At 31.6% G+C, this 69,021-nt stretch overlaps 4 protein-coding genes across 5 annotated transcripts; 2 read left to right on the forward strand and 2 right to left on the reverse strand.

Annotated features, from left to right (window-relative positions):
- Window positions 1-899: 899 nt before the first annotated feature.
- On the reverse strand, window positions 900-19,342 carry LOC126780224 (ER degradation-enhancing alpha-mannosidase-like protein 3). Its single transcript, XM_050504508.1, has 10 exons — window positions 19,050-19,342; window positions 18,155-18,301; window positions 9,803-9,955; window positions 9,046-9,199; window positions 7,182-7,351; window positions 6,373-6,594; window positions 5,639-5,804; window positions 4,822-5,210; window positions 4,330-4,531; window positions 900-2,841 (listed from the first exon to the last, which is right to left on the reverse strand). The coding sequence occupies exons 1-10, from the start codon at window positions 19,163-19,165 to the stop codon at window positions 1,987-1,989; spliced, it is 2,574 nt and encodes an 857-aa protein (XP_050360465.1). The 5' UTR covers window positions 19,166-19,342; the 3' UTR covers window positions 900-1,986.
- A 13,780-nt stretch (window positions 19,343-33,122) lies between these two features.
- On the forward strand, window positions 33,123-47,369 carry LOC126780223 (histone-lysine N-methyltransferase, H3 lysine-79 specific-like). Its single transcript, XM_050504507.1, has 9 exons — window positions 33,123-33,380; window positions 33,958-34,486; window positions 37,530-38,547; window positions 39,147-39,892; window positions 40,258-40,515; window positions 40,723-40,985; window positions 41,093-41,213; window positions 41,315-41,611; window positions 43,188-47,369. Exons 2-8 carry the CDS (start codon window positions 33,992-33,994, stop codon window positions 41,609-41,611), a joined length of 3,198 nt encoding a protein of 1,065 aa, XP_050360464.1. The 5' UTR covers window positions 33,123-33,380; window positions 33,958-33,991; the 3' UTR covers window positions 43,188-47,369.
- Window positions 47,370-50,958: 3,589 nt separating this feature from the next.
- On the forward strand, window positions 50,959-52,197 carry LOC126780668 (uncharacterized). The gene is made up of 2 exons (XM_050505298.1): window positions 50,959-50,974; window positions 51,619-52,197. The coding sequence occupies exons 1-2, from the start codon at window positions 50,959-50,961 to the stop codon at window positions 52,161-52,163; spliced, it is 561 nt and encodes a 186-aa protein (XP_050361255.1). The 3' UTR covers window positions 52,164-52,197.
- A 3,775-nt stretch (window positions 52,198-55,972) lies between these two features.
- On the reverse strand, window positions 55,973-63,369 carry LOC126780238 (sodium/potassium/calcium exchanger 3-like). Of its 2 annotated transcripts, none has more exons than XM_050504533.1 (11): window positions 63,056-63,369; window positions 62,733-62,857; window positions 62,205-62,307; window positions 60,743-60,930; window positions 60,295-60,442; window positions 60,119-60,223; window positions 59,917-60,027; window positions 58,800-59,015; window positions 56,895-56,996; window positions 56,498-56,619; window positions 55,973-56,260 (listed from the first exon to the last, which is right to left on the reverse strand). In XM_050504533.1, exons 1-11 carry the CDS (start codon window positions 63,198-63,200, stop codon window positions 56,045-56,047), a joined length of 1,581 nt encoding a protein of 526 aa, XP_050360490.1. In that variant the 5' UTR covers window positions 63,201-63,369; the 3' UTR covers window positions 55,973-56,044. The 2 variants fall into 2 exon arrangements, with proteins under 2 accessions (XP_050360490.1, XP_050360489.1); XM_050504532.1 differs by having other exon boundaries at window positions 62,733-62,860.
- Between the last annotated feature and the right edge of the window lie 5,652 nt (window positions 63,370-69,021).

Genomic DNA, 69,021 nt, shown 5'->3' on the forward strand with positions numbered 1-69,021 from the left:
GACAACCAAACCACTGAACAGGCCTGCCCGATCATGTCAAATCGTCGGTGGTATGCGGTTTTGTGACACGAACCCCGCATGATCTATGAGAGGGTCATCCGTGTAATGGGATCATACACAACCAAGCATCTGAAGACGTGGTCGAAATATTGAACCACACTTTGAAGGCCACGATCATGGCTTATGGTAAATAGAGGTAGACAGATGGACATATTGTAATACTTGGAATCAAAACAGCTAGGAAAGAGGATCTCAAATGCTTTGCAATTGAGATGATGAACGGTGAACCATTATGGATACCAGGTGAGTTCTTGCATTTTACTTTGTTCAACTCAATAACTTTTTAGTGGCTGGAACTGGGATTTGTACCCAGGACCTCAGAGCCTGCGGCCTTAAATGTAGCCACTAGAGTTAAACCAACGAGGTAGTACACTTTATATTAAAATATATTTAAACCAGCTAATATGGCGCATTCGTTGCAATACTTTCAATGCAAAATACAATCGTGAAAGGATACGACGACTCGCGCTCTACGTACATATATATTGTATACTTAATGCTAAGCCAAAAACCTTAATCTACAAAATTCTATAATAATATTTATGCATATATCAAGACTGTGACATGTTTGACTGACAATATATAAACCGAAAAAGACCAGAATTAAAAAAAAGTTAACAGAAATAACTTGTGAATCGATTTTTCTGCTTAAATCTGTTCAGACGATTCCAATTAGTAGTTGATCGTCTAAAGTCAACTCGTGTTGATACGCTGTAACTAATCTAGCAAATAGAGACTTCAATACTAATTGAGCATGGAAACATCATTATTTTTAAATATAAAACTACGCATCCAGCAGCATTTAGGTCTAGTGGTCGGATGTGAAAAAAAACATGAGATATTTTTCAAATTGTATTTTAATATAATTTTAGGTGGAACAAATTACATTTTTTATAAATAGTCGCTTAATATAAATGTTGCTTTGTTAATGTTTTTCTTAAATAGTATCGCTCAGTTCGTTAACAGTTTCAATACAAATGTTCTCGACGGTTATAATTAATGTTTATTGATTTACTATCACTTATTAAAAATATAAGGCATTTTGAGATATTTTGAATGTGCAAATATATATATCTACACGCGGAACACTTTTCGGAATCAATTGACACAACATTTATAAACTTATCTTTATGTATTTAGAATATATGAAGTATCGGACACACACAAACGTATACAAAACCAAAAGGTTAAACTATACCTTTACAGCTCATTTTCATTGGTCGATACGCATTAATGGGATTTCGCAGGAGGCAGTTACAGCATACGGGAACTCCCAGAAAGCAAAGGATCCAAGGATCCGTAAAATGGCATGCGTTTAAAAAATGCACGCACGCCGAATGCTTTTTTATCGACCATAGTAAATGGCCTTTATGCGTAAAGTTACATGCAGCTACGTTGTTGAATGTTTAAATAAAACTGAGCCTTAATCTTAACCTTTCTTGTATTTTAATCGATATAATATGGTTTATTTTTAAGCTTTCCCAAACAGAAGTTTTATAGAACTCTGTTATCTACATATAAACATTTATTTATTGATCATATTTAAATGTTTAATATACTTAAAATATTTTCCATGTCGATACATGTATTATCATTTAAATATAATAAATAAATAAATACAGATTGATACTTTTACACATACTTTACTTAATCAAATATTTTATACTTAAAAATTTATGATAAATATTTTTAACTCCAAAAAATGATGACATAAATATGATGTCTTAATTTATAGTAAAAGTTATATATATATATATATCATACAAACCCATGTAGACTGCATATACATTAAAAAATCGTGGCTGAGTCGTTGTACAAGGCACGAAATCTCCTCAACGGTTACCTTACATAATATGTACATTTTTTATACAAAAAACTTTTTCAATTTATATACAAAACATCCTTGTACAAAGCCCTCGGGTCGGGTCAGATATCACCAAATTTATTTGTATTGGTAGGCGATGTGTATACTTCAATAGTTTCACTGCTACGTTCATCTTCGTCACAGCCATTCGTGCAAACCTTGTGACTACGAACTTCTTCGTTCAAAAATTTATTATCTTTGGACACTAACAAAGTTTTCGGATCCTCACTACAAGATTTTTGCGAGGTAATTTCGTTCGACAGCGATAGTTCGAATTGGGCGACAATTTGGCTAAGTACTTTCTTAAGATGATCGAATGATTCCTTGTCGCTTGGCACAGCTGGTACATCGGTAACGGGTTCGCAGTTTCCATTATCACAACCAACCTCGAACTGCTTCTTAAGAGACCTCAGCTCGCCTACAGTAACGACAAGTTCAGGATTCTGCAGCAAAGAAACTGTTAAGTACAGGCCTTCTCGCGAGAAAAGGAAAACTGCGGGTATTTCAATGTCGTCTTTGCCGTCACCGGACATGGCGAAAAGAGCCGTCGTCTCATATGACGAGTCTTTTACGTTGTCCAATATAATGGCCAGCGCAGCGCCAGCTTCCTGAATGTTACGGACTTTCTGAGCAAATGTGCAGTCACCTCGCGTTGCTATAACGAATTTTCCAGTGACTTCCATACTATTCTCAATGGCGGTGCAAGCTTTTATCGGTGTTGCGAAAACCGGCGTTCCGGAATACATAGTAGATCCGGATAGATCTTTGCCAAAATGTCCCGGTCCAGCTGGGAATATTTTGTTGTTGATCTCAACGCCGGCGGCTACAACGCCATTTTCTGTATCGCTTAGCGAATTAAACTTTGACATCTCTCGCATGAAAGTTAGACCTTCGGCTGCATCTTTTGCTGATTTCGCCTGAAACATTAAACTTTGTTGTAACCAAAAAATTCCATCAAAAATATCAACTAATACAATTAAACTACAGAAACAAATGCATGCTAGTTATATAAGCAGGTGCTACTTAGTTGCATTCAATTAGCATGTGTATGTAAAACGTGCACGTCGTTTATGGTAACTTTTACCTATTAACTTGTAAACTGTTAATTTTTAATTATTACTGCTTGTCATGTTGGTAATCCTAAATAAATAAAAGACCGTGTTTCAGGAGGGGCGTACTCAAAAGCAAGCCTGAAACTCAAAATAACATTATCGCAAATAGCGTGTATTTGCTATAATGCTATTTTAAATTTAGGATGATAGTTGAAAAATATAGTTGTAAATATTCAGTTTATATTACGCATGCCTGAAATTAACGATATTTTTTCCAAAATTAATTATTCATTCATGATGACAGGAGCAAGGTGGAAGCCGCGATGGCCTAGTGGTAAGAACGCGTGAATCTTAACCGATGATCGTGGGTTCAAGCCCGGGCAAGCACCACTGAATTTTCATGTGCTTAATTTGTGTTTATAATTCATCTCGTGCTTAACGGTGAAGGAAAACATCGTGAGGAAACCTGCATGTGTCTAATTTCATTGAAATTCTGCCACATGTGTATTCTACCAACCCGCATTGGAGCAGCGTGGTGGAATAAGCTCCAAACCTTCTCCTCAAAAAGGAGAGGAGGCCTTAGCCCAGCAGTGGGACATTAACAGGCTGTTACTGTACTGTTTACTGACAGGAGCAATGGGAGATTTACAAGCCGATAATTAACTAGCTTATAAGTGCTAGAAAGAAAGAAGAGATAGAAATATTAACTGAAAACACATTAATCTCGCTTTGAGTAACTTTGAATACATTTGAATTTTATTTTTATATTAGCTATATACATAATACTGAAACGTAGTTAGTAAAGTTCACGTTATAACTGGATTTTGATATTATCACTTCGACAAAATTATCAACATATCATAAAAACATTTTCAAATTGCAATAAAAGTCATCCAAAATTATCATCATTCAGTTATGTATAAATATCGAGATTTTCTACAATTATCTTAAAAGTTTATTAAGAATTATATAAATTTGATGATCAAATATTCTACGATAAGTAGAATATGTACAATCTAAAATTGACCAGTGTGTATAAAATTGAACGGTTTGAATAATCGTTTAATCATATTTGTAGTAACACATGCGTCATATTGTTGTTTTAAATAATCCATGTTGCAACAACCACTCGATCATATTTGGCGTGACATATACGTCATATTGTTAGTTCGATTAACAAAAGTTGAAACAGTCATATTTGGGATGTCACATGCGTCATATTGTTGTTTTAATTACCGCTGGTCGCAACAATCATATATCATATTTGACCTGATAAAATATTTTACGCATCTTTATTCAAAGTTATTCGAATAGGTGGTACTTGTTAATCGTTATTTGTTAAAATTTACTCACAGTGTTAACAGTATAGAGCAACTGTACTCTGCCATCCGGCAATGTAAGTACGGATATTCCCATGTCTGATAGTGCGTGTATCTGGCGCGGGTCGTTTAAGGGTCGCAGTCTCGCGGGCGGCCTCGCAGCTTTAGACCCAAGCATCTGTCTCATTGGTTGACGGACCTTCTCAGCCACAAGAGATGCCGTGTTCGGACATGTTCTGAAATAAGTTAGTTTCATTAAATACCCAGTTAACCGTACACACTTCAAACGGATAAAATAAAGTTTTTTAACACATGTTTTTTCAATTAATTAAATATAACCATATGTTTTTATATAATCATTACCGAGCTAATCTATTCTCTCCATCCGATTTAAGGTAATTTTTATGAATAGTAGAACCAAAGTTACTATTTATGATAATTTATTAATATATTCGCATGTGATATTAAATAACGAAAAAAAAAATTGCATTCATCAGTTTCATGACCGATCTGAAGGAATTCATACCTTTTATATTTGTCATCATCTTCATCATCAATTTTTACGGTGACGTAAGATCCGTTTCTTCCATCTGTGGCAAGGGATAGCGGCAAGAAATGTGCCTCAGTTGTAAGAACGTAGTCTTCTAGTTTCACTGGCAAGTCTTTGTCCTCTCCGAACAGCATGTATAAGTACTTGAATGTCTCAGCGATCACAAACGAATCCATTCTATCCTCATGCACTCTAGTTCTGACGTCGTTGACAGCGGCATATCCGCACGGTACCTTCGTATGAGCTTGGAGTGCTCTCAGGACCGTTTTACCCACTTGTAGGTAATGATCGTCTCCGGTAACGCGGTGAAGGAAATAAGTCGATTCTAGGAACTCTGGACGGAGTGGGTGTTGACCCCAGTGAACCTAAACACGATATTATGTTACAGAATTTTGTAAAGTTTAACTATTAATTGAAAATATTGAACTATTTATGAACACAACTCATCAAAGGCCATCATAACAAAAGCAATATAGACGACGTGCGAGAATAATCTCGTAGCAATCCAATGGTACTGGTACGGGCGTTGCTGTAGTATAAAGTTATTAAACTTCTATACTGTTAGGTAATACATCAATTCTTATCGAGTTTCCGTCTAATTGATGTAGGCATTCATATTCAGCCTCATATGATAAACATCGATTTTGCTCTTTCTGTCATTATAGATTTGAAATTTGAATGAAGAAGACAGAGAATTGTTTAACTAGTCATCCGTTAAACAACGTTATATCGTAATATTGTAGATATCTTAAATATTAGCTGGGACGCATAAAGTAAAAGTTGATTCTAATACCTGGAAGTCAGAAGTAAATGCCTCCGGTATAAATGTATGCCGCTGCATCACTTGATACAACATTTCGTGTGTTTCAACAGCTGGACGAACGTCACCAAGCAAGACCTGTAGTCCCGGCCAGAACGCGAGCAAGGCGTCCATGAAATTACGTGATTGAAGATGTGGTCTGTAAACAATAAAACAAATTAATTCGGCATTATGTACTATTTATACGGCATTAGTAAGCGACATTTGTATAGAATTTCTGAAAGATATGTAAACAATAAACCTTTTCTGTATTCATGAAATAAGTTTTACTTATATATTGAACGCTCATTGGCCTCCTATCGCGTCATCGACTGCCATCGACCATGAACCATTTAGATTAAAGTCATATGAGACCTTGATTTAGTAGTATTGGTCCAGACGGAAGAGGAGCTTTTGGGCAATAAAAATAAAATTCACGGACATATTATACGTGAACGGCTAAGCCACACATTTTGATTAAGGCGTAGAGTTTGTAGAAATTAAGACTAGGATTCACTCAGATCGCTATGATGAGAGGTAGTGAAAGATTAACGTATGTAAAGCTAGTAGCTTGGCTCTCCATAAGATCTGATAACTTTTTTATAGAGCAAACAATCCATACTCGTCTTCGCTATATTTAACATAAAACTGTTTTTGGAGGGACTATTATCATCATATTATTTAAAGTTTTTTTTAAATGTAAAAATTAATAGTATAATATATCTTACCTATGCATATGAACAGCCAACATAATGGGACCTCTACTTATGTATTTCATGACAGCATTGTAGTGTCTGATAAATCTGGCCAGGTACTTTTCGTCTCCTAGAAGGATGTAGGCTTTGAGGCAGTATTCATAATAGGAATCGATGCCTGCTCCTACTCCTGAATCCTTCCTTACCCAGTCTCCATTGTGAATATTAATAACTGTGCCCATTAGATCTGAGGTTCTAAAAAAAGTATATATATACATATTATAGTATAAAATAAAATATTAATTTAATAAAAGAATTATTTAAAACTTTTTTGGTGATTATAATGTGCCAGCTTTTATACCAATTTAGTAACCAAACATTTTTATTATTATGCATTTACATGCATAAAATGTTAGACTCAAGGAATACTACTTTATACATCGTAAGTGGAAAGGAAAAATGCCAAAACGCTATTTTGACCAAAGTGAGATATATAATTAGATTCATTTTTTCTTCTGCATCAATCAATGCAACCTGCATTGATCAAGTTAATCAGAACAGTATATAGACAGACTATTTTTCGTTAATTTTTTAAACCTAAAGATTTTAATTATCTTAAAAATCACTAAGATCTAACCCCCATAACCTTAAGCACTTTTGCTTAAGCGACTTATTTCATGGACTGATTGAGCCCGATATATGTGTTTCATTTGTAAATTTTTATAAAAATAAAAAAAAGAATACTGTTTTTGTTTGAACTAAATCCAATTTTGACGAACAAATTTGACGTTTTAGGCTTCTTCCTTTAAATTGACGATATGTGAATACAATATTTATAGTACCTATGCCGAATTTTCCAGAGTCGATCCATAGCTTTGTGGGCCTTCTGTTCGAACACAGGGTTACCGCTTAGACGAGACAAAGCAGCCATTTCCAAGATCATCGTGCCAGCGCAGGCGGTGCATGTCTCTCGCGACTCAGACAGACCGCGAATACCGTTTCGTAGGTTTATCTATAAACAGTCAATAATATGAAATACCCGTAAAGGACACCGGGAACATACTGCACACATTATTATTAAAATATGCGTCAGTTTACAGTGGTTTCTAGCACATTGAATTAAGTTTAAAAAAACCGCAATCTGGGGGTATTTGCTCTTTTAACTCCTTGTACAGTTGATCTTTATATATACGATGACAAACCGACGTGGTTGGTAGTTGATTCGATTCCCACCCAGGATAGACATTTGTGTGCATAAACATGTCTGTCCTGAATATGGGTGTAATTATCTATACAAGTATGTTTTTACAAAAGAAAAATAGTATATGTAATATATCAGTTCGGGTTTCAGTCTGGTTTCCATAGTACAAGCTCTGCTTAATTTGGAATCAGATGGCCGTTTGTGAATAATCTCCCAGGATATTATTATTATTATTATATACCAAATGTTGCTGTTTAGCGGTAGAAATCTGTCTAGGGCTTGCACGCGACTACCCTACTTCTACCCTAAAGCCCTCCCACCTACTAAACATTTACGAGGATTTTACGGTAAAATTTCAATGGTATAAAGTATCATTATTTTTTTTACAATAAATACAAAATATTTCCAACAATTTGCGATATCTACGTTTACATATAAAAATTAGTTCTATTATATATGAGATTAAGTCCACATTGTGCTAGCAAATCCCGGTAGACTGTTTGCCTATGTAAATATCAATTGTCATGCGAGCTGTTGAACGATACATAAGTTTAAGTGCTCCAGTGTCATCTAACGACCAGTTGTAAAAAAAGTGGATAGTTAAAAAGGATTCTCAATTAAAATACATTAACATTCATCAAAAACATAATCGGTCAAACTATGTCGAAATTTAATAATCTCAAACTGATGCAACAAAATCCACTTTTTGTATATACGTGTTGCATTATATTTTAACATCAATAAAATATTTAACCGGTATGAGGATGAATTGAATAAATTCTGTAGCGCCATTAAATCATCATTATTATATATGTAATTTTACCTTATTTTGTTAATAATTTGAGAATAGTATAATAATAATAATAATAGTACAACAATTAATATATGTTACATTATATTCATAATACTTAGTATGTAATACCTTGTAGTTCTTTTAGAGTAGAATAGAGGTATCCGCACATATAGGTCTCGTATTAAATAAAGGAAATGTTTGTCAAGCGTATTATAAAATCGAGTGGATATACATGTGGCTTAACCTCCCGCAAGGTTACAGCAAACCAATGAACGCAAGCTCGCTCACAACGCTCCCAAATTGAGGCACCGTCATATATCTCCGACCCATATCGATGATTACAAGAAAATCGTTAGTAATTTATTATTTAGTCAGCTAATAATATGTAAAATATGAATATTCTTTTCATAATTATTATATAATTGATAATTCACTATAAATTTTACAGCAAGGGAGTTATGTTTACTACTGGCCATTAATGATGATGAATGCTGTTTTATAAAAAAAGAAGAAGTATTAGCGAGCATTAAAACCTTTTTAACAAAATCATGGGATGATTTCGTCCAATCTTTAACCAATTATAACAAAAATGATAATAAAATTTTCGGAATAAAGAAGTTATTATTATGTAAAAATATTTTGTTCTAACATGTACATATTAATATTAATTAATAGGAACATTTGCATTAAAGAGTTATTAGTATGTACTCACTCTTCCGTGCGGTATTCCAGTGGAAGTATTGAACGCCGGTAATAGTCTCCGACCTAGATCTTCGGCCATCGCTAACAACTGACCGTCATACCATTCCAAAACGGGAACATCGCCTTTCAGTGCTTCAGCTAACACATGAGCTGATAATAAACCCCTGAAAAAAAAATATAATAATATTAATAACACGCTATAAATGTCCCACTGCTGGGCAATGCCAGCTCTACTTTTGATCTGAAGGTTTGGAGCTAATTCCACTCTAAGTTAATTACACTCTGATCTAATGCGTATTGGTGAATACACAGTTGGAAAAAGTTTCTTCCGAAACATGTATGTCTTAAGTGTCAATAGCGCAATGGTTTATTTACAGGCAGACTAGCGATGTGAACAGTCGCAGGCTCAATTCTGATATCTTGGCCTATTGTCTTCTCCACTCCTAACATAAGCTGAACGCTTAATTGGAGTGATAAATAGGAATATTCATAATTGGAATGTAGCATCACAATCGTTCTTTAAAAAAACAATAGTTTCAAACCTAAACGAAAAACATTTCATCAAAAAAAACACATTAAACAAATGAAAATTCGGAGATGCTTGCCTGGGTTTGAACCCGCGATCTTCAGTTAAGAGTCACTTGTGTAACCACTGGTCTATCTCGATTTTTTGTAAATTGAATCAATTCTGTAAAATGATATGATATCAAAAGGACATCAAGACAACGAGAACTGGTATAACTGGACGTAACCGTTACGTGACCTACCCAAGCACCCGAATGTTTGTTTCGAACACGGACACGACAATGTCATGGTCGAATGTAACGTCCTTGATCACCAGCTTGATTGCTCGACTGAATTCGGCAAAATCACCCATCACGACCAATGTGTCTAAACTGTCGATGAGCGTCAATGAAAAGCTGGAAAAAAAAAGATTTATTATATTAACGACTCGTAAATGTTTAAAAATTAAAACACGTCATATTCTTTAAATTATGACGTGATTTTGAAATATACTGATTAAGTCCTATATCAAATGATATAGGAGTTAATCCTAAATACAAAACTTTAACCAAGTCGCTGGAGTCGTTTCTGAAATAAATAAATAAATATATATAATAATTTAAATAACAATGAAACTGTTTTATTGAGACAGAATAGACTAGGTCAGATATGGCCGAGCGTGAATGATACTGTGTGGTATTTTCTCTTTCTTAAGATTAACACACTAGGAAGTGTGTACCTCAAGATGGCCGTGTCGCATCCAACTTGTAAACGTAAATAACGCACAACCGTCATAGTGACGTGTACAGCGCTTACCGTAACCGTACCGTAACAGCCTGTGAATGTCCCACTGCTGGGCTAAAGGCCTCCTCTCCTCTTTTTTGAGGAGAAGGTTTGGAGCTTATTCCACCACGCTGCTCCAATGCGGGTTGGTAGAATTCACATGTGGCAGAATTTCAGTGAAATTAGACACATGCAGGTTTCCTCACGATGTTTTCCTTCACCGTAAAACACGAGATGAATTATAATCACAAATTAAGCACATGAAAATTCAGTGGTGCTTGCCCGGGTTTGAACCCACGATCATCGGTTAAGATTCACGCGTTCTTACCACAGGGCCATCTCGGCTTTTTCGGTGTACAGCGCTTAAAATTGAGAAAATATAATAAAAGCATGCAACGTAATGTATTCTGTGTTGTTCTCGTTCTAAAAGGAACACGGGCCTAGGAACTGTAATATGTATTGTAAAACTTCGAATATAACATTTCTATTCGTTGAATTAAAGTCTGTTTGTTGAAAAGTTTATTTCTCGCCCGGATCCCTGCTTTTGCCTACAATAAGTAACAGTAAGGATAACGATTCTCCGATATACTTATATATGACGGCGAGACTGTGCGCCGTCATTCATAATTTAGACTATTGAATTTGAGACGAGAGTGATAGCAGACTTTTTGTTGTCTGTAAATCACTCTGGCGGAACGTCTAAGGGACAGCTAAACATCGTGGTTAGACGCCATCTACGGATCGCCGTTAATTATAATTACGTTTGAATTATAATATAAGATGGATTTACCTAATGTCTCTATTTACGTATTGTGTATACTGATACGTCGATTTATACAAGAATTGCTCATTTATAATATAAAATATCAATATCGATTCGATGCAGCTATTTTTAGTTTATTTAGTTTATTATATGTGTATTCGTTTAAATAAGAACTCGACAATTGTTATGAAGAAAAATATCAAGATTTATATAAATACGTTTTACAATACATAAGGTTATCGAAATAACAATTAATTTCATATCTAGAATTTTCTTGAACCATGAAAATAAATCGTTATCGCAACTTTCACATAACAAACATTTAATATATATTAAAAAAAAAAAAAAACATTTACACTACAATACTAACTCGGATACAAACAATTTTTTTATTTAAAAAAATAGAATAAATTAATTATCAATTATGTTATCTATGAGGAAACTTGTCATATAATTCGTTGTAAGAATAAGGTCATTATTGAGTGCTCGCACGATTAATGATTTAATTAGATGATGGATATTTAGTTTGTATTACACTATACCGTCATATTATATTATATTGTTCCGACAAATGGCAATGCCAGATCCTGGCCAACCTGGCAATCAGTACTACAACGAATATAAATTAATTAATAAAAATCGTATGAAAATAAGAAATTTAATAATGAATAGTGTTTCTGTATGTCTCACAGAAGAAGTTTAAAAAACGAATTTATTTGACCCCTATTTCATTTTCCGTATTTTTCCAGCCAAGAGCATATCTCGGTACACGTGTAATTTAATCAAAAAGAGTTTTGTTCATAAACTATGATGTATAGATTTCATTATGTGTTTCAAATAAGTACATACATGTACTATAATCTAAATATATATATAAACTCAAAAACTACTAAACCGATTTGAATTTTTTTTTACCTACAGAAAGTTAATAAAACGAATAATATATTACTATATTTTATTTTCAAAAAAATTTAATTCTTACGAAATTTGCAATAATTCCAAGGTATCAAATAAATCCTATAAAATTCAACTGCAAGCCCGTCTGAGTACCCTCCACTTCTCACATATTCTACAGATCAACAGTACAACCAAAAGTAACAATTTTAGTATTGTTGTGTTCCGATTCGAAGGGTGAGTGACCCTGAGCTGAGAGTGAGCTAAACGACAGGCAAAAGGGACATGACATCTTAGTTCCCAAGGTTGGCGGCGCATAGGGTTGGGGATAAGGGATGGTAAATTATTCAAAATTAAAATATTTATTATTCAAATATACTATTAGAAGTACATCGGAATCGTCAAGCACTACCTGTTACTTAGTTCCTGCACGAGATCCAGGAATCATTCAATCCACGCATTTTTCTCAGACATATATTCAGTAGCAGACTTTAGTAATAAGATTATTTTTTATAACTAATTGAAGACTGCTTTATAGCAACTCAAGTATAGACTGCGAAATTTTATTAAAAATGCGTATACCTAGCCCTAAAAATGATTAACTTTTTAAGAAGGAACCTTGGAATGATTATTTTATTTTTGTTTCGAATATTAAATTGATGTATGTCACTTTCTTCTTTCTTCGTATAATGATTAATATTGTGACAAATATATAAAATATTTGCATAATTATACTGTAATGCAACTATCATAATTCCAATATTCCTAAAAACTATATCTATAAACAGTCCGTGCGGCTCTTTTTTGAAGAATGAAAATAGCTTCAATGTCAGCCGCTTTACCCCAAAAAGGATGCCGTAAGACATAATACTGTGGAAGTAACTGAAATAAACGATTCTGGCAGTTTCGATTTCTGCCAATAGCTTAACCTCCCTTATAGCATAAGCCGCAGAGCTGAACCTTCATGCTAGAGATGACAATAGGGGGCTCCACTGGAGCTTTGAGTCCAAGATTACTCCCAAGAAACTAGTATTCCTACGTAGTATCTACTAAGAGAGATAATTATTCAACTCGTACAAAGTTGGGGCGGGCCACTAGTGTTACATATAACTATTTTTTAATATTGGCATAATAATTAGTGGAATCCGATAAAACTATCGACTATGACATATTTTCATATAGATAAATAAGGCGGTAGTATATTTTAAGTCAAAATATGAAATTCCTCTAAATCTAGAACAACAAACGATTTCACTATATTTCATTAGATTCACTATATTCGATCATTGTCATAAGTAAACATAATTATAATGTTTCAATATCTTTAATATCATTGGGCACCAATGTTATATTGCTAGAGTACTGATACTTCTCAGTTTGGTTTAGCTGTCGCCTGTCACCGATAAAAGTGGTGAGTGTAGGCACGATATACATCGTGCCAGCACGAAATCCGTCGATCCGACCTAACGTAAACAAGCTCTACTTTAGTTTAATGTAATTTTGATTTAAAACATTTATTGGTGCACCTTGAGGGTACCGTCACGGAAAACAACAAAAAACTTATGTATGTCGTCATGCGCCACTCCTCCAGGGTCTACTCCCTTGTGAGTGCACTGTGCGTAGCTCGTATACTATATAGTTTGGTGCTATATGTTTTTATATTAAATATATTTACTTTGAGAAAAAAAATGTGCGTTTTTATTTATTTTACTCGATATTTATTAATTGCATTTTTTTAATTATAAATCCTTTCATCAATTCCATCAATATCGATGTTTCACGTCTGCTCCAGTGACGGTCGCATTTTTGATTAATTCCAGTATACCAGATATACTTGAAATTCTCAATTTATGTATACCAGACCGTATATATTCGTAAAGAATTAAAATAACTGAAATATGATTCAAGGTCTTAACCAAGCAAAATTTTTTAATTTCATCATTGAATTGCAGCTCGATGATTGACCTCCATTATGTTTTATAGTTGGCCGAATGTTTTCTTTGTACAGTTATGCCTGGTTGATTTTATTGGTGGATTTAATGATATGATAAGAAGAAAGCTAGCCACTTAGTTAAAATAAATTGTAGTCAAGATAGAATTAACTTTAATAATAGTAACATAAGTTAATTACAAAAATCAATTAAACTTAAATGAGCAATTCTTGTATATATATAAATTTATTTCGTGTATCTTAGAAACTACTAACCATTTGGCTCAAAATTTGTATTTAGATAAAGTTTTTCACAAACAAAGAAACATTTATTAAGGTCTACCAGGTACTTCATTTAATATCAACAGTCGGAGCGGTAACATGAAAATGTAAGAAACGAAAACGGGGCAAGTGCCCCGTTTTATTCTCTTGGGGCACACGGCCTTTGGTTTAAAGTAAAACTTCTATTCAAGGGAGTCCTTTTCATTGTTAAGGATATTTTAATACATTTAATATAACATTATTTCTCATTTCATAGATTATCTACTAATTCCAATGAAAATCTCGGAGCTCGAGGGTAGAATCGGGTTCGAGAGTCAATTTGATATATAACCAGATATTGTCGTCAGCTTTGATCAGCTACTTATGTAAAAAAACCACTTAGGTAGCTAAATATTATGTCTTGTTTATGTTAACTTTGAAGGCAAATTATTGCACCATGTTGCTCACATCGACTGATAATTTAATTGCCTAGCGTAGCGTACGAATCTGTTTAATTGGTAAGCCCGGTAAATTCCAGCAAATGCTGATCGGGTCTAACAGCTATCCAACCTGGTACGGTGGAAATTGAAATACGTTTGAGCGCGACGTCGTTTGGATTGGATGGCGTTTACCGACTTTCTACAGATACAACATAAACAAAATTCCGTTACATAATATTTATTGAACAGAAGTCGATCACAATCAAAGAATTTTTCAAATCAAATTAGTAGTATTTAAGTTTATCCATTGCAAGCAAACATACAACAAATCAAATTTTTACCCCTTTATAATATTAGTATAGGCATAGATAATAAGCAACTTTATATTCACTCGTTTAGTGTATCGTAATATTTTTATAACTGATGTTGTCTGCTATCATATTCGATGATTGCGTTTATCGATAAATTTATTTTTGTATTTGTATTGTCATGTGTGAATTTTAATTTATGTTTATAAAACAATAGTTTTTAGTGAGTTTTTACTTTCTTGGGAAATTGTTGTAACCTCTTTTTTATTATTTTTAAAGTTGTTTTGTTAAAAGTTTTGTTGTCGCTTTTGAATTTTCGCGGATATTGTTGATTTGTTTTAAACATTTTTCTTTGTTTTATTAGAAAAAATAAACTTTGCCTAAATATAGCTAAAATGACGTTATAACATGATTCATTCAAAAGTTTAAGATACGATGACAATCAAGTTGAAACATTTATCACTTTTAAAGTATTATATTTTCATGTGCTTGCCTTATATGTTTAGGTGTTTAGAAATTTTGTATAAAAACATTCAACAGGAATATCAAAATCCTCATGGATTACTTATAGCCCGTTCGCTGGGTAGATTTGACTTATAAAAGGTAAGGGTTCAGATTTGGTATTAGTATTGTTTAGTGCCCTTTCATTTTTTCATTATACTAATAAATAATAAATATATATAATAAATAATAAATACTACTAATTTGATTTGAAAAATTCTTTGATTGTGATCGACTTATATTACATTATACAAGTGTGCGACTAACTATATTTTCTCTACATATCATAGCACAGAAAATAATAAAAATCATAAAAAAAAAATATTTATATAACAATCATTTTTATCGTAGATAGCGCTGGAAAAAATATTTACGATTTTCGGAAAAACTACTTTATAGTACCATTTTTCAAAGACATTCCAAAGCAGCAGCATTGTTTAACTTTTCACTCGCTAAAGAACGTTTAAAAGTAGGTCAGGAACATTGTTAGACATAATTTTGTTTCGTAATAATAACAATGCAATCTTTTCATTGTTACATTTTTTTCCGAATAACTTTTATATGGGTAACGCTTTCCCGGGTCATTAATTTTTTTTTCTCTCCCGAATTATTGTCATCTTGGATAACTTTATTATTCTCGAATTTAATTGTGACACTTAATAACTATTATTATTATTATTCAACTTTTTTAAAATTTCATAATCTCTTACAATGTTTTCACAAGTAAATAAATTTACTAATTCTTGGGTTTTGCTCTCATTTAACATTGATACAATTTATATTCCATGGTACGGAATACATTATGTTTTCAAGCATTATTTTCTTGGTCTTTGACCTTCAGTTTATCCCATGATTCGTCAGCGTCAAGCGTCATCACCTGACTACATTGAATTTCAAATCTGGTTTTCGAAGTCTATCTTCAGCTACGTTTAGGTGGCAGTTTTCTATATGATGAATACGTGTTGCAAGTTATATTAAATGTAAATGTGTAAATAAAATAAACATTCAACAAAACATTTTCAACTCACAACAACTTATTGTCAACCGTTTCTATCTGTTACTTTTCATTATACAGTGCAACCTGGAAAATTGGGATATCAAAGGACCTAGAAAGATACTTTTTTTTTTACTCAGTTTCGATATTTTTAGAGGTGAAAATGCTCATTAAAAAAATATTTTTTTTTTATATTAACTCATTTTTGTAAGCAATATAAAAGTTACACTTTATAAAAAATCATAGCTCCAAATATGATAAATTAGATCAGGATTTCCAATATTTGGCATTTCAAAAAATTTATGTTGTCTCTAAAACCTTTTCTTCGTCACGCTTTGACACTCTGTAGTGTATCACAATATAAAGGGAGAGTCTACAGAGTGTATAGTCACCACAACTCTTTTTTTTATATCCAATGAGGAAAAAGAGCAAAACTAATTTGGGTGTATGTAATCAAATATGTTACAAGCTGTCCATGGCAACATTTAAAATGATAAATGAATAATGATTGTTTTACTGACAGCTTATTACGCTATAAAATCCTAATGATAGAGGTAAACATGCCAAAAAATTTACAATTGAAATCTCACCTGTTTCCTTATTCCTAGTCTGTTACTAGGATTTATTTCACTTCTCTATTTTTTATTTTTTCTCTGTTTTATTTCTATATTCCTATTTTTTATTATATAATTTATACAAATCTATTCAATGACACAATATATATTTAATTTAATGTAACATAACACATACTAACCAGCTAGAGCCAGTTTAATTTTCAAATCAGACATTAACAAGTTCCAAAACAAAATATAATTTTGAACCAAAGCAGTTTTTTCTTACTCTTTGTTATTTTAATCACCTCTCATACATCATATAAAGATTGTGAAAAACAGTATTTGTACTGTATTAAAAAAACTTAATTTATTGCAAGCTATGATGATTCAACAAAAATTTTAATGATAAGTAATGTCAAAATTTTATTTTAATTATAATTACTTTTTTATTTATATAATCATAACATAATATCTCTGGAAAATTAAGATGTGACCTTATTCAATATTTTGGTTTTTTAAGACGAGCTCAAAATGAGTTAAACACAGATTAAGCAAATCAAAATTTAGTGTTTCTTGCCTCGGTTTAAACTGGCAATCATTGGTTAAGATTCACTAATTCTAACCACTGGGCCATTTCAGTTTACTAAATATTATTTTTACAGTAAGTATAAATATTATTGTTATTTTTTCCAAATTATATTTTTGTTCCATTTGCAACCGTTTGGACCTTGGAGTAATAGGGCAAAAACTATCAACAAAAATATTACACCGCATCTTATTGCTTCTACTGGTGACCGGAGGGCTGGTTCATTTTTCGCCCAGAGAATCGGATTCGAAGGGGAAATGCTGCTAGCATTCTTGCCACCATTCCACGTGGTCATGATTTCTACAGTAATATTTTTAATTTTTATTTGTATTTATTTAAGTTTTTTACAGCTACTTATTCAAAGAAAAAGTAAATAAAATACTTGCTAATAATTCATCTGACTCTAATTGTATGATAAATACTAAGATTGTCTAGACACTACCGAACCAAATGAGACCTAAATATTTTGTCATATTTCTGGACAAAATTTTGATTGAATTCATACTTAGCCTACCGATGGCTTAAGGATATCAGTAAAACTAGTGATATCAGTAGTTTAAAATTAGACAACAAAAACAAATGAAAATGTTATATAACTTACTTTCCGAGTACATCATCCATATCTCCTCGGCTTGGGGTAACACCTCTCCATCTTCCTTTGCAGCTTAGGGGCATTAATTCATCGGCTGGGTATGCATTATCCATATACGCATCATATGCATGGTAGAACATCTGACGTGATTCCTCTCTAAATAAAAATAAAAGACAAAGTTAGAAAAGGGCCAATAATATTCATTTTAACACTTCAATTACAACTAGTACACTTGCACATGATATATAACCATAAATAAGATTGAACATAATAGGCATGTGTAGTAGCATTTTTATGTGTGTGTGAGTGAATATTAAAAAAGATAATATTTAGATTAGATTGATAATACAGAACTAATTAGGTTTTTTTTATATGAATGTTAAAAATAGTTAACTATTTAATTAACACATGAACATTCATTTATAAAATTATAAAATAGAATAAGAAGTAAAGATAACTATAAAATTCATCTATAATTATGTATATATGTATCTAACTGTATCTATACCATTTGCTTATTAATTAGAAATAAGTAATAAAAAAATATATGATTTTAGATTTATATCATTTCAATTCTAGAATATTATACTTTAATTTGATAGATGGATTATATAGATAGAATTTTTTAAATCTAAGACAACAATTTCACAGGAAAATATATTAAACAGATGTTTATGCATAATTGTATGTCATTTTGAGCAAAAGTTTTCCTATATTACGTATTACATATAGGGAGATTGTATATTTTATAACAAACACAACAATCAAAAGGAGATATGTAAAAAATTAAATTTAAGAAGATTTAACAATGACATGAATTACCAAGGAATATGAACTTCAAGGCAAAATGGCAAATGAAAGATCGGGTATTTATGAAGATAATATTATATAAAAAAAATCCTACCTCAAGCTTATTCTTTCTGCCTTCGACATAAGCGACGAAGCCTCTTCATCAGTCTTAACGTATATAATAGCAAATATAAAAACTAATAAAATACTATAACATGGCATTTTCTCCATATCACTTTATTTTCAAATGACTAGTTTAATAACACAAATTTACACAAAACAAAAAGATTTCGATATAGACATGAAATAAACTTAAGTATAACAAATGCGTCTTTAAACAAAAAGTAAGTTTTACATCGCAAAACGATAAGAATAAAATATAAAACAAAACAGTATTCCTTGTTTCAACAAAATAATTTATACTATCTATATCATCATATTTGCTGTATAGAGTACAGATAACAAAAATAAAACGTCATCAGGTCAATAATAATTTCGAATGAATGTTACCATATTCTTATTTTTTTTTTACCCCATATCATCTGCAAAAAAATAATTAAAGATTAAAATTATATTAAATTTAAACGAAAGAGAATAGAGAGATCAATGTAGCCTATTTTTATATTATGGTAGGTTGAATATCGTATTTTAGAAACGCTAAAAATATGCCTATAGAATGGATTTATTATCACTCATTTACACATAAACCATATATAATGTTAAAACATTTTTTTTATTATAATAATTTAGAAAAAAATTAAACTGATGTAAGTTTACAAATGTGTCGAATGCGACTATTATTTGATAATTAATATGTAAAAGACTTTAAATAAAACGAATTAGCATTCTCTGCTAAATTGGGACTTAGGTATTGGAAAGTTTTGTAATTTTGAAACAGATTAAACAGAAATATTCGAAATTACAGAATATGAATTAAATACATAATAAAAAGATAAGTATTCTAGAAACTTTCTTTAGTAGTATGAATGTAATGACGTGTTACAAATTGATTCGCGAAGAGTTTTTCTGTGATTATTTGTGACTAATTATTGTAGTAATATTTACAATTTATACATGACTTGATCCTATTCATGGCCTAGGCAAGGCCGGGGCTTGCCAAACATCGATCATCAACAATTTCATGACTTCTCAAAACTCTAAGCGTGGTGGTAATAAAAGTTTTTTTTTATATTTTAAATAGGTAGACACTGGCAAATGGTGCCACCTGATGGTAGGTGGTCACAACCGGCCATAAACATTGGAGATGTAAGAAATATTAACCATCATTTACTTCGCCAATACGCCATCAAACTTGGAATTAAGAGGTTATATCCCTTGTACCTGTGGTTACACTGGCTCATTACCCTTCAAATAGGGTCTTAATAATACTAGGTATTGCTGTTTGGCGGTAGAGTATATGATGATTAGGTGCTACCTACCCAGACTTGCATAGAGCCTTGCAACGAAGCCGTAAACGTATTATACGTTAATATTAAAATTAACAATCACATTTTTGTTTCCTCGCCTTCCTCGCTTGCCTGTTCAATCGGAAGTGACACATTAACTGTTTTAGTAATAGGTGACAGAGACTTATTTAAGTCGCATTCTATACAAGCAGCCCGTAGGTGCATAGCGGAACGTAGGTATAATTTATTTTGAAACTAACTCATCACAGGTGTTTGACAAAAGTCACTGGCAAACACGAAGGTGACTTCTTCCATTTTTTTTTCGGAAGTTCCTAGGTCTCTTAGAGTTTTATCTGCGATTTCTATGTCTCAGCACTGGCTGGTACATTCGTTCCTCTTTATGAGACAGATCTTGAAAAAGTTACCCCGTTTTTTGGTGTGGAATATACGGGTTCTTTACACCGGCTGCTCCGCAATCCAAAGTCGACCACCGCAATTATTTTTGTTGCGCGAGTTTTTGATTTTGCAAGAATTTTGTGATAACTCCTAAGATATTAATTTTAATCATTTATTATTTATGAATCATAAATTATAAATGTTATGAATGTAAAAGACAAATACTTTATATAAACTTTGTTCGAAAGACACCGTGGCTTTGTGTTTGTTATATTTAATTTTTTTAAATAATAAAAACAAAATAAATATAATATACTATTTAACTATTTTTAGTTTATAAAAATAAAATGTGGATAAAAAAAAGCTAATCATAGTACTGTTCGCTCAAACTGCGTTAATTCCCTGCGTTAAGTCTATACAAATAAAAATTAAAAATAGCTACTGTATAAATTGTAACCGCATGGAATGTTGGCAAGAATGCTAGCAGCATTTCCCCTTTGCCTTTGAATCGTAATTCCTATTCTCAGGGGGAAAATGTCACCCGTAAAGGCAATAAGACGAGGTGTTACATTTTTAATGAAACAGATTGCACAATTACTGCAGTGGCCAATTTTTTCAACAGCAAACGGAACAAAAATATAATTTGGAATAAAAGACAAATATTTACAACGTTTGTTTAAAAAAAATAATACACATTTTGAAAAAATCAATTTGAGAACAACTTTATCAAACCGTTCTTTAATTTTAATCAAATCTTCAGTAACATCCTCTACTTTACCTCCTATTGTTCCAACATTTAGGTACCATACATTTAATTTAGATTTTAAAATTATGCAGCTAATGATGCAGCTTATATATCCTAGATACCTAGCCTAGGTATCCATAAACAAAAGATTAGGATCCAATGAATCTCCTTGCCGAACGCCTACATTAGAATTAATTGTATTTTAGCCAAAAAAAAGCTTTGATTGCAAAACTGTAAATGTTACAGCCAAACATAAAGGTAAATTTTAAGTAGATAAGATGACACTTCCTTAAGCAAGGTTGCTCTATCCAAGGAATTAAAAGCACTCTTTATATCAACTTTCAGAAGTACTTCGGTCTCGTTTCTTTTTAGAAAGGTACGAGTCGAATGTACTGCGGCGTCTGATCCTTCTCGACTTCCAAACCCGAGTTGTATAGGTTAAAATATGGTTTTGAGATAGAATATATGTGCCTACCTGATATTTGTATGCCAAACGGTGAAAAGTTGATCCAAATGCAATATTAATATTATTATAACCTATTTAGTTGAAAAAGTTTGGTACAATATCAATTAAACATATATATTTCTTAAATATAAAACAAAAATAGTCAAATGTAAAGAAATCCCCTCCAATCGCTACCTGACGCAAAACTGCTCATAACACAGGCCGCGTTTTCACGCTGTACGGCAATGGACGACCTTTGCGCCAAGTAAGACCTGGAATGACTGTCAAATCCCCTCTCTCTAAGGCGACGACCGATCTTCGTGATAAACGTAAGGGCATACAACCTCCAAAATCGCGACGCCTCGAACGCTAGTGGAACAAACAAATAATTTTCACCCAAGGGGAAATATTTCTCGCGGGTTCTCACAGCCGCACTCTCAGCAGCAGCCATAGCCATCCGTGTTATGTGAGCCATATGAAGGACCACGAAGTTATTGACGCAAGTAACATGCTACACCAAACTTTTCCCCTTTGCCATCATAGCCATTGATACCAAGACGTTTGGGACATTCGCTGAAACCAAGGTCCTCCGGACAATGTCGTTTAGGGTATGGTGTCGGGGAAATCTCGCCGAGCATCGTTCGCAGCTCAACGCCTGATGACCGTTGGCCCTCACCATGGACTCGCAGATGCATAGGTGTGGTTAACAAACATCGCCGCCCAGGTGGACGGCCACAGCCACACGCAAAGAGTCACTCGAGCTCAGACTTGGACCCATCGCGCTCGTCCCAATCGCGCTGCCTTTCCGGAAATCCAGGCCCTTCCTGGACCTTCGGAAAGGCAATTCGGAAAGTGCATTCGGGAAGAGCTTCTCGCACTCAGCTACTCCCTCAGCAGCAAAAGGTATGATAGTTCGAAAATGATTATTATAATGATACGAATAAAATCATCTTTCGATTCAACCTTTATTTTAATTGACTAATTTGAACAGACAGCAGTAACTGTGACTTACCCATAATCGTAATAGGCTATATGAGCCTGGTGGACTTTTTGTGGGTAATGATGAGTACCATAAACATGAAGTACATTATTTTAGATATACTTCTATAGTTTTCGCAGCGCACGCCACACACTTTAACAGAGAGTTTTTTCGATATCGTGGGTTACATTATATATATATAGCAATTTTCAAAGAATTCTCTAATTATTTGAAAGCAACATTCAGCCCATGTTTATCGCTGATAATGTAGCTTTTTATAGGGGAAATAATTTTTAAAATCAGTTGAGTAAAAATTAAATCTTTACTCTTTATAATATGACTATAGAGGTAAAGATAAATTAATTCAATTGATAACTCATTTTCAGTTATACGTCTTATTTTAAGCTCTAACTAAAAACAATTATCTGACAGTCAAAGACGAGTGAAAAGGCGCACTAGACCAATCATCCTTTGTTGACACAGGATACGCTGTAGTGTAGTTTGAATCGCGGGCCAACGTGCCAAGATCGTTCATTTACGCGGGGTTGTAAGAGTGGAGTTTTTTTTAATCTTCCATCTTGATCTAGTATATATAAAAATAATAAATATAGATGCTTCAATAAACAGATAGAGCCACTTATATAGGTATACTAATTTAGCTTCAATATTTTAAGTAATGTTTATAAAAACATTATGTATATATAGTTGTGTTATTACACACATAATATGAATTATTTAATTTTACTTTAATTTTAAATTAATTTGATATTGGATAACTAACACCATAAACCAACTGTTTTTAGAGGCTTTTTGTAAAAAATACCTACTACCTAATAACGAAAGTAAGTAATATGGTTGACGTGCGGGCAAAAAGTAGGTCATTATTATTTCGTGTAATAGCTTTTCCAAAAAATAAATCTATACGTATGAATATTATAAATGTGAAAGTAACTCTGTATGTTGGTCTGTTACGCTATCAAGGATCACTAAGCCGATTGTGTTGAAATTTGGTACGGAAGTAGGTTTCACCACAAATAAAATTTTGTACTACAATAAGTAAGTACTTATTTATATTATTTCTTTTAATGACTCGTTTACAATGCCCCCTGGCAACGATACATAAACAATAATAATAATAATATTAACCCTGTTTATAAATTTTAGAAGAGTTTGGCTATAGTCTACCACGCGGGTCTAGTGCGTGGTAAAGCCGATAAAAGTTTCGTAACGCAAACTTCACACATCATTAAGAACCCTCCGACATGCAGGTTTCTTTAAAATATTTTCCTTCACTATTAAAACTGACGAATATTAAGACGGACATATTTTCGAAAAGTCAGAGGTGTTTGGAATAAACTTTCTAACATATATAAATTATAATCTGTTACTTTATCATTTTAACTGTTATTGTTCTAGTAGGTATATATTTCTATTTGGGACATAACAGCAACATATTCATTTCAAATTAATCCATCAATTTTCAATATAATTGCTTAAATATATCATAAATCTACGTATTAGGGTAAAAGTATTTCATCGTCTAATACTAAGTATATAAATGCTTTACATCCATGTATAAAATCTCTCCCGTAAAATTAAGTTTTTTTCATTTTCCTACGCATCTTTAGATAGGGCTGATAAAAATACAGTGGGTAAATCATATATAATATGGTGTAACTTTAAAGCCGGTGGATTAGAGAACATATGGAGCAGCTTAGTCAGTTAAGGGCTACGCAATTGTATACTTATTAATGGAAACGAAAGTCTAAGGCTTTTCTTGTCAACGTACTTAATGTACCTACACATATGAAAGTAATATATATACAAATAATAAGGGATGTATTAGCCATTAGAAAGGTTATATCATTAATAAAATATTTTCACCTATTTCCTGTGCCTAAAGTGTAACGTGTGACTTATTTTGTGTGCAAATAACGTATTGTGTGCGAATAATGGCGGTAACCACTTTTAGATCGCGTTATAAAATTATTTATAAAAAACGTTATAGACATGATTGTATAACACTGCACTAAATTTTTATTATGTGACTGCCACATTGGCTAGATGTAACGCCGCAGAGCCGGAGGTTCAAATCAAAGGTCGGAGCAATAAAAAGTTATTAGGTTTTTGTGTCGAAAATTCTCAGTAGCAGCACGGAGTCTGAAAGTTGAAATTGTGTATACTCCCGTGCCTCGGCAGGACGTAAAACCGTTGGTCCAGCGCCAGAACTCTTTTCGGTCGTGTAGGATTGCCGTCCCATCAGATTATGAGAGTTAGGGAATAGAGAGTGCAACTGTGTTTGCGCATCCAGTTGTGTACTATAATATGTCCTGCGCAGTTGGCTAATCTCTCTTGAGATTGTCAGCCGTGACCAAAATTGGTCCGGAGGACATTATTTAATTTTTACTATCATATCTGCCTTATATAGATTCATGATATTTAGATGTTTTACTATATATATAAGTATAATAGTTTCGGAAAGCAATTTTGTAATAATTCTCAAATAAAAATCTGTTCGAAAATAGTTACAGCATTAAATAGGTTCTGTAAATCTTTATAAGCATATGCTTTCTCTATAAACTTAATATGATATAAGCATCACTTTGTATTATTTTCATCAATATTTAGAATTCAGATTATAAAGCATGCTGAGGTATTTTAATATTACTAGCGAGAAGTGCGGGGGTGAGAGATCACTTCTTTGCTCCCCGAGGAGAGCGTTGGAAGCAGGAGCAGGAGCTTTAGAATTAATTTTAAGATCAATACATTTATAATAAGTAATGTTTTACTTTAGTGTTAATAAGGCGTACCTTCTTCTCAAAGGGAGAGTAGGCCTTAGCCCAGCAGTGGAACATTCACAGGCTGTTACTTTACTTTTACTTTTACGGTGCCGAGGTTAACTAAGGAAATGATGTACAGCGTACAAGTTGCACAAATGGCCTTGAAGCGCGCTATGTCCGAACGTTGGCTGTTTTTCGACATCTTGAACTCTCGTTAGAAACGGTCAACCGGTTTTTAACGGTCTATGGTTTTCGGTGATATTGGAGCCAACTCAGGTCCAACCTAGCTAATAAAGGTACACTTATAACTACCCAACAATGGGAACTATAGGCTCATGACGAAGAAACAAATAAATGTGACATGTCTGAAGCCTATATAGTTTATTAAAGGAGCTGTTGCTTTGTGATAAGGAGTATTTATTTTATAAGAATATATTCTTTAAACTTTTATTTCTGCAACGCAATATCTATAGCGGTCTATTTTGTTATTCACATATCACATATTAATTTCATCAATTTTGATGCTTCTAATAGGTTATAAGTTGTATTCGTTATAATTCCATCATAACTTACAAGTAGTGATGAAACGAATGTATGAATTGAAATATGATCGAGGTTTATATACGCTTATTATATATGTCCTATATTCTAACTCACTCGTGAAGTTTAGCGTATTCTTTTGAAACCTAAGTCAGCGAATAAAATAATAGGTAATTTATTCGCTGACTTAGACCAAATGTCTGACTTTATTGATAAAATACATAGGTTACGTGTCAATTATTGATACTAAGATACTATATATACTATGATACTATATGATGCAATAACAATAAATGAAACTAGTAGTTTATATTGTACTAGTCCCTCCCCTATTTATCTTCCTTAGAAGATGAATTTTGAAAATCATTTCTTAGTGCTACGTTCCATACAACAAGGGCAAACCTTTTAGTTCACATGTGCTTTCTCAAGAAGAGAAAATAAATGGGTCATAAAGGCTGTTATTTATCTAGCTCTAGTGTATCGCTTAAAAATTAAGGTAAACAAACCGTAGATTGACAAATTGCATGCAATTTTCTAATTGTTCTGCTGTATTACGCACTATAAACAGTTCTTGATTCATTTATTTTTATTTTTATAATACAACGCTATTCCACTTAACAAGTTATAATCATATTAATTTAACTTTCGAACGCCATTTTTTCGTGAAACCGTTGTAAATATCGTAGATTATTCAAGATCTCGACTAATGATATCGCATCAATTGAAATCGGTGACCAATAATATCGGTGTCAAATTTATCACTATGACAACAAAAACCACTAACTTACATTAGAGTAGTGTAATGGAATCTGCTTCAAACCTTCTCGTCAAGATAATGTCTAATGTAAAAAATGAAGTCTTAGCCCTGCACATTATTATAGGTAATAAAACATATTTAGAGGTAAAACTTTTACTCCTTAACTTTGTTCGTATTCTAAAAGTTTGCTCGTTCTTTCATCGTTTATGCGTTTGAGTGTAGAATTGTTCTTGGCACGTGCATGAAAGTTTCTGACACAGTATCATATCATATATCAAAGTTTTTTTTTTTATTTTCGCATTGTGTAGTACTGTTGGCCTTACTGGCCTCTTGAACTCAGCCGGATGTTGGGAGCCACACAGGGCTCTAGAGAGACGGGCCTCCTAAGGGTGCCTCCTGTGAGGCCGGACCTCGGCTTAGGACTCCGTTGAAATCGGGAGGGATCAAAGTATATAAGCGTGGAGCCCGAGCTGTACCTATCTGATACATATTCGTCTTCCATGCATTCGCGTATCGTACAACTTCGTAATTACCGTCGCATGTCGTGTTTTAATTTTAAATAGTATACTATAATAACCATTCAACTTGCATAGTCCTTAATATAAACATAAATAGAGATAATGGAATAGGAATATCGAATAGGCCTGTAACCATCTGAATAGGGAAAAAGAACTGTGGAGTCATATCTCTCAGTCGTCAAATTCGACTGATCGACCGGATTTTATTCTCATTTTCTCCAGCTCGATCAGACAAAAGTAAGCTCGTAATACTCCACACTATATATAATAAAAACAAAAGTACCCTTGCTTTCAAAGACTGTAAGGATTTATTCAACTTTGTTAATTATTTTGCCATTTGCTTAAATAAAAAATAAAGTAAATAAAATGTATCCATCTTGCTAATGAAAACAAAAAATATTAATTATATAATAATACTTAACATTATTTTGATCGAATTTTGACCACGGATGCTAATCTCAAGGACTAGGCAACTTCATATTAAATATTATTGTGTACATTCCTCTAGAGTCATCTACATTTTATGTGGTTTTTTTTTTGTCATAAGTGTTAGGAATATTAACCTATTTATTAAAAGTAGTATTCATTACTATTCCAACACTTTAAGATCTGTGATGAGATTAGGGTCTATGCCGCATGTCCTCACAGCAACCAGTACGTATAACTTATAATATCAAATGAGAAATCATTGTTAATATTTTTATTTCCTGTAGGAAATAAAATTTTCAGAAACGGTTCTAACGGCTCAAAGTTACAGATAAGGTTTTGCTTTTTAAGTTCATCTATACAAGTGTCTTGTATGAAAAAGACTAAATGGCCTTTTAACACAATATAATAAATATTCAAAAAAAATATAGCTTGAATATTAATGTACAAGACTACAGACTTATTGTTATAATAATTATACGTATTGTTCTAATACAATTAGAAAAAAACTCAATCATATTATATTACTTGTGCTATTACGATTTACGTTGTATGTCGTTATAAAGTGTAACGAAACAAAGTGGTCCTATTCAACTTCTTCAAAGATTACTGTTTGTAAATTGGGCAGGTAATCCGTTAGATATACTTAATTTCAATGATGATTGCAAACATTATGTTTTTTTCTAAAAAATTAAACGAGTCGTGCCGATGTATCTTTCAATGATGATGAATGCATAGCTATAGATAATATGCAAGACGTGAAATGTTGTCAAAATAACATCTAAAATATGTTCGTAAGCTATAACAAAATAATTTATATTAAACAAGCTATATGCTTTGCCTGAGTCCGTATTTGATAGGTACAACGTTGGTATCTTTAAATCCAGAGTGAACAGGTTTCTTTTAGGCAAGCGTGCTACATCTTAGACCGTCTCGATGCTTAAGATCAGGCAAGTCAACGGTCAAACAATTGCCTATTAAGTGTAAAAAAAAACTATTTAACTTAATAAGATGAATTTTGACCTTAGTGCTCGCCGTACGTTCAATAAGGAATTTCAATGCATTCTTCCTGTTTGACCGAACGGTTTTGTCTGTGCGTTGTATTGTTAAAATTTTAATAAGTCGATAATCGAAATATTATATAAAAAGTCATATTGATTTGTCGAGATCATTTGATTACTCCGTACACAGAGTTGTGATCAATCGTAGCATGGAAGTTAAATGCTTACACAAATATAGATATACGTACTACATAATAAGCCGCAGTCAGCGGTTCGATGTATAAACTGAAAAGGTAATAAAGAGAATTCACTAAAACACTTTAAAGAAATTTTGGTTGCAGAACTATTTTATTTCTTAACATTAAAACTCAGTGGTATTTGCCTGAATATGAAATCGCGATCTTCAAAAATGCATGTCTACCTAATCAATATCAGGTGAAAAACACCTCGAAACATAAATAGTATAGAAGAATGTGTATAGTTCGTTTAAAGTTGAAATTAATTATATTTTTTAACTAGCTGCTTAAAAGTTTCACGTAACTTAAAGAAACTTCCACTTGTGGTATAGCTTTGTGCAAGCTCGCCTGGGTAGGCACCACCCACTCATCAGATATTCTACCACAAAACAGCAGTACTTGGTATTGTTGTGTTCCAGTTTGATGGGTGAGTGAGCCAGTGTAATTACAGGCACAAGGGGCATAACATCTTAGTTCCCAAGGTTTGTGGCGCATTGGTGATGTAAGCAATGGTTAACATTTTTTACAATGTCAATGTCTATGGGCGTTGGTGACCACTTACCATCAGGTGGCCCATATGCTCGTTCGCCTTCCTATTCTATAAAAAAAATCAATAAGAGCAGACTTATAATATTTCAGTATATACAACATTTTCCGTTTTATTTTCGTGGGATATTAGTATTTATTGATTTTTGCCGAAATTGTGTCCTGTTAAAACTAAAAGGTAAATCTGTTTTTTTAAGATGTACTTATTATCAACTAACCGACTATCTGGTTCATTTTTCACACAGAAAATCCGAATTGTGATTTAAAGGGGAAATGCTGCTTTTTTTAAAGGTAACTTATAATCTATTGTAAAGTAAGTTATAACGTGACTCTACGATAACATACAAAATCCAAGCGAGGGCAGTTGAAATTTACTACAAAATAGTTTTTTTTAGAAATACACTCGGAAAAAGTTAGGATAGCCCTTCATCGGGAACTACTGGTTATAATTTGATACCTATTGGACTGAGAAAGTTACAAATCGAGTCCAAATCTAAGTCTGAAACCGATAATTATTTAAAATCTTAATTAAATTAATAAAACCAGTAATTAAAATCATTTAGTTATGTGGGACGATTCGTTTCCGCAAACAAAATAATTTAATTTAATTAGGAGGGACAATTTCAACTACCCATTGTAGTTGTTACACTTCCTAAGTAGGTTTTGTAACAATCAAAGTTTTTCAGACGGTTAATAATTATCGATTGTTTTTTATTCTTTATGTGTTCTGATTATTTTAATGCGTTCACTTTTTATTTTTCACATTCTGCTTGTCGTTTTCGCTGTGTCGATGTTACTTTTAATTTTTGGTCTATTAATTTTATTGCTTCAGTTACGGTTATTAAAAGTTTAAAAAATATAACAATGCAGTAATTAAAAAAAGAGCCCTAAATTATAAATCTATCATCGTACTTAGATATAAGGTTTCATCGAAATAAACATCAGTGCAAGGGCTTAACCGTCAAAATGTAAAAAAAAAAAAACAGAAAAAAATGGTGTTTGTGCTTTTGGTTACTTGCAAATTGACATATTAATTTAAAAAGAGGCAGATTTTGAAATTATTTATTTAATATTATTAACAAGTGAAAAGGTTTGTGCAATTTAAGTCGTTGTAATAGTTGACTACAAAAATGTATGTGTACTTTAACTTGTTATAACTTTTAATAAGCCCAACCGATTTTGATGAAATAGAGACTAAACGATACCTAGGAATACTCTTTATGTTATTTGCATTTACTCGTTTTGAAGATTACCCTCGCCATACAAACAGAATGGTAATTGGTAATTCACAAATAGCTATAGTAACTTAAAAAGAGGCAGTTATTTTGAAATCACAGTACATACTTCAATTTTATTTATTTTTATAGATACGATAGAACCTATCAGAGAAACCTACCAAAAACTTAAGTTATCAGAAAGATATTAACTACTGGGTGGTAGATACCTAATTTAGTTATTCGCTTACTTGTAGTTTCTTTATAAAAAAATTGGTTTAATTTTTTTTTTAATAAATGGAAGGAGGAGGCTCCAATGATATTTAAGGGACTTCTAAATGAAATATATTATAAAATGTCTATGGTTAAGGATTTTTATCTTGTTATTTGTACTAGTTTCCGCCCGTGGATTCCGCTTGTGATGGGGAGGAGGGGATGCCAGGTGTTAATGTTATGAACAATATATCCTTTTCTATACCCCTTGTAACGTGTATTCGCAAAAATTAATGATGATCGGTTGAGTAGTATATTAGGACATTTTTTATATTATACTACATATAACCTATGGCGGACGAGCAAATAGGCCACCTGATGGTAAGTGATCACCAACGCCCATAGTCATTGGCATTGTAAGAAATGTTCACAATCGCTTACATCGCCAATGCGCCTTGGGAACTGAGATGTTATGTCCCTTGTGCCTGTAATTACAGTAATTACACTGGCTCACTCACTCTTTAAACCGTAACACAACAACACCAAGTACTGCTGTTTTGCGGTAGAATATCTGACGTGTGGGTGGTACCTACCCAGTTGAGCTTGCACGAAGCTCTACCACCAGTAAAACATGAAAGCGTAACAAACAACAAACTCACATTCGTATTTATAATATTCATCAGTGTGTGCAATATGCATCCGCCAGGCTTGTGATTAGTTTTAAACAACCATATGACTTTTTTATTACAAATATAATACGTATTTATAACAAAAATATATGGATGTTGAGTAATCTGTTATTGCTAATATTTTTATTGCGTAGCAGGTGACACGTAAATAAACTTACAAACAACTATAACTAATAATTCATGAATTGCTTTGCTTAATATAATAACTATATCTAAGTTAACGATTCAGTGATATATGATCTCACTTTTATTTTTTTGCCATTAGGATATCTAATTTGATAGGTAGTAATTTACAAAAATAAAATGAATACGCACATTTACAACGCAAGTATCTATATTGATGCCTATAAAGTATTTAACTGAATACCTAGGTAATACATTACGACCTGAAAGGTGGTATAAAATGTGCTATGTAAATTCCTATACTTTCCCACAAGTGAAACACATCATTATATAATATTTTATATGATCTATAATAACCTTGTTCTTTTCTGTACAGAGGTCCACATTTGAAAATTTAGGTCATTGAAATAATAGCTCTTAAGCATAAGTAAATAAGAACTATTTGCTTTAATGTATTTCAATTAGTATAGCTGTATTTACTATACATACATAATATATGTTTTTCTGTCAGGCTTGCCCTGCCAGATAAGCATACCTATTCATAGAGTCTGAGTATAGAATTTGTATCTTTCTCTTTTTAGCAAACTAAATTAAATTAAGGTAGAGTGAGAGGCACGGTTATGAATATTTGGTATTCGATATTTTAATACGCAATAGCCCACGCCCTAATTTTGGCACCTAATTTTTGAAATATATTAATACCCTATGTATAAGACAAAGTTATATCAAGATGTTTAATAATTATTAAAACAAAACTAGATTTGTAATAATATTTCGACAAAGTAAAATTATTACTAATTATTAATAAATTGAGATTTGTCGGGTCATAGTAATAATTTCATATTTTATAGAAAATGTATGCTAATTTGTTATTTTGAACATTGAAGCCATGCATCAATTTGATGTCACAAACCTTTTATTTTTTATCATAGAATTAATTTTAATAATTTATTTAGCCGTTGCCGCCTATTCTTGTTTCAAAAAAGTATTTTTTAATTTCTTGTTATAAACATTGAACAAATATTACGATCTAATTGTAACGCTGTGAATCGGATATTAATTAAACTGTTTTTATGAAATAAACATATTACTCTAAAATAGAAAATTATTTTCGATTTTGGCTGGAAGTCACGTGACTGACTTGACTCATCGCCGCCATATTGCGTTTGTGCTGTGGCGAGGGATAATGTCGCACTGTCCCTGATTTTTTAAATATTTATAATATTATTAAGTAGATCGACCTTATTGTTTGTGAAGTCAAGTTTTAAGTTTCCTTAGTGTTGTGTGTATGTTAATATTTCTATGACTTTTGGTGTTCGCTCATTTAGAAAAGTAAAGTCGCCCTGGGTAATACCATTGAAATAACCAAGTTACTAGTGAACGTCGGACGAGTACCAGAAAAGTGTCAGCCACAGAACGGAGACTGGATGAGGTAGTGAATGTACTATTTAATTACTTTTATTTTACGGAAAGATATTCTAGTCATTATTTTAAAATATCTTATAAACTTTATCTAAATACCGGCGTTGATTGTTTACTTTTATAAAAGTACAAAAAACTTATTGTATCTATGTAGTCTGTACCAAATATTTTAAAGAATGAATTTAAATATGTCTTAATAACCGATAAATAATTTTATAAAAGCTTTAAAAATAATCATTTTATATCACTTTGATAAAATTTTGAGCGAAAGTATTTTCGTAACCTTGTTTGTTTTGTTTATGTGACGAATGTAAATAGTGAGATAATAAACTTAAAGACATTCATTTGTTTGGAAACCAATCATGATGATGTGACCTTTGAAGTCATATGTAAAGACGTGTACACGTAACTCTACATAGTTGTACCATGGAACCGCCATTTTGATTGCTAGCGCCTTGCCAGGGGAGAGGGGTCGGCGGGAGGGGGCGGTCTTCACTATAAAAAAATGTGACGCTCAGTTATTTGGTATCACTTCATGACCATCATTTTATTAAAAACATAACCTTATTGAATGATTGTTTTGACAGGTGTTTGCCACATGGAATGTAGCTTGGTATAAACATGAATGGGGGAGTGAATGGAATGATGGAGGAGTCAAAGGAAGTGTCTAGTAATGACCACCTAGAAGACTCAAAGGAGGTCAAAATAGAGACATCTGAAGAGGCAGATGCAGATAACAGCCAATCCGAAACAATTGATTCGGATATAACTTATAATATAGACAGTGGTAATGAGCCTGCAGATAATTCACTCGCAGGTATTACAGAAAACACTAACAGTCTCGGGAGCATTGAAAATGAACTTGATGAATATTCTACAGAAACTGCATCAATACCTACAATACAGGAAAACAGCAGTACTAAATCTTTAACAAACCACTTTAGTAATAGCAATGAATCGTTCATAGACACTTTAGACAGTCAGCCTAAATCAGAAATTATACCTGGTCCAGAGAATGGCATAACATCTCAACAGAATTTTAGTAATGACTTTAAAAACGAGTGCTCGAAGGTATACGATGATGACAGTAGCAAAAATATGGCTTCCAACAATGGGGTAAGTGAAAAGTTCTATTATTTTTATTGTCATAATAATATGTTTCAATATGACGTTGAAAGTTAACTTGATTGGAATTGATATTATATAGTATAAAACCCTCATGAGGTCAGTTCAGGATGCTCTTGTAAATGAAAATTGTTAGTTCCACATCATAAAACCGTTTAGTGTAGTAAAAAAACAATTATCATCAATAAAACTATAAAATTAGTATGAAAAATAAATATTGTTAAGTGGCTCATTAGTTGTAAATTTTAAATAAGATTGTTTCAAAATTATCTAAATAAATTTCTGTCCGAATGATTAGTATGGCAAAATATTTAGTTTATTTTATTATATAAGTAATTTTATGTTATTACGATATATTGTATTGAACAATATACCTATAATAAAAATATGTTTAATGCAGTACTAATGAGTTTTGTAAAAAAAATATTTGACACTAATATATTTTGTTTAAAGTATTATATAATATTAATTTAAAAAGTCCTTTTAATTCAAAATATTTTTTTTTTTATAATTATATTTATATTAAAAATATCTATACACAAACAAAAATGTTTTCCTTTTTCAACTGAAACATACATCATACTGTTTTCTTGATGTAACTTTTATCAATTTTTATAAGTTATTCCATTTCGCGCCAAATTTCACTATTATAGCGGAACTATTGTAGAGTTATTTTATTATTTAACTGTACCTTCAATTGTATGTGTATTTTCGGTCTAATCTGATCAATAATCTAGAAAGAAAGCTAAGTGAAAAAAGTAATTAAGTAAGCTAAGTAAAGTCCGACCCGAAAATATAATTCGCGCGTTTGCATGAAGTAAGCAGAAAAAATATAATTGATTACTTTAATTTTAGTTTATTTTATTTATTATAATATATATTGCTTCATAGCTGTTACCCGCCTGCTCGAGGGCGTAAATAAATAATTAAATAAGTAACCCATGTCCTATCACGACATTATCGACATATTCCGATTTTATTGGAATCCGTCCAGCCATTCGCACTTTAAGCGTGATAGAGTATAAACATATAAACAAACTTTCGTATTTTAAATATTAGATAAGTTGTGTATTTAACCAATTAGTAATTTATTTTTGAAGATCGTTTAATTTTTCTACATCTATTTCTGTCCAAACAAGCTACAGTTATCAGGTTATGAAGTATTACTTTTTACATAAAATTTACATATGTTTACGTAAACTATTTCGGTATAATAGAGTTAAACAATCTGTTTGATATTTGAGTACTTCTTACGTTAATTTATTTTTTTAATTTATCATAAGGTAAATATTAGGTTAAAATTAACTTGTTGCTTAATATAGAATAGTAAAAATATGAACTTATGCAAATTTATCTATCTCGCCTGACATAGTTCTTCATTTTCTGCTTATCGATATATATTGGCACAACGTAAGTGAATATCTAAGCTCAGTTCTAATGGACTATTGATTTTGAATGAATTACCAATTGTGCTTTGTTTTCGTGATATCGTAGTAGAGCAGCGCAGCTGTGAATAATTTATATTATATATTTTACTTAAATGCGACTTTAGTTCAGATGTGAAACGTGTCAATTCTACGAATGAAATAAATATTTTAAGAATAACTAAAGTATATCAACATTTCCTTTCCAACGAGAAACATATTTTGAGTCTATGAAGCTTAACTGACACATTACGATAGTTAAGTAAACTAAATAAAAAAATACCATTTATTATTTGTAATAATGGTGGGATGCACTGCTGCTAGTAAAAACTTCTTTGCTTGTTAATTTCATGTCATCAACGTATTTACATGTCAGTATTGTTAAATTTCAAATACAAAGTTATAATAGAGGGAGGACAGGAGGCATGTAGGGGTGGCAAGCGCAACGCTGTCCATATTACTTATATACTATGTATTTGCATGTTGGCATTATTTTTACGACGCCATTTTGCCAACCATGGATAGCGTTGAAATCATTTTATTGATTGGGACGCTGTCTATACTTGTCTTACAGTTGTATTTTTATTTAAACTATTTCGAAATGATATCACCTTTCGGTATTTTTTTCATTAATTAAAATAATAATAAAAGAGCTGAGCAGTATTGGCATCCACGAAGTCATGAGAATACTAAAAAACGTCTAATTTTTGTAGATTTCAGTTACGATTTCAAATTGAATGCAACAAATACTTTTTTTTATAGTACAGGTAGGCAGACAAGCATATAAGCCACTCGATGGTAAGTGGTCAACAACGCCCATAGACTTTGCTATTCTAAGAAATGTAAACATCGCTTTCATCGTCAATGCGCCACCAACCTTGAGAACTAAGATGTTATGTCCCTTGTGCCTGTTATTACACTGGCTCACTCACCCTTCAAACCGGAACACAACAAGACCAAGTACTGCTGTTTTATGGTAGAATATCTGATGAGTGGGTGATACCTACCCAGACGAGCTTGCAGAAAGCTGTACCACGAGTAAAAAAGTTTTAAAAATATATACTAAAGTTAGCATCGGTACAATAAAAATTAAAACTTCACTCCTTTTCATTATAAATATTATAAGGCGGAACACAAGTTTTAAAGGTGGGTAGGGCTTAGTGCGGGTCACCCGCATATGACTTATGCAGTGCGCCGCCGCAAAGATGGTTAATATTTCTTAGGGTCTAAGCCTAAGAGTAGGGTGGTAGTGACATTTGAATATGATTGTGCGCTGTCCTAACATATTTTTATTAAACTTTAATTGTTAATATGAGAACACTACAAGTTTCGTAAATTGATGCAAAACTTATACTTATAATTTTACGCAAAACATATAAACAAGTATATGAGGATAACGATAAATTGTATGTATATTCTTATTTGTGTTTGACGTAAGTGAGTACTAGTCTTCTCTCGCTAGATAATTGAATATTTGCCCAAAGACACGAACAATTATTACTTTAACGTTTCCGTAACGTTAGTTGACTACGTTAAAGATCTATTCTTAATTATACAGTTGCAGAAATATATTACGTACTTAAGGCATAATGTTTTGTAATGTTTTGCAGGTGTCTGATGAAGCGGATTCAGAAGCCGATTCGGATGATGAAGAATTTTCCGAGGCGTCGGGCGAGCAAAGAGCAGAGGAAACAGTAAGCATTAATTCAGAGTCAGATATGGAGGCCCAAGATGAATCTTCCCAAGAAGGTCAAAATAAAAACAAAAATGAAAATTTAATGTTATTAGAACATGATAGGTCTGATAGTCAAAATGGAAACGCAGATGATTGTTCCAGTCCTGAGGTACATGAAATTGTGAGTGATACTGAAGATTGTGTCGTAGAAGAAAAACAAAAGCCTACGGAAACTCAAGTACAGCTACGTCGAAGTAGTAGGGCTATCAAAAGAAAAAGATACGATGATGATATAGAGAACGGAGATTATGAATCAGATATAGAAGAAATTGCCATGGGGGACACTTTCAGACGTAGATCGAAAGCGATTGTCATCAACGATACTAAAACTTTAGTCGAAATGGCAGCGAAACAAATAAAATCTGGAATTCAAAAAAAGGAACCAACTGTAGTAATTATAGACACCAATTCCATGTCTTCTGTTAAAGGGAATACAATTAGGAAAAATTACATTCCGCCTAGCAATTCGGCATTAAGCGCACAGAATTTATATCAGAGTATAGTTGCTCGAGGTACCACTGTAACTCCAATAAGCAATAAGAATAGCATGGCTTCTCAAAGTTCCTGCAACACTCAAACCTCAATATTGCCGTCTCTCACTGACGATATGTATGTCGTTGAGGCACCTTCTTTCATTGTACCTTATGTATATGAAAAGCCTTCGGTTAAACCGTTTAGAAATTTTGTAGATAATTTAGGTAATGAATTAAAAGAGCAAAGAGCCAAAGAAGAGGAGGAGGAGAGGGAGAGAGAAAAAGAAGAACATGAAAAAAATGAAAACACGGAAAAACCTGACGAAGAAATTGCATCTGATGCAGAAACAGAAATTTCAACTAAGACAAAAGAAGATTTAGAAGAGGAAAATAAGCAAAAGAAGAGAGAAGAAAAGAGGGGTAAGTAATCAATTGTTTTCAAAGATGCTATCAAATGTTAATTTGTATAGCCTATTTCAATCTCAGGAGGAGGAAAGATAAACTAACTTTAGATTTACATATTCCATGCGATTTGATAATATTCTCTATATATTTCAGCTTCACTATAAAAAGTTTTTCATTAATTTTTATTATCATTATATTATATCATTAATTATATATGTAATGCTATTCAACTTCACTTTAATTTTACTCGTCGTCGAAACGCCATTTTCACTAATGCATAATTATATAGATTATTATTTATGATTTTGACCGATGATATCATTCCAATTTAATGTCAAAGTTGTTGATTTTTCTTTACTCCTCCTTTCATAATTAATAATAGATAGGTGGACTGGCAAATGGGTCACCTGATGGTTCGTGGTATATAATGACTGCTGGTGTTGTAAGATATATTTACCATTGCATCGCCAATGCGCCACCAACCTTGAGATCTTAGCTAAGAAGATATTGAAATAGGCTATAAAAGTGTCATTAGTAGTTATTTAATTTCAATATATATATTTTTTTATAAAAGATTAGAATATGAAAATTCAATACATTTAACATTATTTTAGAACGTCGCAGACGTAGAAATGATGACGACGATGCATCTTGGGATGGTCAATCTTCGACCGACTCTGATGACGAAATAGGTAGTGATGAAGAAGATAAGACTGTTGTCATAAAGGATAAAGCAGATGTCATCGATGACATTAAGGGTGTGACTGACTTAACTGTTGATAAAGTAGTTACCGGAAAGTCTGATAATTACTTTGACCTGTCCCTTGGTAAGTTTTTTATGAATATTGGCCTAAACCTTGTTCAAGAATATGTACAAAATGATCTACTGAAGCAACAAAACAGGAAACTTTATAGAGAAAAAAAAGGAGGTCATAGTACAAAAATTACAGAATCTTCTATTGCATCACTTAAGAAGAACTTAGAGTTCAGTAAAGAAAATAATGCTCCATATGTCTTTAAGCAACATAAATGTGAATTTTGTAGTTTTAAAACTGAGTCATCACTGGTGATGGCTCATCATCTTGAGACTCCGCACATGAAGAACAGTGTTTATAAGTGTAACTTTTGTGTCTACGAAAGTCGAAGTCCGCACGATATATTATATCATATGGAAGCCGAACATAGTACTCGTGGAAAATTAGAAAGGGCACCAGCGTACCACCAATGTGCGAACTGTCCCTTTGAAGACAACGGCAAAGGCAAACTGGCGCGCCATCTTATTCCATGCGCTAAGAAATTCAAGCCCGAAATGAATCTCGCCCCACCTATTGAGTGGGAACCGCCAGCAAAAATACCAAAGGTAAATAGACTATGATTTATTGTTTACAATTTTTACTTACTGTTATTATAAGTAAGAATATGGGCATTTGTAAAACGATTGGTACGCTGTTGCGTACTACTGCGTATTCTACCCCGCCTTATATCAGGAGTCGTAATATAGCATGTTAATATATTATATTTACCAAAATAACATTTACTTTGTTTGGTTTTTACAACAATTTAAATAACTTCTTAAAATGATTACATTAAAAAAAATTATTCATCATCTTAATATATCAGTGTTCTGAGCTTAATGATTATTAATCTTATAATCCTGTGTAAAATAGTTTAGTCTTACCATAAAAAGAAGTAAACCAAAATAATGAAGTTACATATATTTTTCAGATTGCTCGGGCTCGTAATGCTATGATGGGTTCATACCACAATACTTTCCATCGGGGTCAAGTGGGTAACAATATAGGAAGACCACCTATGAGCGGTCTCATGGCGAGTACAAGCTTCCGTCCGAGAGGTCGGTCGCCTATGGGCATTGTACCCAGATCCACACCTGTTCAAGGCATACCAATCCTTCGGAGTGGGGTTATGGTGAGGCACAACACACCATCGCCTGTTTTGGTGCCACCGAATTATCCTTCAGGAGGTGTAAGTATTTTTTCTTAATAAAAATAAATGAAATAGTATAAGAAATATGTTAAATAATATAGAATATATAATAAGAACAATCAGTATTCTATAATATAAATATACAAATTCACAGTAAGTGTTATTTTTAACATTACTGTTCTATTAATTAAAAATTAAATTTAATTTAATTACTGAGATCATATTTTGTTTTCTTTTATTTAACAGAACAATGGAAAAAACGCATCTTTACCTAAATCTTTGCATCAGCCATCCATCTCAATAACACCATTACCGCGGCAACCAGTTCCAACGCAACCACAGCCTCCTCAGCAGAACAAGAGTACATGTGTCATTTGCGAGATCTGTGATGGTTACATTAAGGACTTGGAACAACTAAGAAATCACATGCAATGGATACATAAAGTAAAAATTCATCCAAAAATGATATACAACAGGCCTCCGCTTAACTGTCAAAAGTGCCAGTTCAGGTAAACTAACCTTATGCTTGAAAATATAAATGGATAATTTAATTATTTGTATATTCTTAAATATAGTTATTTAACATCGCTTAATCAATTGCCTTAAAAAAATTCAGGTTCTTCACAGACCAAGGATTGGAAAGGCATTTACTAGGCTCACATGGCTTGGTAACCAGCTCAATGCAAGAATCAGCGAACAAGGGTAAAGATGCTGGTCGATGTCCGGTGTGTGGCAGGGTGAGTAACAATGTTACTATGATTTATCACAATTAATATACATTTTTACTAACAAACATACTTATAGCATATTTGATACGAATTGTTTATTTAAATTGCAGGTATACCAGTGGAAACTTCTTAATCATGTCGCGCGGGACCACAATCTTACATTAAAACCCGCCCATCTCTCATATAAATGCACAGTTTGTACCGCAACATTTGGCATGTACAAGCAATTTGAAAATCACGTATATTCTGCGCACAGTGTTGTCGCCAAACGTGTAATGGACAAAGGCAAGACGGCAACACCAGTCAAAGCTGGCCAGTCGTTACTCAAACCGCTCAAAATTAACGACGAAATCACGATTATACCTCAACCAGTGAAGGCAACAACGCCACCGATTAAAGAAAAATAGGTAAGATCGATTGTTCATTTTCGTCCTAGCTTGTAGTATTACAGAATTTTAACAATTTCCATATAACTCGTCCATTGGTTTGTTATCCTAAATGATGAAAGGTTAATACTAATGAATATTATATTCCGTTATATGAGAGAGTCAGTCAACATCGTATTCTTATCAACCTTTTGCAACAAATCAATACATTATATTTAAAAAAAAAATCAAATAAACAAGCGCCAACCAGATATAAATCTAAATTAATAATTATTAAATCAACAGGATATTCTCTAGACTTACCAATTAAGAATATTTTTATATGTATGTTATATTTTCAAAAGCTTAAGTTGTTAATAAAACTTATATAATAAGCATTTGTATTGTGTTACAAGTATGTTGTATGGTATGACATATGCTTTGTATAGCATTACATATTATTCCGTGTTTAACGATATAACTGCGTTAATACAGTCGAGAAGAAAACTGTCGATCGCGACATGTTCTTGCGAATGTTAAATAAGACTTCAAAGATATAGTGCTATATTTGCAATGTGAAATTGTACATCTTAAAATATATTTTATGAATATCCTCATATCGAATATAAAAAATAAGAAATTGAATGGTAGTTTACTTAAACTGTTGCATAGCTTTTGAACCATTGCATTATAATTATAATTAAAGCCACTTGTCGCAAATACATTATAATTGGGTTTAAAATATGAACTAACAAAAGTGTGTGCTCTGAGAACTCCTCAATAAAAATAGCTTTGCACAAGATTGTTATGATTACATTAGAATATATTGTTATTTATTAAAAAAAAAATCGTTTATTGGACCTGTGCGAAGTCAATCAACCACTTGTTTTTTTACATAATTGTAAAGTTGCATTTTATAGTTTGCATTGCGATTGATTCTCTTTAAATCCTTTATATAATTTAAGTACATTTTGAATTCACGCGGCAGCTCGAATAATTTAATACTTTATCTCATTAACTTTGAATATTTGAATCATTTTTATTTTCAACGTTATTATAGAATGAATTAGATCCAGTTAAAGTAATAATGTTTTTTAATAACTATTGAGCGTTGTATTAGCGTATATGATGTATAGAAGGTAAAGTCGATCTTTGTCAAGTTATGCTCTTATCACAGCAATAATTATTACTTATCAAATGTTCGTTGCTTCTGCAATTATAATAAATTTACAATTGCATTAATTATTTTCACAATGCTAACGCTATGCGAACTGTCTCTTGCGTAGATTTAATGCAACAAATTATTATTATCTTCATTTGTTTTTATTTGACTTTAGATAAAGAGATAGTTGTTATTTGATTATATTGCGGCCAACGCGAATTTTATTATTACTTCATAAAGTATCATTAATTTTGACTTTGACATATTTAGTCTAATTGAACAATAGCTCCATCGCACCTATGCCATTTTATACTACTATGTTAGTTGTATGATAAAATAATCATTTAATTAAAAAGTAACGTGTATGTATGCCTCTAAACCATATATTTTCAAAATATGACGAAGTAGTAAAATTTCCTTATTAAGTATTTTAATCAAAAGTGAATTTTGTTTCAGATATATGCGGTACCGATAATGGTACAAAGCCGTGAGCTTGCCGATGTCCTCGCCAATTCTTACGAATGGTTCGGGTCTTCAGACCTTGTCATTACTAGTGTACATTCCAATGTTTCCTAGTGTACACCCGCCAACACTGCGCTGTGTCGTGCAACGACTAGTTTATATTGAATTACATTTCCATAAACATAAGTCGAAAATTTGAAATAGCGATAACAACGACAATTAGACTGACTGTTAGCTGTTTTGAGGTGTCTCATGTGAATACTTTCAGTTTTCAACGCCCTACAAACTATATGTATATCATATTTTAACATACAAATAACAGTTTCAAAATCTTATTGATCTTATGAATCGTATTGCTCGTTACGAATCGTAGTACTTACACCGATTCTATATCTTTTTAGAGACTGATGTTCGAGTGCAAGAACGGCATACTGTCGTATAAAATGCCCTGTAGATTAAGATTTATGTAAATTACTCACAGAACTATAGTAGATTATACAAAGCGTTTAAAACAATATTATGTCACTGCCACGGCTTAAAGCCAGTGATATATCGAGCAAAATAAAATTTATACAATCAAAGTGTTAAAATAATGAGTCATATAACGAGCTCAGGGAAGAGTTAAAATGTACGAATATTTATATATTCTAAATCTTTTTTCAATATTGCCTAATGATAACTGATAATTTTGCATTGAGATTTGAAATTGAGTTTATATAAGCAATGTGATATTTGATGGTAATTACAATTGCATAATAAAAATAAAATCTATTTAAAAGACACTTCTGGACAAATGTACATAAAATTGATGTCGATAGGAGAAAAGAAAACTTCTATCTATTCCCGAAAAGGAATTCAGAAAGTATTAATAATTTAATTAATTTGATTAATGAGATTAAAGATTTCTAATGTCAAATGAACAAATATTTTGTTAAAATAATTAAAAATGTTTGTCCTTTTGGCTATTTCTATATTATCACAACATACGGTAATAATTTATAATCTGACGTCGATAATGCTGTACCTTAGTAGGAAGGAAATTTACAATATTCAATTGACCCATATATGCCTAGAACTTTTTGACACCGAATTTCATTAAGACCTTCAACAAGGTCTAATATTAATTTGTAATACTTCAGCAGGGCATAAAATACCCCAGGGACAGTTAAAGTTACGATTGATTAACGGGCTAATTTGATCATAGAATGTCTTACAGATAATGTAGAATAAGGACACTTCATTAATGGGGCTTTACTATTGACAGATGGAAATTATAAAAAAATGGAATAAAAAATTATGAAGAACGAAAAATGTAGCATTAAATTTAGTTATTTTTAAATAAATACTCGTAAAATTCCTAATATAATTTTAAATTATGTAACAATTTTGAAGCACATAACTCCCTTTGAAAATGGAGCTAATTGTTTACTACCATATCGTAAAAATATGATGGAATCCCCATTCCTTTGTCTGTTCTAATCAAATAATGTCTAATAAATTACTGACGAGACTACCTTGTTGAAACATCCATCCAAAACGTTATATTTCCATATCGCCTTAAGAGACTAGATATATATATATATATATACATAAATAAATAAAATATGTACTATTGGAATGTATACCAACGTACATTCGCACCCCAGAAAAATACCTCAAATATTTGTAATTTTTCTGAGAATAATAATTCCCCTCGAGTAAGATAACATATTGAAAAAGGTATATGTAGTTTAATATAAAAAGAATATATATATATATATATAGGATAGTATTCACATATGTGACTGTTACCTTAAAAACCTGAAATCCGGCGTAAATAGAAATCACCTGATCATTAAATATCATTAATGTTATGATGCGCAAAGGTATATTCTTATTATAATAAAACGACTCTTGCGAATTCTGCTTTCGGGATTTCGGTTATTACGGTAGCATATATAAGTATATGTCGGATCCAAGTACCAAATTTAATATATATTATAATCCGATAATTTTCTAATTTATATAATATTTAAGTATAGTCCGATATGATATAATGCTTCTTGACACAGCACGTTTTTATTTTATTTTTTTACCTTTACTGACAATTGTTATGATATACATATTTTAGTATTGTTTTACGAATCAATTATTTTATATCAAAGCATAGAATATGGAGGCTTTGTAGCATTAGCACCACATTCTTGCACGTTTACCATTAATATAATAGATTTTAAAGATATTTTTTATTTCCGAGTGATGTCGTATTCGTCATGATTGTCATTGCATGTAATCGTCTGGTACTTGATAGAAAGATTTTTTTTTACGGCCAATTAAGAAAAGGCTAATCAAATTATGCTATTTGTTTTATAAAACTATATGTAAGATTTTGATAGCCCTTAGCTACTAAAATTAGATTTATTTTAGTAAAATCGAAAGGACCAGGTGATTAATTGATTTGTTAATACGATAAGATTGTTCGACTAATAGGAATATAATTGCTTTGATCCCGGAAAATTGGTATTTTCAGATTTTAAGCTAATACATATTCTGTTACATGTGTAAACTTAACAAGGCGTATCTATGCTGAATCTTATTTATAATTCATATCTTATTTAGATTTAAAGCGATTAGTTTGAACAAAAAGGGCGTGTTGTCGGGACATTAACTGTGCCTTTTTTTGTGTGTAAATGTTTATGATATAGTAAATTAAAATTGAATTATACCAAACAGATAACGCTTAAGCGGTTTGGTACATTTAATTTTCTAAGGATTTCTTATTTGCCAGGAACCGCAATTAGGCTACAACGTCATGGTACTACGATATTTTTTCTAATATAAGCTAATATTATATATGTACGATTTCCTTTCTGGATATACTTATATTATCATCATTGCCATACGTTTTGTGCAAACATGAGTTTGATAATACTTGTATTGGGTTGTATAGATTGCACGAGTGAGTTGTAATCCTACCTAAGGTACAAACTTATATTAAGACCGCATCTGCGGCTGAATTCTATAGGCTGTGTACTGAAATAGAATATATATATTTTCCTCTTATTAAAGAAATACCAATTTCTTTGTAATTATTATTGAACAATTGTATATTATTTTCGAACCGCAAAGCACCATGCATGTTTATACTTGATAGCTACAAACTAATAATATTTTACTTTTTCATATCATGTTGTACCCATTGCAACTTTTACATAAATACTAAAATGCAAACAAAACAATTGTTAACCCTTTAACCGCCCGACTTCATATCTGTTGGCGTGCCCCCAGCGCCCGGCACAGTGAATCGAAACACACAATACAATTTTCTAAAAATAATGTTAGTAATTCTTCTAACTTTGGACATTATTTTTAAGACTTCTAATTAAGAGGCTAAAGTGTATTAAACTGTAAACGATTACTTAGTTAACTATTTACCTAATGTAAACATATTTTTGATAGAATACAGCGTAATTAAATAAAAAAGCTGATAAAACGATCAGTGTTATTTTGGTCGTAAATATACGACTCAGGCGAAATGGGCCCGAAAATATTTGTCGGATTAATTCGACCTAGGCGGTTAAAGGGTTAAATGTGAAGATCAGCCGTGAAATCTTAATCAATCGTACGTTATATAAGGTCGATTAAAAAATATAAATGAAATCGGTAAAATTATATAGAAACCATTATTTTCTTGAACGTTAAATAGTTTTTTTAGTCTTAATTAATTGGTTGAGATGTTTTTTGACCGATGGAGTATTTATTTGGCCTTACCTTCACTTATTTATTTTAAAAAGTATTTCGTTACTAATAAGATTCTACTAATGGGTAATGACTGAGATACCGTTTCCGTTAAACTAAAATTACCATTGATTTATTTTGACATTTAAATATTTCATTTATTACAATAGGTATTCTAGGTACCTAACATAGCGAGAGACGGGGTAAGTAATGTCAAGGCATTCCTAAATACAATTCTCTATAGAATATCAAAGGTGCGTGGTTTATATTTATTATTATTTAATTTAGATTGTTTAATATTAGTCTAAAAGTCTAAAGATGTTTTTTTCTTTTTCGATGTGTAGATACGGCGTATTCGGTTTGTGAACGTACGCTGTTTATGAAGATTTGTAACATTTTTGTTATGTAAATATTTGGTATCATTTAAGTATTTGTAATAAAGATACCTTACCATGATGAGTGTTTTATTAATAAAAAGGATTGCTATAAATAGGTTATATAGATTTTTATTTAACTAAAAAGTATATGTACTAACTTTAAAGTAAATGGTTACCTCCACCTGTATACCATTGTAAACCAAATCTGTGTACCGTAAATTTGTCACAAGCCATGGGATCTAGGATGGTTATTCCGTAACCATAACCTTTTATTACACTAACCTTTATTTCGAATAAAGTATTAATTTTTAGTTGTATGATTTTTTGGTGAATGGTCCCACCGGTGGTGGTAGTATGGCAACGTATAAAATTAGCCATACCCGTTAATATATTAAAACAACAAAAATTTCCTAAGCGTTAATTAGCTTGCAAGAGTGATTGTCATGGCACGACAATTCTAGAAATCAACGTTTAGGGAAAAACGTATAGGCTTTCGAAGTGGTAGTGGTGTGGAGAATGCACTGGTTAGTTAGTTTGTGTAATCATGTGGCGGTGGTTGGTGGTGTGGCAGGCGTCGTTGTTGTTAGTGAGTGGTACGTTGGACATGCGGTATCTGAACTCGCGCTATGCCAGTTCGCAGGTAAGATAAACTTAAATTAATTTATTTATATACCGCTCTGCTTCGTTACTAATGATTTAGTTCTAATTAAAACTAAACTGGCTATAGAATTATATTTCAATTATATATGTTTTATTGAATAATAGTTAGTTAACGATTTTATCTTACTGAAATTTGCTTAATACGTAAAATTATTTATATTATAGCCTATATACCTATATGGACGTTGGACGTTCTTGGTTTGCAAAGTTGTATTTTTTTCATATATATCTAGTTTGTTTGTAGTAAAAAAGGAGTAGATAGATCCATCAGTTCTCAAAGGACACATTGATCAATCGCTTCGAAGTTAGTTCGGCCTATATTCAATTAGGACATCCGTGTAAGTCTGGGTGCAGACTTCAACTAGCAACAATAACAATAATGAAATTAAGGACAGATATTTATAGTACGAAATATTGGCGTTCCGTCTCTTATTTTCTTAGATATACGACATTACAATAAAGATCACTAGTCCCTTTGTATGTTTGTTCGTCAGGATAGCTAACATTTCTCATTAAAGACAATAATATATACATTGTTTAAGTCTCATTTTAATGGAAAAAATACCCAAATAGCTCGATATACAAAAACTTAACAGGGCACTGTAAATTGTTCTAGAATTTTCGAATTTGGCAAGTTTAATTTCGTCGAATTTCGAAACTTTTCCCGAATGCAATACAATTGCCTGGTCTGGTGCCTGGTCCGAATATATATCTGAAAGGATTCGATTTCGTTATGTGATGAAAGAGAATGATTACCTGGTTTTAATTAAGTTTGTATATTGAATTACTTATTATCGTTTTTTGTAGTACCTACTTAAATTAATTAATTTTTAGTCGATTATTTCATTGAACAATCAAACTAGTGCGTCCATCAAACTAGTTGTTTCAACGGCACAGAAATTCTCTATAATAGTAAACTTAGCACTTTGACTTAATATAACGAAGCCGAATTAAATAATATAGGGTAATATGAATGTATAGTTTTCACACTGGAAAAAATATAGAAGGTTAAAATTTTATTTAGAAATAAATTAGCAAGTACAAACAACATTTAGATACAAATTTTTATCGATTTAAATTTATTTTAAAATATGAAGCTTATCTTCGTAAATCCGTTAAAAGTATTTGTGTTTTTTTTGCTCGTCGAATTTTAACATTTAAACAATGGTCTGATTTAAGCGTAGCTATAAAATATAATAACAAAGCTTATTTAATTCGCAAATGTGTCAGAATTGTACATAGGTAATATGATTATTTAGTTTTACAAATTGATATGGAAAATGGCAGGTGGGATCTTGATACAATTTGAACGTAATGTTATTAGGTATTGATGTATAATTTTATTGCGGAATAATTGAAAACGCTTGTTAAGTCTGCGTGCGGGTAATTAAACGCACTAGAACGCGGAAAAGATTAGGAATATATATATAATGCTTTACAAATATCTAAACGTGAAAGTTTTTTTTATAATAAAAATACTTTTTGCTGTTTTTGATTAAATTAATACTATTATAATGCATAACATAACTTTACTGTAAAAACAATTAAAAGGTCGTAAATGTCCCAGCCAGTCAAGAAACTGAGTATTAAAAGTGAGAGACATTGAACATTATATTAAAATATATGTATCTGAAAAGTTTTGATAACGAATTCTTGATAGTTATAACTTTGATAGAAAATACACCGGATAAGCCGGTGGATCTAAATTCTAAACTCATGAAATATTGCACAAGAGGTCCTTATACAACGTAGAAGAGCACTGAGATAGGATTTTTAAAAATTCGTGCCCTATTTATCTACCAGATAGACCACGATAGGTTGTACGGGACTTCTTCATTTTTCAAGTTATAAATAATAAAAAATATACTTATGCCTATAGTTAAAAGTCAGTTATAGGAGGTATATATTATATTGGTTTATTTTATTTATTTACTTTATAGCTATAAGCGTTTTTAGGTTTAGTCTTTTCGTTGAATCAGTCTTTTTAGAAATTCAAAAAATTTGTATAAGAAGTATTTTTTTTGTCAGAAACGTGGAAATTCCATGTTTATGGTTTTGTTATATTTGTTTAAGCGGAACGAATTCCTCACTACAAACAGGGTAAAAAGAAAGAAGCAATTTACCTTAACACACTTAAGGTTTGAGAAAATAAAAATACTTCGAGAATCTTAAATAAAATATTTTACAAGAATTTAAAAACATATTTGAATAATATTATGTACAGACGACGTAATTGTGAATATAATATGGCTAAGAAACTATCGTATCGTATCGTAAAGGAACAATAATGAGAAGTGCTCATTTTAGTTTCTCAATCTATATCCGTTTAAATTATATAGCTATACATTTTGTATGGTTCAACGCATGAATCTCAGGAAGTATCGAAACGATTTCAATAATTATTTTTGCACTTGAAAATCATTTCAAGTGCAAAAAGTTCATTGGCGAAGTTTAAATAAGTATAAATAACAAATTTTCATTTCATCATTTTTCTATTGTTCAACAATAGCGTTTTGCACTAAACGTCTATTTCTAACAAGAAATTTTAGTATTTTATTAATACAGTTTACTTTTTTGTTAATGGCTATTAATAATTGTTTCGCATTATAACGAAAAATTTGGCGCTATTAAGAAAAATTTGATGTATACTTACTCAACTTATTTTTTTTCCTCGTTCAATACGAATACATTATGTATTAGCTATCGTTGAATATTTTTTTCCCAATTTGGTATGATATACGACCAGTAGAATTATGAGTAATTAAATATAATAATATAATATTATCATTTAAATTACATAAGTTTTGTACTACTGGTAGTATTTTAGTGCGGTTTTGGACTTATATGTTCACGAGTTGGTCTGCCTCATTGCCATCAGGGGTTATAAGGCCGAGTTGAAATTAAGGGCCACCAATTAAAAGCCTGGGCATACCATTCCATTTGTTTGTTAACAAAGATACACTACAGCATTTGGACCTGGTCCTGATCTCTTTCCGGTCGTGTTTGTTGAAATGCCGGATAATGAGTGTGAGAGAGATGTAGCGCTTTCACTTGTGCACATCTCCTGCTCAGGTGTTGGTCGTCGTATTGCTCATTTATATGTTCAGCATTTAATGTTTCGGGCTAGCGTTTTGTTATTATTGCTAATTAAGCGAAAAAATACTAAATTTAGTAAAAGCATAGGCGAGTTAATTGAAATGTATTGTTTGATGTTATTTATTAATTGCTGCCGGATAATTCTTGCATGCGGTGCGTGAGTTTAAGCAAATTAATTAGTATTGTTTGCAAGTTAAAATTCATGTACAATTTCAAATTTAACTGTACAGGCAGTATGCATGTTATTGCTGCTATGTTAGTTATTAAATGACTAAATTGCGTACTATTGATAATTATGACAGGGCTTGTGCTCTATTTGTATAATTATATGAGGTTCGTTTTAAAAGCGGAATGTGCGAATGTTTTCGTTTTGTATTGCGTTGGTGTATATTGTAAACTTATAACCGTTAAACGTGAAGTTTAATGTCAATTATTATAATTTCAGTTTGACTGCTTCGATTACCCAGCTCCAATGTCAATCAGATCATTTGAATCAGGTATTTAAGTAAAACTATCGCAATTATAAAATATAAATTTGATTTGTATTTTTGGTTTAAATAATATTTTTTACACAGGCTGGGGTCTAGCGAGAAAACCTGCATCAGAAAAGTACCGATCAAATCCCACGCCGTTTATTCCTGGATTATCAAGAAGAATTGACTTCCTGTTACCAAACCGTGAGGATATTGTGAAAGAACACGCTAAATTAGTCCAAGATATAAATGGTCTTCGGCAAGTAATGTTTGTTGCTCCGCTGGCTGACGAGCCAAAAGACTACGAGGACTCCATATTCCATGAAATCATTGAGACATCTACTACTACAAGCAGACCGTCGACTACAAAACCCTCTAGACCAACGAAGGGTATTCCAATTGTGTTATTGGGTGGTGCAACTCGTAAACATACACTTAAAAGTCAGCCTCTAAAGAACCATAGGCAGACCTTAAGTTTGGTAGGAACTTCTGTGACACCATTAGTGAGACATCCTTATCCATTTATCACGGCAGCGTCTTCTCGGCAACCAGTAAGAATTTGTATGTCATCACCCTACTCGTACACCTCGACAACACATCGTCCGAGTCTTTGGGACCGTCTTTTGAAATCAATAATACCTAGATAGAGAATGTAAGATAAATGCAACGTAATCGAGTGCTAACAGCCACATAGCACTTAGTTATATTGTAAACTGATTTCTCATTGTTTTGTCATTGCACGGAAAGCGAGAGTAATCTCGTTAATGCTGCACTTATAAAGATCCATTCACAGTTACCATCTGAATATTAGGAGCGATTTGTAACAATTTTTCAATGTATATACAATTTTATATATTATATGTTTATTATCATTTAACATCCATTTAAAGTATGCAGCTTGTTGTCAGATTCGATTTTTCTAAACTATAGTTGACATATTGTTAGTTTTTTATGGTACAATTATCAGTTTCGCTCGATTTCACACGCGTTAAACGTTATTGCGCAAATCGTAGCGTGATATTGTCCCATATATATATCCTTAAATTTTTCTCAATAATATCTTTGCTATCTAATGCAAAAATATTTTTTCATAATAGTCTGGTTGATCTCAAGACTTGAGAGCGCATTCAAACGAAGGGTGTTGAACTTTTAAATATCGGAAAGGGGAATTAGGGGAAGATGAATTCATGGCAATCCGTGGGCGAATTCGCAGTAGTCGGCTAGTTATCATAATATATAGAAGACTTTATATTAAGATATTTATAAAATTTTACAGAATACATACGCTGGATATGAATTACTGTTGTTTATGAATACGCCTTTGCGATTTAAAAGACTGCGTGTCGCGGAGACAGTATACAACGCCATATAATTGCATGTTCAGCTTTTAATTAGAGATACCAACTTTGTATTGTTCATTTTTTAGTACTTAGTTCAGAATGGAAAAGTTAAACGTTACATGCTTTATGCATTTGTATTATTTGCCTAATTGTGAGTAAATGTATACACGTAAAAAATGCGTTAAATATATTTATTACGTACATATTTCCTGATATTTAGAAATAGATAATTTTTTGTTGCTTTATAAAAGATGAACTGAATGTAGTTATATGCCCATACGTTATATCCTTTTTTCGATTCATAATAAGAAAACCTAGATAATTAGATGACTTTATAGGTTTTTTTTTGTATTATTTAAATATTATTTTTAAATCGCATCATGTCAATTAACTCTAAATATCGCTATAACCATAAAAAGCGCACGTTCAACGATAAATGCAAAAGAGTTAAGTACAATCCACGCTATCTAAGTTGGCCGGTCAGAAATTATTTAAAACAGGCAAAAGCTATACGGATGATATAGTATATACCGCAGGCGAAATTTTAGTCCGATGTGAATTTATAGTGTTCGTTGTTTGTCACTAATTTCAATTCGCATTTTTTTTGTTAAATAACTTCGTTCTGGTCAACTGAGATTGTGCTAATTGTATGTGCACAAGATAATGTTTTTTTTTTGCATTTATATAATGCAACAGTTTTATATCAACTCATTAGGTAATATGGGTGATTTTGCTTCAGAGTATAGTATAAAATTAATGTAATTATTGAAAATGAAAGCGTAAAAGTGATTATTATTTAATGACACAAATAAAACACTAGACCATTTTATTTTGTTTCTTTTATTGTATGTTCCCGAAGTTTTTTAACATGTCGGTGTGGAGAATTTCTCTGTTTAATTACATTGGTAATATTATGATAAAAAATGTGCTTTAAATATAGATACCTATCTATATAATTTATAATTTATAATATTATGTTCTCAACGTTGTAAAGAGCAGATAAAGCTATTAGTGAATGGCCGCCAATCATATACTCACATATGTAGAAGATATGTCTGAAGATATATTTCACTGTCTTATTCTTTATAAAATCTAGCAATTATCTCGTTGGGATAAATAAATTATTAATATATCTATGCAAATAAATAATATTAGATTACCGATGCTATTAAACAATTTAAATATTTGTTTTGTTTAATCCAAATAACAATTACTTACGTTAAAACGACAGATTTTTAAAGGATTTGAATAATCCCAAACGGTATTTTGCTAGCCTTATATATAAAAATCAATGCATGTTTTTGTTAGTTTCCCATACATTCTTCTATACATCGTTCATTCGATTGAGTTTGTGGCACTTACCTACAGGTTTCAATGTACATTGTTTTCTCACTGCAAGGCATACTAGGTATTACTTAGCTTCAATATGGAAATGACATATATCAGTTGCACATTGGATTTATCAGCTGTATTAAGGTAACTGCACTTTATGCTTTGGAGACTAGCTCGAAGACAGAATAACAGTGTATACGGCAATCAAAGATACTATTTATATTAATTTGCATTAGTTTGCTATTTACGAGGTTGTATTTATGTTATGTTTTAATGAATTTACTCTTTAATTAAGGGATAACTATTATATATCCATAGGCTATACAAATGGTTTAGGTATAGTTTTTGGTCATTTGGCTTTTTACCTAGAGCCCAGCTCATAGATATTATGTTGAGAAATTTCTACGAAAAAATAATGCACGTTATTAGATAAAATGCTGTACATAAATTTTGCAAATTTATGTACAGCATTTTATCGCAAATTTAATTGCAAAAGCAAATAAAGTATCTATTGTTATAAAATATAATCTATTGACTTTAGATAATAAGCGACATCTATCCGTGTCATGTTTTTTTATGTTAATTAGTTTAAAGCAGTTAACATTCGCTTAGGCATTGTTAGCAAGATTTAATACATGGAAGTATATAACAACATTATACGTTTTTTTATTTATATTGTTTATAAAATCAACTTCGTAACAAATAAAATAAGGATTTCCTCGTCCTATTTGTAAAATAATTATATATAAACATTCAACAAACTATTTATTCACCCGCACCGTTGTGAGATGTGCCTAGCTTAATTTTTTTTTTCTCATTTATTTATATACCTCGTAAAAATTCTTAACCTGCTGACTCTAATTGTAAAGCGTCAAAAGTAATATTTATCTATATAAAGGTATAAAGCTATATTATATTTATTTTTATAAGGAATATTTTGTGACAGTTAAATTGTTACGTGTTGTGTTGTTCCAATCAATCAAATATCGTTACTAAATTTATTGTTATATATCCTATTTCCTACCGGTGCTTTTTAGTTATGATAATTTCAAGTAATCATTATCTTAAAATCAAATTAGTGGTTCTCGGATTTCAATATATTAAAATTAATATAGTAAATATAATTTATATAGTTAATCAACCATCACGTGTTTTGTCCTGTATGCCAATAAATACATTATAATAATAAACAAATGAAAAATATTTCTGGGATATCATTACCTAAGTTAATTTTACTCACGTAAAATCGAGATAGGTAGTGAAAGTGTAAAAAAAAAGTTAAAAAAAAAAGTGTTTTGTGTCGGAGGCCTCTGTCTTATCTTACTATTTATTTTATATAATCTATATAAATATGAAGGCTGGTAATTAATTGGAAGAAAAGTCGATTATAAATAAAAACAATGGATTTTTATAAAAAAATGTTTATATTTTTTAATGTTATTGAAGCACACTCCATAGATATTGCCGTAAGCATATATACTGTATTAACTGTTCTTACTTGATAATTTGTGCAAATTTATTTATAATACTATTAAGCACAGACTAAATAAAAAAAAACTCACAAACATAAATCCAATTTCTACTATTTGAAAATATACCATATATAAGCGATTTATGACATTAAAATCAGTGTCAAAAATAATTAAAAAACTAATATATTTATCAACCTAAACACCAAAATCAATATCTTAGAGAATATTTCTAGGTTATTTTTTATTAATCATTGTCAAACGGAAGAAATAGATGAGAGACATTATATCATGATTTAATATTTTGTTTGGATTTCACTGCAAACATTTTCTTAAGCTTTAATTTTAGTACTAAAGAAGCACGCTGGTAAATATTTAATTAAATATTTATAAATGTGGACATGTTGGTAAATTAACAACGAAAAGTATATTAAGTTCAATAAGTGCTGCCATTAAAAGAAATCCAGCATAGACTAGTGCACATGTAATTCCAACCTTCCAGTCCAACTGAAATTTATTTAGAGCGAGAGACCCATATAGCGCAATCAACGTGGAAAGAAGAGAGACAGCACTATAGGATAAGCCACTTGAGTTGATTTTAACCTGGAATTAAAAAAAAAAACAACCTTTATTAATCTTAAGGATTTACAGTTAATAAAATCAATGTGAATATTATAGATTAAAATTAATTTAATGTCAATTAAATTACATAAAACAATGGACTATAAGTATTAATCTTTTATTTTAAAAAACTTTATTTTATATTATGTGATAAAAGTAAATTGAGTTTTATTTATTATCTGTGATAAAAAAAAAAACAAAAAAAAAACTATAACTTACCCAATGGTTATCAGGATATGAAGGATAGAATAAAGACTTGATAAGCCACGGCAATCCTAAGCATAGTAGAATGTCGAATGTATTAGACCCTATTGAATTACTAATACCCATTGTGCCATGACCTAGAAGATAAATCATTTTATTACTTTTTAATATTTAAGAGATTGCGATAAGATAAGTATCTTGGTCAAGCAGCTGGAAAGACGACAGTAAAGATAGGAAATCCGATGAGAAATAATATGGCAATATTTATATTACTTGTGTTTTTAATTTTTTAACGTAACAGTTAACAGGTAAAAAGAAGCGCTGGGAAAAACGGTTTAGAGTTAATTCTAAAAAAATATTTATAAGGTCAGAAATTGTCAGTTCATAAAACAATACTTCTTTTGCTTCTTACCTTGATTTGTTACGAGAACGCTGGAAACGGCTTCTGGTAAGCTAGTTCCAGCTGCTAAAATGGTCAAGCCTGTAATGCTATCAGGTACATTAAGTGTATCGCCTGCAAAACATACATTTACTATAATGAAAGATATACTTATTTATAATATTACTAATAAGTAATATGAAATAATCTAATAAAAATACAAAATTCATATCTAACATGTCATACACTTAATGTTAATTAGATTGATTTTCTTGATTGGAGAGTCGAGATGGAGGTGGAGATTATAACGCGTGAATCTTAATCGCGGGATCAACTAAGGCACGAACCACTGCATTTTCACTTTGCTGTGTGCGTAATTTGTGTTTATAATTTATCTCGCACTCGGCGTTGAAGGAAAACCTTGCGGGGAAATCTGCATGTGTCTAATTTCACTGAATGACTCATGTACCACCAAACCATACTTGAGATTTATTATTATTAGACTGCCTCTTTGGTCTAGTGGCTTGATGTAAGGCCGTAGACTCGGATGTCCTGGGTTCGATTCCCAGGTCGGGCCAATAAAAAGTTATTGGGTTTTTCTGTCAAAAAAATCTCAGTAGCAGCCCGGAGACTGGAAGTTGGATGTGTGTTTACTCCCGTGCCTCGGAAAGCACGTAAAGCCGTTGGTCCTGCACCTGAACTCTTTCCGGTCGTGTCGGATTGCCGTCCCATCGGATTATGAGAGTTAGGAAATAGAGAGTGCACCTGTGTTTGCGCACACACTTGTGCATTATAATATCACCTGCGTAGTTGGCTATTCTTTCTCAAGATTAGCCGCCGTGGCCGAAATCGGTCTAGAGGTCATTATTATTATTATTAACGTGTTGGGATAAGCTCCGAACTTTCTCCTCTAAGTGAGACCTTCACTGAGCTCAGCAGTGGGACATTTACAGGCTGTTACATAACTTCTAGATTTATTTCTTATTAAAGAGTTGAGTTTTTTACTAAAACAATTTTGTTTTCCGATTATTTTAAAAAAGTTTATGTATGATAATAATGAAAAGTAAAGTTAATGTTTAAAATTAATAAATATATTTAACGAAAATACAGGTCAAAGTGTTTTCGGATGCGAGATGTGTCGTTTCAGTTAACTCAAAGGTTAACGTATGTACGTCACTGTTGAGTGGCGATGATCACAACAACAGGGAAAATATAGGTCATACTAATAAAACCTGGAATAGTGTTAGCACTTTAAAAGTAGGTATGCCTTTATATATTATTAGCATATAGTTCAAGGGAGCCAATGAAATAACTGTTGAGATATTCTTAAGTTTATAGTTATGATTAGAAGACGACGGATTATTTAATATTGTAAACTGATATTATTACACAAATTATGTAATAAGAACGAATAAAAAATTAGCGTGAATCTTAACCGATGATCGTGGGTTCAAACCCGGGCTAGCACCACTGAATTTTCATGTGCTTAATTTGTGATTATAATTCATCTCGTACTTGACGGTGACGGAAAACATCGTGAGGAAACATGTTGAAACGTGAGGAACATTGCATGTGTCAAATTTCACTGAAATTCTGCCGTTTGTGGAGCTTATTCCACCAACCCGCATTGGAGCAGCGTGGTGGAATAAGTTCCAAAAACCTTCTCCTCAAAAAAGGGAGAGCAGGCCTTAGCCCTGCAGTAGGATATTGACAGGCTGTTACTGTAAAAAATTAACCCACAGTATTATTTGATTCAGAAAATGTATTACCAACTGTATATAATCCTTCCTATCGATTTCGATGACGGCGTCCCTAGAAATTAATTATTATTTCTAACATGATCCCTATTGTGGCTCGCTAGACCAAATTTGATTTTAAAAACCCTACGACACGTGTTACAATATAGAAAGTTGTATGTATAGGTGTAGGATGGCTTACCAATTATAGTAATGATCCAAGCTACAAGGTAGGAGACACCTGCAATCCATGTGACGCACATGATGAAGGTAAGGAAGTACAAACGTTGGTGCTTCCTACAGTCTGGTATCGTGGCCCATAACAGTAGGCCCATCGGCCAAGTTATGACCCAGAACAATTTTTGCATATTTGATGACTTCTCATCCGGCCATGACCATACGGAGCTTGTACTACACTCTAATGTAATTAAAAAAAATGTATTATTATTGGTAAACATAACAGTGTTACAGCGGTGGACAAGCTACCATGTACCCGACGATTCACCCGCGTCGACTTTCGCATATCACGTCTACATTTCGTATCCATCAATCTCTTTTTATAAAACTGTTTTTTAAATCTTAATCTAAAATTTATATTTTATTCGTAATTTTGTATACATCTAACTATAAAATATTGTGATTGGAGGGATCTATTGGTGTGAAACACACCTCGTAGTCCTGTCCCATAACAAATATGTGTGGTACGAACTTGTTAACTATCCTAATTATTCGTTTAATAAAGTTCTACACCATCCACTTGATTACAAATTATCTATCGACCAATCCACCGCCCCAACTGATAGAGGCAAACCATCACCTATTCAATCATCCTGCTACTCGTATCTGTATTTGTAATTACCTAATAAATCCAGTCCCTTATATTAAAAACGGTATAATTATAATTACAAACATTTTATTACAGAATTATCTATTAGACATTTTTATTTTACGCGTGGATTAACATTTACAGGGAGCAATAAAACGGAATTGTAAACGTAACATTCTATAAACAATTCCGTATAACTGATACTATTTAACTAGCTTAGTGTTTTTTTTGGTCAATATATCTAATTAAATGTTAAAGGCTGAAAAAAATGTTGTGCGTAATATAGCAGAGTTATTGACAATTCGCATTGAGTTTATAAATCTAAAGTTTGTTTATCTTTACACCTTTTTCGATTGGATTAGACTACAGGTATAGTTTTCTTTCGGCAATATTAGTGTCATGTCGTATGGTCTCCAAAAACGTTTCAAATGCTGAAGGCAACGTAACAAAACTCTAGCTTACTGAGAAGCTACATAATGATGAACATTCGTACCAGAATCAGTAGAATTGTGTCTCTTCGTAATCACAACCCCTTGCTCAATGTCATTGACGTTTTGATTTGAGTGGATCATTAAGTGTGATGCTTCTAAAGGATTCTTTTTGTCTACAAATAAAATTATTATTGCATTAATTACGTAATGTTTTATATAGCAAAAGAATTTAGGTACATTTAATAAAAATAATGTTAGACATACCTTTTACAAGAAGAGGTGAAATTTCGGTATATGTTTTCTTTTTCTTATTGATATAACAACAGCCACTTTTAGCGAAATCTCCAAGACGGCCATTATACACCATAGCTAGAAAAAAAAATATGAGCGTATTCAAGAGTCAGTGAACAAAAAACAGATATGTTCGGATAAAACCTTACCCAGGATATAAAATGTGTACATAAGCACAAGCAGTAGAGCCTCGTGCCAATAAATTTTGTCATCTAGAAGGGTTAGGATCAGAGCCACCACAGCGACGGCGTACATCATACAGTCTCGAGATACCGACCACCAGTCCAACTCTATTACCTGTTAAAAGAACGTTTTTGTCTATGGAAAGCTAATGCATCACTAATTTTAATATCGTCTATATTAGTAAAATACTTATGTATTTTTTTCATATTCGTATATATTTTTAACATTTCTTATCACTAATTACTTTTTATGTGATTAGTTTTTATTAATATTATTCCATTAAAGCTATTTAGTACAATATTCTTATTTTACGTGTAAAATAAGTTACAATTCTTAATTTGTTGGAAGTGATTAACATTATTGTAATTATGAGGGATATATAGAAACATACCAATATGGAAGCATAATATTTACCCTTCCCGCAACAAGAGCGCAACAAGCAGGTACTGCTAGGACATTAAACACAGCAGAACCCACAATGGCACCTACACCCAGATCTCCTTCGGTGACAAAAGTTCCAATGCAATTAATAAACAACTCTGGACTTGAACTAGCAGCTGCCATAAACGTCGCACCAGCTATATCGGCTTCCATATTCAACCCTAGTGAACAGATATTGCAGACATCAATAAAAAAAAAAATAACGCATTGATCTGGTGAATATAAAAAAAAATATTTATTAAAAGATAAATATTTCATTGTGTTCATTAAAGTAAAATGTATAAATGGTTTTTTAGGCCTTAAGTATACAAAAATAATTGTTGTGGATGAATGAAATTTTAATTGTTGTAGTTCACCTTTAAATAAATATTTAAAACAAAAAACGTTAAATGTTATCATCATGTGATTATTAATTTGCAATGACTAATATATGTAATAAATAAGTATGGAATTTATATATTTGCTCATAATATTTTAATATACTCTTATATACGTGGACATACGTTTCTTTCTATAACTTTCATTTCTGAAAAAGATAAGTACCTAGAGTAATTGAATTTGATTGGAAAAGTGGTATTGAGAGGGATTTCAAGATTCAATGGACGGGACGGTCAGTGTCCTGAGTTGCACTATGCCTACTTTGTGAACCGTTTGCGGTTTCATTCTACTGATAACTTGACTGATTGTTACTCATTTGAGCTGTTTATGAGAACCAGACGACAATTCACTCACATTTATTATCCTTTCTGTTCATATCCTAACGAACTTATTTTAATATTTATAATGAGCGTAAGAATTTTAGTTAAAAATTGTTTTAACATATAAATGACTGTAGGTTTTTGGTGACTTTTACAGCATATAATTGTGTAAAAAAATACTATATAACAAGGTTCCAAAAGAAAAAGTTATAGTTTATTCGAATGGTATTTTTGTTTTAGCTTTCCTTTACCAAGAAGAGTAGTGTCCATCATATATATTTTTTAATTTGTGTGAGAAAATAAAATGACTAATAATAAAATACTAACTAAATATATTTTTATTTTATCAAAATCAATTACGGTTAATGGGATTTGTACATATTTGTATAGTGTTTGAAGCTATGTTATTACGTGATGCAATCGTTCATCTTAAATAACTAATACTACTACTATATTGAGTGTAAATTGATATATATATATATTATGAACTTATTATCATTACAAGAACCAACTGGTTGCGACCAATGACAATATTACTAACAATTACAAAACAATAAATATCAAATATCTAACGTTATTGGTCAGTTTGAGGATATTATTTAAAAAATATATTAATATTTATTTATCGCTCGTGCAGTGTTTCATAAATGTTTGAAATGAAAGATAAATTTATAAGTACCATATTATTAGGTACATATATTTATATATAAAAGTAAATTATGCAATGTGACACCTACGTTCACATATAATCTCGATCGCTGGCACGAAATATTGTTCACACACAGTGCCCAGCAGGAGGAAGCAGTAAACCGCCAGCAAGCAATGAATTAAAATAAAACCCTGAGAAAATAATGTTAATTTTACCAATGTGTTAGGTATATCACGTAATTACATCGCATCGGCTTATAATGTACATCGTTCTGAAATCAATCGCATAATAATACTATGCTTTACATAATAATGGTAATGGTAATGATTTCAAATTTTTTATCATTTATACATTAATGAATGAATGCTCTTACGAAGATTACCAAATTGATAAATGAAAAAAAAACACTCGTCTACACATCGACTTAATTTTTTACAATTCAATATAAAAAATCGCTTAAATATATACTTTTTTTATTCCAATAATTTCTATTATAATAAATGTACAAAGACATCATCGCATGTCAAATCGCCTGCTGTTATTACAACAATAAAAATACTGCTAAAAATACAGAAACTCCTTTTATTGATTATATGTATTTATAAAATAATCTTACATGCTGTCTATGAAACCTCGTGAGACCATCCGAAGGAAATTCAAGAATCGCAGGTGGAGTGCAGTTCTCAGTGGGAATATCAACGAGGGCTAATAGATGTCGAGCAGGACGCGCCACATAATCATCTGCTGAAAATAAAGCTTTTAAATTATTTTAATTAAACATATCTTTATAATTTTATAAGAACAATTTAATATATAATTAAAACAATCGACAAGTGTTCAAACAAAAAAATAACCAATTTATTACTACGAAATTAGGATGTTTTGTAATTTATTTCTTATTTATGGATTCATTTAAAATGTACTTATTTAAAATTTTACCTGAATCAATATCGTTTACTACCACTGACTTATTATCGTTCAAAATGAAATAAAGCAAAGGTATGCTGAAGAAAAAAAGCACTCTGACAAGAACAGCTACTCTATATTTACACGCACTACTAGTCCTTAACAACATGGTAGCCATTAAAACAAAATAACAATGTGACTATAATTTATAAAAAATATTAAAAAAAAATAACTGATTTGAATTCTAATTTGATCGTTTGTCAAATAAAAAATTCGTATATTTCTCCGTATTCACAGCTCAATTTCATTGGCAAATATATTGTTGTAGGGAAGCAGAAATTCATAGACGAGTAATTTGTAAGCCGATGAAATTATTACTATTCTCATCAAGCAGGGCAAGAAACTGTTTATCGATATATATTATCGATTAGGTCTTCTTTATCTACCTTATCACTTGTAAGGTAAACAAAAAAAAATCTCAGGTAATCGATATCTTCTTGGTAGGTTTATTCCATTGACCAACAGTTGACTTTAAACGTTTTCGTCGTACGAATTGCAGGGATTAAAGTTATATCATATTGTTGTGTTGACACATTTATTTCAAAATATGTTATTTAAGTTAGTTCTTACGGTTTTGCTTTAATATATAAAAACATATTAAAGAGATTTATTTATAATAATAATTATAGGTTTATAATTCATAAAATAATGTTATCATAATGGGTATTTTGTAGGAAGATGTTATTGTTGATATAAAAATAGTAAAGGAAAGTAACAGCCTCTAATATTCCAAAGCTGGACGAAGGTTGCGAGTCTCCTTTTGAGAAGGTTGGGAGCTTATTCTACCGCACTGCTAAAATGCAAGTTGGTGGATTCTTTTCAATTATTTATATTACGTACTGTATGTGCCTTTGGTCATATAAAAATTGTACATTTTATATTATTTTTTAATAAACCTTGTCATTTTTATAATAATGAAATCTATATTATTATATAACATATGTTTACTTTTAATATTGTATGTAGGTTAATGTATGTGTAGCTTCATGCTACGAATAAGCATGTAATGAGCAGGTCAGGGGCCATAAACGAAATGGCTGGACTTAGCATAAATTTACTTTTAATCACACAATAATTATTATCATATATATTATCACATTGATTGACAGACACACGTAGAATTTCTATGAAATCTCCTTACAAACAAACTGATAAACTTTTTTATGTTATTTGTAGCTTTCGTATAGTTCAGTATAGTCCTTTTTAAAATAGTGTGTTTTGCGTATATATATATATATATATATATTGGTAAATAAATATATTAAAAAGGTGACCACACAATTTTATATTAGAGGATAAGTTGATATAATTTGTTTCGAGAATCTATTTTCTCGAAACAAATTTGAGTAGAAAGATAATTCTTAATTGGCTTATTTATAAGCGTTGCTTAGCGACTGTTTAGTTCTGTAATTATTGATTTGATATTTGAAAGAAGAAGACACAGCATTGTTTAACTAAGCACCCGCTCAACATCGTTCATATGTTTGCTAATTTTGGAGCGTTTAATAGTTAGTTTTAGCTTAGCCATTAAACTCAAGAAGCAGTAACTTTGGTAAATGCTCTTAAATAAAATGTAATACAGGTGCATTAAACTGTTTGCATTGTTAAATTTTTGACTGACCACTATCAAATATATTCAAGGTTTTAATGTCGTTATCTTGTAAAAATATTCCATTAAAAACAGTAGTTAATCAGCAGATTATGAGAATCTTAAGTGGGTAATATTCCGCCACTTAAGCTCGTATCCGTCAGCCTGAACACAACGGATGTCACCATATTAAACTAGCTTCAACCACCATCTTTGGCTCAAATTTTAATAAAAAAAATCATACAAAACTGTTCAGTCAGTATTTCATTATTGTCCTTAAAATACATGCAGTATTTTTAAATATAACATTAAGCATAGTACAGTACAGTACAGTAACAGCCTGTTAATGTCCCACTGCTGGGCTAAGGCCGCCTCTCCCTTTTTGAGGAGAAGGTGCATAGTGTCATATATTAATTGTTTTCCGTCTAAATTGTCCATTTTTTTATATCAAAGCTATGAATGTCAAAAATGGTGATGTTATTGTTGTACTTTAAATACGAGAATTATGATAAAATAAATATATATTTTATCATTATTATATATCGTAAATAAATAGCATATGACCTTGTTCACCCTTGTTTCCCATTTTATTATTTGTAGTTGGCAAGTATAATCGTTGATAATTTAAAGGTACTTGGTAAATAGAGAAAATATTAAAATTACACATTTACACAAGTTAAAGTCAAGTCAAGTATTTAATTAACGATAAGCCATATTTAATATTTTTAAAATATTTTCCATAATCGTTATACAAAACAGTGACAGCTTATTTAGGCGATTATTCAATGAAAACATTTTTATTGCTTTTTTTTTCATAGCACAGTTTTCCTAAAAATTCACAACATATTCGTATTAATATATTTAGTACAAAAAAAAGGTTTTCAAAAAATTCCTTGTGAATTTTAACACAATATGTCTTAGAAAGGGAGAGCTTTGGACCATTGGGCAATTTTATCATATATTTAAATGGATAATATTAACCACGTTGATTGATTGTACAGAAGATTGTCGCCTGGTATTGTTGAGTCGATTGCGTTGTCAGTTTGTATCTGGGTCAAACATACAACGCTACAAATAGTATGAGCGACGCACCGCAACAGATTTTACTTGCTAAGATATTTGATGCAGTTACTTTTGGAACCCCTCCAGAAATTATTTATTTAAAAAAAAACTATCTACTGTAGAAAATATAGAAAACCCTTATTAAACATTTTATGAAATAGATGGCTTATGATTTTGGTCCTGGACTCAAAACCCGGGTCGTGCCAAAAAAATATTTTCCGTCGAGAAACCAGTAACAGATCGGAGTCTGTAAGTAAGCCGTCCCTACACTCTCGTACCTCGGTGAGGAGGAATGTAGAGGAACTCATGGTATGCTTTTATATTCTACGATTTCTCTTAAGTATTTGATTGTGTAATATACTAAACTCTTTTACATAAGTTAAAATATTACGTGTTAAGGATAAAGCTTCTTATTGCTTTAATTGCTTTATACTTAGTCAAAGAGTTAAACAATGAGTGAAGATATAGAAAAAATAATTATTTATTATATATAAATATCCCATCCCATTTTAAAACAATTGATAGTAAAATATTTTACATTGCACAGCCAAGGAGGGTAATACATAGTAGTATTTGAGAATTGCCTTTCAATTCACCTAAGAAATCTAAGAAACGCCATACCACATATACACCAGATCAAATATAGATAATTCAAAGCAAATAAATTTAAAGTAAAGGAGATGCACGATTCGGATTTGTTTGTTTGCATAAGATAAGGGAAATTAAAAATGATTACATCACTAAACTGTACATTTCATTACAGAAACCGATGAGAAGAAATATACAAGAACACCTGCCTTCAGGTTTCTTGTTGGATAAGAAATAGCACAACAAATGCGCTAGAATATTCATTTAATATCCAACCACCTAATAACCAACCAATTCATTTCTGTCTCAAGTTTTTTATACCTGATCAGTCTATGCAATAAATCTATTCCTGTATAATATCAACGATTTTAGGGGCCTGGTACCATCTGGCACTAGTGCAATTACGAATCCTGGATTTGATTCTAATCATAAAGAGGATTAGACATTTACCTGGTTGTAGGGCTTTGTGCAGGCCCGTACCCGTGGGCACCACCCACTCATCAGATATTCTGCCGCTAAGCAGCGATGTTAATATTGTGCCTGAATAAGTTTAGCATAAGAATAAAAGTAAAGTCGATTATAATTGCTTTGATTGACAATTTTTGAGTTTCTATTCATGAAATGAATTACTTACAATAACTACTAGAGAAAAGAATAAGAATAGACTTATTTCAAAAATCAATATGTTTGTTCATTTGGAAATGTCTATATTTTACTTTAATTGATCAAAAAACCTGTTGTTCTCAGGAATTGGGTTGTTACATTAGTATATATTGTTTTAAATTAGGTTCTTTAAAGCTGTAGTCTACAAAACTACAAACTCCTTATTTAAGTTAAAATAACAAAATATCAAAAACAAAAATTTGTACTACGTCCATATTCTTCATAAACAATAATTTTATGGTTGAATATTGTTATATAAATAAAAATCGTAACAAGTTAATTGTAAGTGAATAAAGGCGTAACAGTTAATTACGCGACGCTTATATTAGGATAAATTCATCTCCAGTTTTTTACTCGCTTATAAACACCTAGTACTACACTACTAGGTCACTACACACAGGTTTTGGTTACTACTGGGTATTTATAAGCGAATAGGACTTGATTTTCTAAATAAAATAAGGTGAGTCATGGGTGAATAAATATGTAATATCGTTTTCATCTATAATAGAAAATCCGCGAGGTTGCCTTTAGCCTCTTTTTTCATATGAAAGCTATCTTTTTTCTCCATCCAATAACATAACATTCTTATTTATTCGGTTAAAGCATACGTATAGAAATTGATTTTAACGTTTTTTGTTTTCCTTAAATTTGGATCATATAACCGCTATATTCGGTTGGGGCGTTGATATTAGTATATATTTTTTAACTATAGAACTTAACTAACTAAAAGTTAATTCTTCGTAGTTATAATAACTAAAAGACTATTCTTGTTAGTTTAATGTCCTCTCTGTTACAACTTTTGCGGCAGTAGTTTTTCTTACAATATTACGGCAGATGTTTTTGCTACCAAACTTAAAAAGGCACATGTACGTATAATGATTTATGTCTTGTAGACGTTGATAGGATAGAACAAGTCTAGTGTTAAAAGTTTTTAAGATCTTCAGCTGATTTTCTCGTTTTAATATTTACTTCTGAGGAATATAGTCAAGCAATGTAACCTGTATATCGTATTGTACTTGCTAGTTCACATTGTATTTCCAATTGCGCAATCCACAAAATAATTAATGTCATCATCATGGTCAAATGATTTCCCATTGTACGCTAACAATTGTAAACGTTTTTCTTACTAAAATATTTAAATCTGGATAATTATACGCTATTAGTATTCGAGATTCAATGTAAATTATGTTAACCTTTATTATTTCGATGAATACTTATTTAATAAAATTATAACATAATTCATATCATTACGATTTCTACAACCGTCAAATTGGTTATTACGAGTATGTGTCATCTTTGTACTCCTAACGCTACCTTTAGCTGAGGATGATAGACTGCACTAATAAATTGTTCAAGACACTCGCATATTAAATCGAGACAATTACGTAAGGGACGTCCTAGCATTAATTGAGTAGGTAAGGTAAGGTTATTGAGCGGAATTACTATAAATAAATATTTAAAAATATTATTAAAACTTTTTAATAAATATCTTTGCTTGACTTAAGAGTATATACCTAATGTATGTATATTTGATATGATACATAAGGATCAAAGTAGGCTAATCAACTAAGTATTACATTTGATTGACTCGCTAATCGCTATTAACTTAAATATGTGAAATCAATCCAGCCATTTGGACTTAGCGTAAAGGCGTTCAAATGATAATAATTTGTCGTTAAGAAGGTATGTATTATGTAGAAATGGGCAAGCAAACATTGCATTTTCATCTCCTTCATTTCCGATAATCTGCTCAGCGGTGGAGAAAAAATTATGAGAAAACCTGTAAGTGTCGGAATAATATCTACCACACAGGTACCCATCAACCCGCATTAGAACCGCATGGTACAATAAGTTTCAAAAGTCTCCTCCGAGAAGAGGCCTTAGTCTAACATTTACAACCTGTAAATCCTGCACAATTCTTATAAGTTAAATCACCGCTCCAAGATAACATGTAAACACAACGAAAAACGTAATTCGACATGCAACACTAGTCTAGTTTCTCATTCCTATTATAATTGTAATTGTCGCCTGAGTCTGA

The sequence above is a fragment of the Nymphalis io genome, chromosome Z (assembly GCF_905147045.1).
Source record: "Nymphalis io chromosome Z, ilAglIoxx1.1, whole genome shotgun sequence".
NCBI classification, from domain to species: domain Eukaryota; kingdom Metazoa; phylum Arthropoda; class Insecta; order Lepidoptera; family Nymphalidae; genus Nymphalis; species Nymphalis io.

Coding starts and splice junctions, on each gene's coding strand:
- LOC126780224 (XM_050504508.1), bottom strand. CDS start 19,165: ATGGAGAAAATGCCATGTTATAGTATTTTATTAGTTTTTATATTTGCT. Junction 7,352..9,045: donor CTGGAATACCGCACGGAAGA/GTGAGTACATAC, acceptor GACTGTTTATAG/ATAAACCTACGAAACGGTAT. Junction 2,842..4,329: donor TGCTCTATACTGTTAACACT/GTGAGTAAATTT, acceptor TTAATGTTTCAG/GCGAAATCAGCAAAAGATGC.
- LOC126780223 (XM_050504507.1), top strand. CDS start 33,992: ATGAATGGGGGAGTGAATGGAATGATGGAGGAGTCAAAGGAAGTGTCT. Junction 34,487..37,529: donor ATATGGCTTCCAACAATGGG/GTAAGTGAAAAG, acceptor AATGTTTTGCAG/GTGTCTGATGAAGCGGATTC. Junction 39,893..40,257: donor CGCCAGCAAAAATACCAAAG/GTAAATAGACTA, acceptor TATATTTTTCAG/ATTGCTCGGGCTCGTAATGC.
- LOC126780238 (XM_050504532.1), bottom strand. CDS start 63,200: ATGGCTACCATGTTGTTAAGGACTAGTAGTGCGTGTAAATATAGAGTA. Junction 59,016..59,916: donor ACACAATTCTACTGATTCTG/GTACGAATGTTC, acceptor TAATTACATTAG/AGTGTAGTACAAGCTCCGTA. Junction 56,620..56,894: donor CGTTCTCGTAACAAATCAAG/GTAAGAAGCAAA, acceptor TTTATCTTCTAG/GTCATGGCACAATGGGTATT.